At 37.8% G+C, this 72089-nt stretch overlaps 1 long non-coding RNA gene across 1 annotated transcript; it reads left to right on the top strand.

Moving 5' to 3' along the window:
- Window positions 1–26967: 26967 nt before the first annotated feature.
- LOC105681526 lies at window positions 26968–51226 on the top strand. The gene is made up of 3 exons (XR_001102677.2): window positions 26968–26977; window positions 34617–34622; window positions 50466–51226. It is a non-coding gene; the product is annotated as an uncharacterized LOC105681526 (long non-coding RNA).
- The last annotated feature ends 20863 nt before the right edge of the window (window positions 51227–72089 follow it).

Below are 72089 nucleotides of genomic sequence, written 5' to 3'. Positions count from 1 at the left end.
GCTTATTTTTTTCATTGCCTTCGTTATATTACTTTGAATAGAAATTATGAATCGTAAATTACCGGACATCGTATTTTGTAAGATTTTTGAACAGCGTGATTCTGTTACAACACATCGATTAGAAATTATCAATTGATAAAGTGATCCAACGAAGATCATATTTTTCAAGATTTTTAAAGAACGACTGAGATTTCATTATATTAGTTTGATTAGAAATCGTCGATCCATAAAGTAAATTAATGGATACTCTAATTTCTTAAGATAGTCGAATAACGAACGAGATCGTGTTGCATTACTTCGATTAAAAATAATCAATCAATGAGATGGAAATTTCATAAAGCGTATTATTTCGCCCTCGTTAAATACACATGCCAGAAAGAAGTACAGTTTCCATCTACGGAATCCTACAAACATTTAATCCTGCAAAGTTAAAATTTTGCGTATGGTGGAAGCTTCGTGCGTTAAATTTTTCAAGAAGCGTGACATTCTTCGCGAAAATCGTGCTCATGTTTGTTCGGAAAAATCGGTGACATTTACTTCGAATTCTCCGAAATATCTTCGATTTCGCCGAAGAAAAGGGATAACCGTGGTTCCTTTACGTTTGGATCGAAAGAAAGTAGACATAATATGTACAAAGGTCGACGTTCGAAAGTGGAGAGACGGTCGTTTCTCTGATTCTCCTCCGTTGTTCTCATTTCTGGTTACTCTCACCTCGATAAGAATCGTTTCGATCCTTCCTATCTTTGCGATATCTTTGCCGCGTATATTGACTTTATCCCTCCCCCCTCTCCGATTACTCTTTCGGTATCTTTTAAGAAGGCGTATCTCACGATTAATCTCGCTAGGGGATCGCGTGGTATAAAGCGAGCCTTCGTTGGCCTTTCTCTAATTGCCGCTGCTCCACTCCTTAGAGAAAGAATCACCAAGTGAACGACCTGAGAGGGTTGCACGCCCGGCCAAGATATATTTCGTAGTTGGAACTGATATTTTTCTGGATATTATTTCAAGCCAGAGGGAACGAGGAGACGCTCTGTTATTTTTGATTTCACAAATTACATTTGTGGATTTCAGCGAACTCTTCGCTACGAAAGCCAAAGTATAAAGTGTTTCGTAACAGGTGGACGGTGAGGTAATGAAAAAAGTTAGGATAAATGTGTATTTTGCTCGATCTTTTTATCGAGTCGTAGTCGCTTGTATTTCAAGAACGATATGGAAACTTATTGCAGTTTCTCGTATTATAGAAAATTATTACAGCTTTTGTTGGATAGGAACCGGGCAATTACTATATAGATTAGAATTAGTAAATAGATTTTCGAAAACCATGGTAGAATACGATAAACATTACTAGACAACGCATATCTATTCGAATTATTTTTTCGAATAAATTTAAATTAATTTAAAGGAGCCAGATATTTCTTTATTTACTTCATTTTTTTATTTAAGCTTGCTCAAATCTCCAGGTGAGATTTATATAGTTGTAAAATATTGATACGTATCTGTTTAAACGTTGAGATTGCATTTCTGTAAGATGTCATATATAAGCAGCTAGAAAGCTACAATCAGATGTTCGTTTCCGCCTCTAAATTTTATAACGAGTTCTATAATACATTTCATTTACACAATTCCGATACACGTATAAACATCGGCAGTATAAATATTACATTACTAAATAAGATATTGACGTATTGATGTTGATAAAATTCAAACTTCAAACAATAACTCGATGAAAACCTCGTTTCATGGCTCATTTTCGTTATCATGCTCACTTCCCCATCCATCCTTCGCTTCTCGAAGATACTTCTCCGTCTTAATTGCCCCATTGTTTGCGATATTCGTCTTCCACGAAGCCCTTCCGGGGCGTACACGAGAAAGGAGTAGAAAAAGCAGCCGAGAAGAAAGCGATGAGAAGTGGGGAGAGGAAATATCTTTTCGCCGTTCATCCTCGCCACTTCACTCGCGAACACTTCGCCGCCGTTTCAGTGACGCGTTGCACCTTTTTATTGGCACGCGTACTGGTTTACTTTCTTCTCTCTCTTTTTTTTCGAGTTCCCGGGACTCCCGTTATTCACACCGCTCATTGTACTTCGAGTGCGACTGCAAACGCGCTGCGGATTCTCTCGACAAGAATGCAATTTCTGCAATGACTTTTTTCCAAACTGATATAGCCACCGATTCTCTCCTTTCTTCTCTTTCCCCTTTTCCGATTAAATTGAAATAAAATTGTTTTCATCCCTTTGTCGTTTCGTAATTACTTTTATTGCTTGTTTTATTGCTTGTTCGATAAATAGTATAGCACGATAGATGAACTGGAAAATAGATTAAATAATTTCAGAGAATAACTTGTAGGGAAATCCCGCGATAAATTCTGTACTATATGGAACATACTTCTGCCTTACTTCCATGGAAAATCGTTTGTTTTGATATGGGACAGATCGTAAAGCTTAAAGTTGTACGGGAATTTTGTAATTATTTGTATCGCTTGTTCTAATACTTTTTGAAACAGTAAGAGCAGTGTCGAGTAGGTAAGTTGGCTTAATGATTTTGAGAGACAATTCGTAAGACGTCACGTCAGGGGCTGCAAGTGACGGAACAATTTCAATGTCCAAGCTGATTCTGGTAATCTGCGTAATCGTAGCTTGATTGCTCGCCGAGTTAGGCCTAGTTGTCGAGCTAAGTGAAACACAATTGCCTTGCAACTGTGTAACTAAATTTCCAAGACTGATAACATCGCGCTAACTGAGTTATTGGGGACAAAAATCTGTCTTTCTGCTAGCGTTGGGAATGAATCATGCCAGGGGAAATACAATCTCCTTTACACTAGTATCAACACCAACGGAAAGGGGAATTATTTACAAGTAATTACCGGGCTTCCCGTTTCAAACGCTCGACTTTCGTACTACACTCCCTTCATTTCCAGGAAGGAAGACATAGGACCCTTGCAATTCTATGGAACTAACCTTGCAACCCTTCTCACGATTCACTTAATTTATTCGTAACAAATCGTCTTCCAACTTAATTCTGCTACGATTACCATATCGTATTGTATGTCGTATGATATCACATCACATCGTGTATTATATTATCACCGCAGAAACGAGGTACGAGAGAGAGAAAATATTTCTATGAATTAAGAGAATTGAGTTTGTCATAGTGTTACGAATACTTCGATTTCTGCAAATTTTATATTACTGTAAGATCCGAACGAAAGAAAAAGTATAGTATAAGTATAGTAAAGAATATTAGTCGGATCTTAGAAATTCACTATCACAACCAAATGTCAAGAATCACAATCCAATGACACATTTGAGTTGACTAAAGATAAACAATTCCAAACGAACATAATTATTAATGTAGTTTACGTTTTAAATGACGCCCCTAAAATAATTACGTAATCTTTTAAATCCTTTTCAGAATTGAATATCAAAAGTCAATAGTCTCCTCCCTGTCAGTAAATCAACTAAAATGAAAATTCCAGACGCAATGTAGCGTTAACATCCTCGACGTCTTGATCAAACGCTTAACTTAAAAAATCAACGCTTGTTTTATGCTTGGTAATTGACGTACCACGATGCCCGGTGTCGCTTCTCCAGCAAGATGGTCGAAGGTTGTTCCCCGGGGAGGCGTATTTTCTCCCGACACCTTCATTCCTCGTCTGGCATAATTACACTCGTCAGACTCGTCCCCCTTTGGCTCTCGTTTCTCCGCGAAAAACGAGAGCGAAAAAAAGAAGTGCGCGCGGAATGTCTGGGAAGAGCGAAACGGAAGGAAAGGGTTGGGCGGTTCGCGAGGAGGCCCGTTATCGCGTTGATAACGGCTAGGGACACGGCGCACGAAACAGGCGACATTCATTAATCGACGCCGCAGCGTCGTCACCCTTTAAGCGCAAAAGCTTTTGCGTCTCATTAGTGTGACACCGAGAGAGGTTTGCTCCGAAGTGGAGCCACGCCAGCGCCACTTCACATTCACCACTTTCCCTCTTTCCCTTCGACCCTTTTTCAGTCCACAGTGGCGTAGTCAGGGTTTTCATTTGAGAAGTTTACCCTGCGTTTTCCTACCTACGCGAAACACGTTACGAAATGCAAGAGATCGGACTTCCTGATAGCGATTCACTGGGTCGCACTAATTTTCGCTAATTCCGCCGATGGCTTTTTAAAAATACGAAATTACTGGTGTTCTTGTTGTTTTTTTTTCGCGTGAAAAGTGTTTAAGAGGCAAAGGAAAGTTTGGGAATAGGGTGCTGCAAGGCGATTGCGGACTTTTGTGCAAATTCGCATCTTTGCGAACGCAGAAATAAGAAACTGGAGAAATGGAATTTAAATTACGAGGTTATAGTTTCGATCTCTAAATATGAGAACACTTTGTTTCGGATATTTTTCCACATTCACGTATTTTTTCATATTACAGTTTGCATATTTGCACAATTCGTAAATTTTGAAATATCTGCGCGAGATACTTTCAAATAATAAAAGTCGGTTGTCTTTGATGGGTAGAGAGAGAAACAGAGAGAGACAGAGAGGGAGAGCTTTAAATGTTATCGCATAACAGCAAGAAATCTCTTAACGAAAATTGCTAAATCTGTCAATTTTTATTAAGGGAAGTCTAAATTGGAATTTACAATATCGCATTGTGTCGAGAAACTTCTGCCCGTTTAAATTGCTAGACTCTTACTGTCAATAACAAAAGGATTTAAATTGTAGTTTCTACTAATTGGATCAACCTTCGCTAAACTTACGTCGAGGTCGCATTAGTTGAGGCACCACTGCATGTTTTTACTATAGGAGAAAGTAGTTTCTTCGGGGGAAGTACCCTTAAAGAGTCAAAGTCAGTTCATGTAAATCAGCCAACTGGCGGATTTAGAGTGTAGCGTGCTTACCCACAATTCTTAAGATCTCGAGTTCGAGTCCCCTGGGGTGTGATATTTTTCACAGACTTTCGTTACTCTAACGCTAATATACTAAGGTCCCGAAAGGTTGGGTGTGTTCTTCTTAAGAAAGCTTTCTCTCCGCGCATTAAAAAATGGTCGGGTAAACAACACTATAAATAGGGGGAAAGTCAGTCGCGGTTGTATCTCACTGTCACTATCCTTAGAAATAATATGTAGAGGATTTTTTAGAGAAAAATTAGATTTGCACTTCTTGGATTCCTAGAAATACCTACGAACGAATTTTTCGTCATAAAGCTTTTCAGATCCTGTCAAGCTAAATACAAGGAAAAACATTCTGGATGAATTAAAAGGGAAAAAATCTGGGTCGCACGTTGATTAATGTGTTTGTTGTGAATCATTCTTTAACTCTTCTTCTACATTCTTTCATTCAATTTTCGACCCGATTATATCTTTTCTGTGTTAAAAGCTATCTTAAGATAAAAATGATCTTACATTCACAAATGTATATGAATAGAAAGAATTTTGAAATTGAGAAAAATGCAAGAGTATCGTAATAAAAGCAAAGGGTGTTAAATGCAGAATGTTGAGGAATTTTAAGTGGTTCCTAAACTACGCCACTGTGGATCCCTTCATCGTCATAAAGTAGAAAAGGGGAAAAGCAGGGAAAGAAGAAAAGTTAAGGGAGGATGCGCGAGGTTCTCTTTTCCTCCACTTTGTCGAATGTTCCCTTTGTACTTAGCCCCGTCGTAGGCTATAACAGCGATGGGAAGAAGAGGAACGTGTCACCAGTGGGCTGTCTTGACGCGATAACGTTGGATTTGATGTGGATTACGGCGTACATCATAGGACTTTGTTTCATAGCGATTTTCGTCGACATTTCGGTAATCTTGTCCGTTGGAATTCTTCTATGGAAGACTGATCGGGAAAATAAGTAATGGTAAGGTACCCTTATTTATATCAGCATAAAAAGAAATCAAACTACTTCATTGAGTAGTTCCATACGGTGACTACGAAAAGTATTGGCACATACCTCCATTTTCCAATGAAGCATTTCTTTTCTTAGGTTAATGTATTTGGTTTTCATTGAATTATAATTCCGTTTTGTAATTATATGAAGGTATTGCCAAATGACACGAACTTCAATGAATTAACGAATATATAAATGTTATAATAAATATCTAGAATCGTATGCAAATGCTTTTTATACTTATCGTATACCATAATAGGAAATGAGAGGAAAACAGTGGGAGACAAGCAGGAAGCTGACATTATATCGATGTAGCAGGCTTGCATGATGGAATTACGTTTTGCAACTGAGGATAAAGTTGAAGTTACGTTGCCTCTTGAAGTTAGTTCACCGATGTACCATAAGTTTGAGATTAATTTAACCCTCGAATATAAATAGAGGAGCAGCGACAGGGCCCTGATATATGAATCTGCGATGTCTATTAACGATCAACCTAAAAGCATGAAACAGGAACAAAACTGTGGAGAAATGAATGAACCCATGCCTTCGCCCGTTGAAAATTATTCAATTACACCGCTTGAAGTTTTTCTTTGTGCGAATTTCTATTACCTACAAATTAAATACATTAACGTCTTTCTTGAAGTTTTTACATTTTCTTTCGTCTTTCTCTTACCATAATTTTACATTTCCTCCTCTTACTATAATTTAGCGATATGAACCGAATTTCTGATAATCTTCTTGTTCCTACCACAAAAGGAATGGCAAAATGGAGCGATCTAGCCATTCCACGCGGTGTTATACCGATGAATAATCGATGAGCATCGAATTATCATAATTCAACGAGACAAGGCTGCGTTGAGTTCCGTTTGATTTAATTCATAATCGGCTTGTTCGATTTCTCTCATCTGAGGGACGTGGAGTTACAACGATTTATCATGAGAAGAGATAGAAAGGTAGAAAGATAAAAAAAGGATAGTAAAAGAGGTAGTAATACGAAAGAAATCCTAAATATAAAAGAATCACAGAAGGATAATGATTAATCATAGAAAGAAAGAATCACAGCCATTATCGAATGAGAAATATACAGCTTCGCTTCCCTATCTACGTCCTTTTTCAAGCAACAATGAGAAGAAAACATAGAAAATTCGAATCTCCCTTCCTTTTATGCCCAGTGAACATCGATGACAATAAAGAACTGTACAGACAACGGGAAAATCCTGATGAGATATCGTCAAGGAAATTACACGATTAGACGATAACTTATTGAATTTTATCTGATAGCGCTCCATGCTCCTGGACTTGTCTCGTGAAATTCCACGAAGAACGCTTCTATTAGAATTATGGTAAAGATTGATTCGTTTCCAGGCGAATGTAGAAATTGGTCGCGAGACGTAAATTCACTGGCCGCTCTTCATCTTCCACGATGGATCGAGTTCGCGAGGTCAACGTGAAAAATGCGTTGTCGACCAGTTCCTGTGGAAAATCGCCGCTCTGGAAACGGCTGCACAAGTTATCGATGGAATTAGCGCGTATCATCAATTAGAATTCCCGATTTAACGACATCGAAAGTTCGGATTAACTCGGTCGTGGAATTGCCTGGAACGGTATTGTCGCTAATTAAGGGGCACCGTGGAATACGATATTTAAAAGCTTTCGCTGGGAAATGTCGCGATTAGACGGAAATTATTACGATCGTTCGAAACATTAGTTCATAACAAGGACAAAAGGATATTTGGCTTTGGGGATAATGGAGGGATTAAAGCAGATTGCTCTTTCGTTGTTTGGTGATAAACAATAGGCCAATTTTGGAGAGTTCAATAATTAAGATATTTGATGATAAACAGGAAGCTAGTTCTGGGGGGAGAGAGAGGGAGAGAAAGAGAGAGAGAGAGCACATTGTTGAAAGAGATAACATTGTTCAACACGTACCTAATTTTGCAATCTTCCTTAGGCGATTCTTTTAGATTTTTGTGAGACAAACACGAATCTATAAAACGTTTCTTCCCTCATACCCACAGTTATAGAGAAAAAGCAATTTTGAAGAAAATTGCAAATTTCCACATTTGCGAATGTCTTGTTTGCTTTTACAGTAAGAACAATCGAGTCGCTGTTGAAACGAAAAATACAATGAACGCTGCTCGAAAAAAATATTATCGATTGTTATTACATTGTAAACATTTAGGTACGTTTAAATAATGATCAAAAGAAAAAGAATGCTTAATGCACATCATCTTTCCTTACATTTCTAAAAATAAAAATCCTCGATTATTTGAAGGAAAACTAGTTAATTTACACTTAAAAACAAGCTAATTCACAGCATAGAATATACGGTTGCGAAATACGAATTGAAATTAATTAAGATTACTTTCAGATCGTCAGTTAATATGACACGGTTAGGTAATGAAATTCATTCTTTCAATCTGAACGGTTTAACGAACGTTTTGGAGCAGACTGAAACTGTGAGTGCTCTAATAGAAAAGAGGGATTTCGAGACAAAGGATACCGAGAAACTGGAAAGGAAACGAAAGCAAAAGGGGATTCGGTCGCATTATCTGATTGGTAAGATAATTAGAAGAGAAGACACCTGTGAAAATCGAAAAATCCCATTGTGATTTTAAGGGAGCTGGCTTCTTACCGATCGTATTACACGCTTTCGAACCACGTATTTTGCTTGGAACTATCGTCTTTTGTGCCGGTTGCCAGGGAAATTCGCCGTCATAGACACTGACCCGAAGGAAAACGAGAAAGATGGTAATTAATGGTACCTATTCAAAGGCTTTGTGTCTTTGGTCAGAATTCCTGTGTAAATCGATAGACAGGGAGGAAATAAAACTGCTAAGTATCATAATTAGGAAAGAAGCTTTTACAACGGGGCCGATGATCAAGACAACCCTTTGTTTTCTAGTTCTTTGAAGGAAGGCGAGCGAAATTTAATTTTGGCCCCTTTTAAATATTCCAACGAGCGAAGAGAACGAGGATTGAAATAAAGAAACGCGAGAGAAATAACAGAGAAAGTGACGTTTCCTTTGTGTCTCTGGAAATGAGTTTTACCTGCAGACAAACAGCATACGAAACGAGTTACATAATTCCCATTCACCATGCTCTCCGTCATACTTTACCTTTCTTTTTAAGAGAAAGTCTTCTTGTCCATATTTAGTATGCTATTTCTATTCATATACAGTATGATGAGTATTCACGTGGACTCAGATTATGAGATATCGGTCTTAAAATCAATTTTAAATAGAAATAATTGCGTTGACTTTTTAATGTCTTCCTTTATATCCGAGCTTTTATACTCTTTAAACTGTACGTTTCACGATGATAGCAATTAAATTATTGCAATCGTTCAAGATCTCTGGACCTTCCATTTCGCTTCACTCCCACCGATTCTGTTTCTCTGTATTTTGAAATATTATTCACTGTTCCTTAGCAACTTCCCTTTGAATCATTAAAGTCAACTAATTGTAGGCGTTGATTGTTAATTACAGAATGCACCTTTCCTATCCAAAGCATAGCAAACAGCACTAACAATCTCTTAAATAACACAAATCAAATTAAAAGCAACGTCCTGTTGTATAACGCGCCAAACCTCTCACAACGGTCTACCTGCACGTAAAAATCTTTACTTAAATTACCTTGTGTAAGTCAATTCAGACAGCGCTATTGTTAAAATGGCAATTAAAAATTGCGCATTTCATATATTGGTACGCAATAATAATAGGTTCCTGTAATTCGTATAATTTACAACACGACAGTAATGAGAATGAAATTTTTTACATAGCTATATCTCCCCTACCTTCCAGCTCCGACTTTCACTTAATTTCAATTAATAAGGATTTTCTCCTGTTTACTCATCCACACGTTCGTGTTTAGTTGTTTTGCCGGCTATCGCCATAATTATCGAAACGATTAAATCAAAATGTACGCAGGGCAAACACAGCGGCACAGTTTTTTAACGATCCGATCAATCTATCCGTGGAATATTAAAGGTGAAATGTGGCCATTTTCGACAGTAAACACACTCTCTCTGCTATGCCGGGTTATTCATTATTCGATGTTTTACGTATGTTCTTCTTAACAATTTTCGAAACATTTTCTCTCCCCAATGATAGCGAGTAAAAGAATTACAATTACAATTAGCACAATTAAGTTTATCTTTTTCCTTTGTTCACAAATAATCGTCCCTTTGCAACGATTTCATCTTCCGCAGAAAATTTCCGTATTCTCTGAAAAGACGAAACGAAGACGTGTATTTTGCATAACGAAGCTGTGCAACACTTTTGCCATGAATCTTCGCATGCAAGCGGCATTGCGTATGCAAAAACGAGAAGTGTTGAAGGTATTCTAAAGTACAAAACATAGTTGTAACAAATTTTACGTTTCTTCTCGAAATTCTTGAAAAAAGGTAAAAGGAAATTTTCGTGTTGGTTTCGCAATGAAGAAGTTCTTTGTCGTATTTCGAGGTTAACGAGAAGTCTGATGAAATTTTGGAGAGTAAATGAAATGGTCGATGATTTACAATATCGTGGGAATAATTTTTCCATTTGCAGAAAGAAACGAAAGGATCAGAGGGTAAATGCGGTGGGAGGAGTGTCGGCTAGACAAGGGATTCAATTTATTTCGTTTAGCCACAATAGCGATAATCACGCGGATGAAGGGAAAAACTGGGCTATCGTGGCAACCGACCACCTGATTCCGATTTTCGAGGAATAAGACATCGGGAATTATGGAGGACAGTTTGAGTCGTTAGTCGCTTCAAAATTTCTTCAAGAACAACTAATCCTACAGCACAAAACGTTTTACGACTTCTTTTATATTGAGAAATGTTAGACAATTGAAGGTTTGTTGTACGTTTATTTACTAAAAGTTGTTTTATCTCTTCAGAAAATTTTTAGTGTTTTTATCATACTTGGCAAACTTATGAGACAGGTGTGTACCAAAAGCTGATACCATTAAAACCCTCCATTATTTTGATTTAACTTTACGTAATTCTGCAGTAAGCAGAATTAGACGTTATGTATCTTCCTTTAGCTACCGAGGCACGAAATTAAGGGATGAAACTATCCTCCATGGTGTTGGGTTGCTACTTATCTCTTTGATGTGTCTCAGAAAGTCTTAGAACCACCGGAGATTCTCTTATAGAAACAGTTTTCGTTTAACAAATAAATATTTCACAATCTTTAACTTTAATTTCTTAATTTACAAAAATTTTCATTTTATTATTAACGTTATCACAGTCTTAAAATTTTATTCCAAAAGTTCTTTCCTATAATCTTAACGTTCCATTAATAAATCAATAGACATGTTTAAATTTAATCCATTTCAATTACCGTTCGATAGACGGAGTTAATTAGAAATTTACTGAAAAACATGTCAATCATAAATCATTAAACCCGAATATAATTCACCTGCATTTTATTTTTTAGCCTCAATTTTTCTTTAGTTCGTAATTTTTATTTTCAAGTTTCATGAAATATACTTACTGCATCGTGGATTTTAATGCATTTATGAAGAATTTAAAGATGCAAAAATGTCCAGAGTGCACGTGAAATGCAAGAATATATATATGTCGGATTTACATTAGAATTAGGGTTAGGGGCGTGAAACGAATCTTCGTTTGGATTACACGTCGTCGTTATGCAATAGAGAAGACATTGGCTAGTGCAAATACGATTATCATAGAACCGGACAAGTAACCGTGGTAATTAGATACTCGAGAAACTAATGACAATGATCCTAGGTTCAATAATGAATCCGCGGTCGACGGGATGATAGATGAACGTACTCACAAAATCTAAGTCGGATGCGTAATATTCACTGGTCGTAAAGGGTTACTCCTTTCATCAGTGAGATCACGAGCGAGAATGCCTTTCCCGTCCCGATGATGCCACAGAGGAAAACTATAATGGGGTGTGTCTAAGGACACGAGATCGTGGGATTCGTCGAGAAAAGCCTTCGTTCAGAAAGTAGGGGAAAGTGGCGTTGCTGCTAATTGGTCAATCTCCATATCGGTGGTTAGAAAAAGATGCTAGCCGCTCTCGAGGGAAAGTTGCTAGTGGGAGACGCCGCTCGTTGAAAAATAGGTCTCCCCGATTTTCCCGTAGTTGGGACAAAGACTGTTTGTCTGTTTGAAGGACTTTAGTTGGTTAAATCTTAAGATTTATAACGGGCCATCGGGCTAGCTGAACATGTACTGCGGAGACGCATCGACATCTGGCAATCATCTTACTCAAAGTATAGGGTCTGCGTGTGGCGAGCTACGGGACAGAGACCGTTGGAATGTTTACTGTCGAATGTTACAACTATTTCCTTTTTAAGGAGATCTATAGAATTATTCCATGCCTTTGTTAGACAAGGCGTTCATCCCGTGACCGCGGCTACGTTCGGCGACTGACTGTCGCCTCGAGCCCAAGCTCATTATCACAACTCTCGAACAATTACAATCGGATTGAATAACTACAATTGTTTAATTACAGCTATAGTAGACTCTAGGTTACAATGTTGCGGGATTATCCAAAATTCCAAAGGCTCCGGCGTTCTTTCATCTCCGAAATATAAAATACTCAATGTGAAATACAACACCTACTTAGCACGTGGCTGAAACAAATATTCGCCTAGATAATATTTCTTCAGTAACGTTTATAAAAATGTAAATTTGCATAAATTTGTTGCTAGTCTAATAATTACCAAGTTGCAAAAATATCGCACCAACAACCGATCTAACCCACCTTAATTGCCAGCCAAAAATCCAAATGGACAGTCGTGACGATTGCAAGTGTTGTCGGCCAGAAGTCATCGGATAAGGGATACGTGACTGTCGTTCGATCACCGAGAAGAGGATGAAACCGCTTCGAAAGCGGGAAGCAAGGCGCCCGATCGCGATAACAATGGCTCTATCACAGAGCGGAACGTACGTAGGTTATCTGAAACGCGGTGGCCCACATTTTGCCAGTCGTAACGGTCCGAGTTCTTCCGTGAACGACGGATTATCGACGCTCGATCCGTTTACATCGGTGCTCCATTATCGTCCGGCCGATTCCGCGTCGCCGTTAGACCGGACAATGGTCGGCTTGGACGATGGCCACGCGTGATCTACCATCCGGAGAAATCGATGGACCCGCGAAACGAGCCACTGCGGACTCCAAGTGTTGAAGCTTCATCTAGATGGAAGAATAGAGGTCTGACGAAATGGTGAGAAAGGGGATTGATCTTTGGCGAACGCGTGATCCATTCTCACGGGTGTTAAGAAGAGTATAAGATCCGTTTCAGGGACGTTTGATGGGACAGAATGGAAGTTTGCCTGCCATTTGGAACCGGCGACGTTTCTTCGTCTATCTACGGACGTGGAAGATTGAAAGTGGATAAGGGAGGAAAATAGGTAGACTTCTTGGAAAATGTACAGGATGAATTATCGCATTTGTGAGGTGGAGCAGGATCATTTTGCGCTACCGGACTGTACAATATTACCGACGTTTGTGTTACAAGTTAACGATATTGATAGATACACTTGCATAAAGTAAGTGAAGGGTTACTTCCATGGTCAAACACGGACGCGGTGGCAAAACTTTCAGAACCTTAAAATGTATAAAATAATCAATTCGATTTTTGTTTAACGAGCTCTTACGAATTACACTATAAGTAATGTAATATGGTAATATGTTATAGATAATTAAAACTTTGTGAATTTTTCATTAGTTTCATTGTCTTTGGTAAGATTGTTCATTGGAATTTCCCATATGCATTCACTGAATTCAATGTAATTTTCGTATGCGATGTAGAACTCCGTGAATTTTTGACTATTTTATTTATTAATTAATTAATTTTTAACTATTTCTTTTAATTCACCTACATTTTTCATATGGATCTCTATGGTTCGTATGTGATCATATGATTCGTACTCTTTTTAATAAAACTCCTATATTTCGTACAAAACTTCGTAGATCTTTAATTAGATTCATTTTTAGTAAAATTGTTCATATACTTTGTTTTATCCACTAATTGTTTATCATACGAAATGGAACTATATTTTGCTACATTTTTCAGTGATTATGTTCAGAGAGAATATAACTATAGTAGCATTTTACATTTTTAACGTAGACTGTGATTTACAAATTAAGTAGACCTCATCATACCGAATAAAACATCGGTTCTTCATAGTTTCCCATTGCTACGTTTCAGACTTTTTAAAGGCAGCATGATTAGTAGTAGGTCCGCTGCTTCACTTTTTTCGGCAAATGAAAGAAATTCCATGGATATTCAAACATAATGAACAACGTGGAAAAAAGAGAAATATTACTGTACGATCGTGTCGGTGATGCAGTAGAATCACGGCGATTTAAAATTCTATATGATAATGGCCGTCGCCAGACGGGATCAGAGGGACCGAGCCCAAGCTCATTATCACAACTCTCGAACAATTACAATCGGATTGAATAACTACAATTGTTTAATTACAGCTATAGTAGACTCTAGGTTACAATGTTGCGGGATTATCCAAAATTCCAAAGGCTCCGGCGTTCTTTCATCTCCGAAATATAAAATACTCAATGTGAAATACAACACCTACTTAGCACGTGGCTGAAACAAATATTCGCCTAGATAATATTTCTTCAGTAACGTTTATAAAAATGTAAATTTGCATAAATTTGTTGCTAGTCTAATAATTACCAAGTTGCAAAAATATCGCACCAACAACCGATCTAACCCACCTTAATTGCCAGCCAAAAATCCAAATGGACAGTCGTGACGATTGCAAGTGTTGTCGGCCAGAAGTCATCGGATAAGGGATACGTGACTGTCGTTCGATCACCGAGAAGAGGATGAAACCGCTTCGAAAGCGGGAAGCAAGGCGCCCGATCGCGATAACAATGGCTCTATCACAGAGCGGAACGTACGTAGGTTATCTGAAACGCGGTGGCCCACATTTTGCCAGTCGTAACGGTCCGAGTTCTTCCGTGAACGACGGATTATCGACGCTCGATCCGTTTACATCGGTGCTCCATTATCGTCCGGCCGATTCCGCGTCGCCGTTAGACCGGACAATGGTCGGCTTGGACGATGGCCACGCGTGATCTACCATCCGGAGAAATCGATGGACCCGCGAAACGAGCCACTGCGGACTCCAAGTGTTGAAGCTTCATCTAGATGGAAGAATAGAGGTCTGACGAAATGGTGAGAAAGGGGATTGATCTTTGGCGAACGCGTGATCCATTCTCACGGGTGTTAAGAAGAGTATAAGATCCGTTTCAGGGACGTTTGATGGGACAGAATGGAAGTTTGCCTGCCATTTGGAACCGGCGACGTTTCTTCGTCTATCTACGGACGTGGAAGATTGAAAGTGGATAAGGGAGGAAAATAGGTAGACTTCTTGGAAAATGTACAGGATGAATTATCGCATTTGTGAGGTGGAGCAGGATCATTTTGCGCTACCGGACTGTACAATATTACCGACGTTTGTGTTACAAGTTAACGATATTGATAGATACACTTGCATAAAGTAAGTGAAGGGTTACTTCCATGGTCAAACACGGACGCGGTGGCAAAACTTTCAGAACCTTAAAATGTATAAAATAATCAATTCGATTTTTGTTTAACGAGCTCTTACGAATTACACTATAAGTAATGTAATATGGTAATATGTTATAGATAATTAAAACTTTGTGAATTTTTCATTAGTTTCATTGTCTTTGGTAAGATTGTTCATTGGAATTTCCCATATGCATTCACTGAATTCAATGTAATTTTCGTATGCGATGTAGAACTCCGTGAATTTTTGACTATTTTATTTATTAATTAATTAATTTTTAACTATTTCTTTTAATTCACCTACATTTTTCATATGGATCTCTATGGTTCGTATGTGATCATATGATTCGTACTCTTTTTAATAAAACTCCTATATTTCGTACAAAACTTCGTAGATCTTTAATTAGATTCATTTTTAGTAAAATTGTTCATATACTTTGTTTTATCCACTAATTGTTTATCATACGAAATGGAACTATATTTTGCTACATTTTTCAGTGATTATGTTCAGAGAGAATATAACTATAGTAGCATTTTACATTTTTAACGTAGACTGTGATTTACAAATTAAGTAGACCTCATCATACCGAATAAAACATCGGTTCTTCATAGTTTCCCATTGCTACGTTTCAGACTTTTTAAAGGCAGCATGATTAGTAGTAGGTCCGCTGCTTCACTTTTTTCGGCAAATGAAAGAAATTCCATGGATATTCAAACATAATGAACAACGTGGAAAAAAGAGAAATATTACTGTACGATCGTGTCGGTGATGCAGTAGAATCACGGCGATTTAAAATTCTATATGATAATGGCCGTCGCCAGACGGGATCAGAGGGACTCTCATTTTCCAGACGGGTGGAGCATCGACGTATACACGCTCGCCGAGGTCCAGTAATTTCCGAGTGCAATTACAGCACGATCAAACGACACGGTATAGGGAACGAAAAAATCCCATTTTCTCCTCGTCGTGCAACGAAAGCTGAATATTCGAAACAGCTGCGAGATCCCCGCCGGATGTATTCCCCGGTTCTCGATTATATCCATCACTGATCGGTTTACATCGGCGCTCCATTATTCTCGATGAATGATTTCCAACTGGTGATCAAGGACAAGGAGATCATATCGTAAAACGTAGTTTCGGAATTCACTTTTGGATCACTGTCATTGGAGAATAAGAAAAATGGCCAGTGACGAGAAAAAAATGAGAATTTGTATATTAAGTATTGCAAAGATGAAGTGAAAGTTACGATTGAATTGATGGAAAAGATTTGTGAGAAATTAATAGATACGCTATGATGTTATTTTGTGTGTGTGTGTATTTTGGTGTCTAATCAATTATATACATGCATATACGTCATCTCTAAAAGATTGTGGAATCTTTGTGCGTTATAAACTGCAGATTCTTTTTTACGCATTTGTCGGAAATTTAAAGGTGCACAAGTGTACAGAAAAGTATGACACGCACACAACAATAATGCGCAGTAACAAATGCACATCATATTCGAGATTAATACTCAAAATATATTATTCACTGCAATATTAATTAGGTAATATACTTTTCCGTCTAGATTCCATTATTTTTTAGAACTCCAATTCATAAAAATATGAATTTGCGTAAATACTCGCAACCTAATTATAATTTATTCGAATATATTTATATTATATTAATATATATTTATCCTATCGATCCAATAATTACGAAAAAATATTCGATAAATTGAAAGAGGCGAAATAAACTCGAAACGAGTAGATAGCATATTTCTGTTTGAGATAGGATGGAAAGTGCGCTTTTTTTATGCTTTACGAATATTCGATAGTTGGCCTCCAGCTATATGTATATGACAGAAACGAAAGGAGTAAAGTGAATTCTCGAATATCTAGAATGCGTCCATTTAATCTGATTAAAACGTTCCGATGATCTCGATAGGGTTTCGTTTCTCTTTGCCTGTAGTCTGAGTGGCCTCTCTGCACGTGGGGACGTTTCGTTGGCTTTAATTCGCTTGCTGAACCATTAACATTTCCCGGGCAGAATCGGATAGTTGAGGTCATATTTCAGAGGGTTCTGGTGTCACAGGTGGTTCCAGGGATTCCTAGCACTGGGTCTTGATAGTTTCACGAGTTTTGAAATTTCTTAGATACTGTAGAAGAACGACGTAGAATATTTTTGAGGTATCAGAAACTTCAGACGCTGAGCTTTGCGAAAGTACGCGCAGATCTGAAAACAAGAGCTTTCATTTTTAGATTCATTAATTCTATGATATTTCCAAACTCAATTGAAATTTTGATACACTGCAAAACGCTTTTTAATTATATCTATTCTCCTATTTCTCTATTGTACCAACATAATATGATTATATGATTTCAATTCGTTATACATATTTCAATTGTAATTGGTTAGGTATAATTTTGACATATATCAATCGTTCATTTGTTTTTATATTTTGACGTGCATTTGTACCTTAAATACACTAAATATGTGTAACTGCAGATGTAACTTTCGAGAATGATTGACACGAATATGTATATTACCATGATTTATATGAACATATCTTTATACGAATTTCCTACCAATGTATAAAATCGCCAGAAATCTTTAGAACTTACAAGCATGCTAAAGTATCACGAATCTTTTGAAAGCTTGAAGATCTCAGAAATGTTCAACACCCCATAAACCTGCTAAAGTTTCGAAAATCTAAATTATCGCCGTTCCATATCAGACACCTTACAGCGCAATCGTCTCGTTCCTTTTCACCCTTAAACACCGGAATTTCCACAAGATATCAATTTTATTTTCATTTAGAATGTCGGCTACCGAGTTTTATGGAGCATTTATTTCCCGTTGCACGTTCTTTAGCACCGCTTAGTAGCGGACGTAAAAAGCGCAGATCGGGCATAAAGAGTCTCGATTAGCATCAAAACTTAGCCACATCACGTAAACGCAATCAAATGTCGTTTCTTCATCTTTGATGACGTACGTTCTCCTTTAACAGCCCGCGAACGATGTAATCTGTTCCTGTACTTACGACACGTTTCTCTCGTTTCGCAAGATTAATGGCGGAAAAACGAGTCATCGGTTCTCTACGATAACTTCATCTCGGTCTCTTTATACATTGTACATATGAAGCTATTTTCCCCCGATAAATAAATTTCTTAGATGAAAAATCATACGACTCCGAAGCTCGAGATATTTTTTTCAAATATAATTTTCTTCTTTCACGATAAATAAATCGAATCAATCCAATCCAGTTTGTACCATTTATGCTGCTTCTAAATCCGCGAAGCTAATGAACGCTAAAGGTTCATAGCGTTCAAGTGATAAATTATGTAATTAGGAAAATTAATAGAAATATTCAGTAATATCGCTTACAGCGTTTATCATCTCACTACCTGAATCTTTCCTGTACAAATCAAGCAACTCTAAAGTTTTATAAAATGCATAATACTAATAGCGACGCTGAATTCCTTTAACATTTCAATATCTCAAGAATTTTCTTTTAAACGTAGTTGGTTAAACGGTCGCTTTCGTTAGATCGCAATTAATCTGACGCCGTTTCGGATGATTTCCAAGCGTATGTATTTAATTTGAAAGAAGTTTCGCAGAGAGAGAGAGAGAGAGAGGGAGAGAGAGAGCACGGAACACATTTTGCCGCGGCAGTTTCCACGCGTGTTTCATATTCATGACGACGGAAATCTATGCGCCGCGCCGTATATATTTACGTGACGCGACACGAGGCGGACACTGGAGCCGCGGTACCTGCATTTACAGCGGTAATATATCGTAATGAGACTCGGAGTGTTTGGCAGATGGTAAATCCGCGTTATAATTCATTAGAAAACATGGCTCGTTTCCACGTGGTGAATGGTCCGCGATAGCTGAAACGTTGAACAACTTTTCGTCACAAAACAGTTTTGTCTCTTGCAACTGTTACGTAAACTTTTCCTCTTGAACAATTGAACTGATATTATTTGTAAACTACGGATACCCGTGCATTTTTTATATTTTTGTGTGAACGTAAGCAGAGAAATTACGAGGCCAAATAAAAATTTAGTTATTGTGCAGGAAGGTGCAGATTTTTTTTGTCAAATGTTTTCGTTGGAATATATAAAAGATTCTGTCGAAAACATTTTTCAACACGACAAAGAGAAGAACTAAAATTTTAAATTTGAGTTTTGATCAGAAAAAATAAAACGGGAAAAGATCACATTTGTGAATTTAATTAATAGAATAAACAACCGACATGTAAAATGTGAAAAGTTAAAGCGTCGCCATCTAAAATGAAATTGTTCGATATATCGGGACAAAGTGGATGGCCGCTTGAAAAAGGAAAATAGATGTGATTTTCAGGAACGACCAGGCTACTTCCCGGAAAATCCCGCGAGCCTTTCGAAAGTCCCATTTTTCCATAATTCCGGAAAAGGACGAAACGGTTCCATGCATCGTCCACATCCTGCTGTTTTCCAACCAGCTTCGCTCACTGAAAAATCAGTGAAACGCTTCAGAATCCCTTCCTCGTAAAATGACACACCGAAAATTCGCTGGCTACTGAAACTAACTCCAAGCTGTCAGGGACATATGGTCATCCCTCGAACAGATATATATCCAGATTAAATTAAATCGTGAATTTTTCATCGATAGACGAGACACGTCTCCCTCCCTTTATATCTTTTTATTAGCGATTCTTGCTTTGGCAAGCATTTGTGTTGTTCGATCAGCACCGGACTTATAGATGACTGGAGTATGAAATCTGTATCAAAGAAATTCAAATGACAGATATTGTGCCTTTATAATAATTATAATAATTAAATATAATCAATTATAAAACGTGGATCCTATCTTTCATGCATCCTATTTATACTTTTTACTATTTATATTTTAGTTACACAAGACAGAATGGTTATAGATATAATTAACTGAGTGTCAGTCGATCCACATTTGAATAGAGATATCTGTATGACCAGTAAAAGTCCTCATCTACTTTAAATATCTCGACTCGGTCGAACTCGCTGTATTTTTAGAATTGCGCCACGGAAGGTGTATCGTATTTCTATCAAATATTTCTCTGCATATAACCAACCTTAACAATTCACCTCTTGCTTCCAAATAATAAGTTTCTTCGTCAAAATGAACTTCGTCAAAATAAAACTTTCATTTATGGAATAAAATTCAGAAAGTCGCACAGGATTTATTGTGAGTTACGATACATAAATGAATACACCTGACACGTTCCTGCGCGAGATCCAACCGTGACAACTGGAGTGGATCAATTCTAAAAATAGTAGAAGTTTCAAGTTGCATAATCGTCCAAGACACAAAGGTACCCGTTGATATTGTTAGAAGTTTGATAGCGATAAGAACAAAATCTCGAGTTTCTCTCGACGTTGATGTTCTCGTGGTTGGTTGAAAGTGCCCTGGAAAAACATTTGTACCGTGAAGTCGATCGTTTCTAAGCAAGGAGATTCTCGTCGAAAGCTTCCCCGGCGAAGAACCGTTTCCAAGCGACGCGCCACTTCGTTATCGGGTCGAACTGCTGATAACGGACACTTGAAACTTTATTAAGTTCGAGCGATTTTATAAAGCGAGTTAAGTGACTTCCCAGAAGTAGCTGTTGTTGCCTAGCCGCTTTTATTCGTCACGCTTGCGAACTTTATCATACCGATCGTTCAAACTGTATAGTTCCGTGAATTTTTACGACCCTTAAATTTTTTTATCGAGCAAACGGTAGCGTTTTAGTCGACTTTGTATAATGTTACACACAGAGAAGCTCAATAGTCATGCTATGTATAATTGCAGAGAATTTCGCCGATTCTATGTGAAACGGCAAAATGAAAATGTGTAATGTAGGAATTTACATCGTATCAACGTAATTGTAATTTCAGTAATTTTACAAATGGAAATTTCAGTAACTTTAGCATTAGTATCCTACTACTCTAGAAGTGTGGAAAGTGTGAGATCTAAAGCAATGCCGACACCGAAATAAAGCTATAGTTGATTACATATTCAAAAAAATTGTGAAATGTACAAGTAGAAAGTAAACTAACGTAACACATATAATCCAGTTGAATGCACGCATAGTCTCACAATACTTAAAATCATTTGCCCCGAAAACGAAGCGTCGCGTAAAAAAATTTTATTCCATGTTTTCGACTTATTTTCTCGCATACGATCATCCTTTTTCGCCTGTATATTTGATAAAGACGCTATTCGTGAATAAACCAAATTTCTCCATGAAAATACGATCAGAACTTCGATATAAACGTAAAACATTCAAATAAAAATAGTCGTTCGTCACTATCCAGGCAATTCTATTTTCATCTTTTAATATAACTCTCTGTTATGGCTTCCATCGTCATTTTCGAAATTTCCTATTTTCCGTCAAATAGCTGGGAGCAACGAATAAAATCAAGTTTCATCGAACATAATCGGTTGCCTCTGGAGGATATTAATTCTCAGAAACAACCTCGGAAACATCGATACGTAAATTCGTGTTTTAAATTCCTCCGATCGACAATGATCTTTTTATGTGCTTTCACTCGGGTAATGATGGGCGTGTGTAGAAACGATTTGCGCGGTTCAAATTAGTTAGTGAGGACCAAAGTTATAGAAAATCCAAAAACGACGGAAAAAAAATTGGTGGAGCGACGGCGCGAGAGAAAAATAATTTCGGCCGGATACTGGCGGGATGAAACACGAGGCTAACCGAGGCGAAAGAGGGACACGCGAGTCCTCGCGAATTGAAATTTCTAGATATTTTTGCGGCGTGCATTCAGCCGTTTGCAACGACGCGAGGACCATCGAGGAGGGGTTTCATTTTTCCGCAGAATCGATAATTGTTTGCGTGCGGCTAGCGATGGGCGTCGACGCGCTTCGAAACCGTCTTTGAAACCAAAAATATCGATAAATATGAAACCTGTATATTTTACTTTATGCAGAAAATATTGATCTTCGATGGAACTTCTCAAAATTTCGAACGTCGAAACTTGTCTCTTCAAATTTCAAGAAGTCAGCTAAAAGTTTGAACTCTGTCAAAAAAAAGTTCCTTAATCTTAATTTTTCGAATCAGATTTTCGAGATTCTTTTACGATCCTGCAGACTTTTATCAATTGCAATTCAAAGTTCGGAAATTACCATAATCCATAAAAGATTTCACAGGACTCTGATGTTTTTAAACTTTACTCGTTCTTTCGTTTATAAAGAAAAGAATCAATCCTTTTGAATCATTTCGACGAGTGTTTCGTCTAAGAAAAATTTGCCGGGAAATGATGCTTCGAAACGAGGATTTTATGCAAATTGTTCCAGAACTCTGAGTAGAGTTGGATCGAATCGCCATCGCTATCGGTGGTATGCACAAGGGGATGAAAAAGGCAACGCCGATTCGGCCGATGGAACAGTTAATTGATACAATACAGCGCGTCCATATTTCGCTCAGGCTCGGATTTCAATGGCGGAATTTCCGGTTGGAAAGCGTGTGGCCATTGAACGCCTAATACGGAGTTTTTAACGCGACAGAGCTTTAAGACTGACCCGATGGAATAAAGACAGATTTCACGCCGAATGGACGCGTACAAAGCCGACCACGTGCGTGCCCGTACATTCTCTCCCGTTCTTCTCCGTGTTTTTCGTTCTCCCCTTTCGTTTCTCGTTTATTTCTAAATAAAAGTCACCGATCCGATCAGCTATTCCGTGCCAAATGCGATTTCACGTTTTTTCCTACCCGTCTTCCTTGTTCGCGAGTGTGCATGCTAACAACGCCAGCTACGTCCACTTTTGTGTCTTTAAATGACGCCTACTTCTACCGAATGGATGGTGAGTACTCCTTTTCTCTTTCTGGAAAAAGAAATTTATATATTTCTGGAGAAGAGATAAATATGGGAAAGCTTTGAACTTTTTGCTATTTATTGGGCACTTTGTGATTGCTTTTAAGAAAACTTTGTCTCTCTTGAGATAGTTTTGAAAGGTTTCTAAGTGTACTCGGTTTCTTATGATGAATAAGATATTTTAGAAAGATCAAAATACGAATAAGAGAATTTATATTCTTGGTATAGGTATTTAATATTTTTGCTTATTTTTTTACTTGTTAGAAAATGACACTTTTGTCTTGACCAATGCCAGATTTTTATATTTCACTGATGCATTTAATGATCAATTAATGGTATTATCTTTTAAATAGTATTTTGCAAAAATACATAACGATGCGTTTTAAATTTTATCAAACATGTTGAACTCTTTGATTCAATTAATGTCAGATTTTGTTTTTCAATGATCAGTTAGAAACGGTATTTGCCACGCATTATTTCGCAAGAGTATATGATAAATTCTTTTTTTGAAATTTTATATTATTTTTCCTTTCCGTATATTTATTCTTATATTTTTATCAGAGTTTTGGGTGGAAAATAGAGGGTTGATCACCATAATTTATATTCACGAGGAACACCATGAATCCGAGCATCGTATCTTCTTTTATCATACCGGCGCTTTTTTTCCATTACTCCTGAAATTGATTTCCCTTTCTTCGGCGGCGTAGGATTGTATTAATCCCAGCGATGGTACCCAATCGTTCCTTCATCCAGTTGCGCTGCTAACCTTCCAGATCTTTCTCTTTCTTATATATAATGGTCGAAAGAATGCCGGTTCCGATGGAATTGGAATGATCTGACTCACGGTTTTGCATTAATCGCGATCACCTCTAACCGTTCCTCGCGTCGCTTTATGAAACTAACAGGAAGCAGAGGAACTTCGTTCCATTTTCATTGTAATGCAACACCTTCTATCGATAAGTTTGCTTCCCTCTCGTCGATGTTCCATTTTATTGAATCTATATATCAACCTATCCTGAATCGTCAAACACGATGGAAAATTAAACACGTTTATTTACCGAGATTTTATTTACAAATATTTCGTTCAATCAATGATACCCAGTTTTCGAATATTTTCTCCTTTTCTTTTTTCCTATTGTTTGCCTTAATGTCCTATATGTATCGACAGGTAAAATAATAAACTCCGTGTTTTAATATTACAGCAAAAATTCGATACTCAGAGTAGCTTTCGTTTTGCGTTATTCAATTCTTTTCGTTTTATTAAATTTATATGCAACGAGAGGGGTTTCTGCTTAAATTTTCTGCTCTGGCAGCGAATTAATTTGAGCAAAATTTTTTTTGTTTCTCTCAATTTCTTATTAGCAAGTATTTCGTAATGCTTCCAGAGAAATTTTGATATTTAATAGCAATGTTGAGCAAATCGTTTAGCGGCAAAAGAACGTGATTGAACCGAGAATGATTCAAAGAACGTAGCAGAGTTTGGAATCATCTCTTCCTTACAATTGATCAGTTGCTTTCCTTTTTTATTTCTTGTTTCGCGTAAAATGTTTTTCTGTTTTACAAATACTACAAAAGCAAAGGACTCTCATAAAATTCATAAAAATGGAACAGCTAACTTTTTTGCCTCAAGATATGTGCCCGAAAACGAATTCCACGTTTCCCATTGAAAACTAGCACTTTTGAGGCAACAAATCGAGTTTCGGTTACAATCAAACTGGTACGTCAAACCGTAGGAACCACCCATTTCAGGTCGTTACAAATTGTTCTTGCTTTACAAAAAACCCGGTTTTCCAATCAACACGAAGTCTTTTATAAAATAACCACTCCCAGTTTCACAAACCACAGTGTTCTCCGACTCGTTCATTACCATTTTAAACCGGTTAGATCCATCGATACACTTTCTATCCAGATCATTATTACTCGCCGTATCTATGCATCGACTCATGCAGCTTTTCAAGAGACACATGCACAATTTCGTAGAAAATTCAGGCTCCATTAATCTTCTCCTTCTTCTACACCTTACTACTATCTACGGGTCATTCCTCTGCTCCGTTTTTTTCCTTCTCTACAGGGTGTATCTGAAATAATACAATAGGAAGGGTACAGGATAAAATAAGTCGAAAGATAAAATAAATCGAAAACGTAGAGTGACATTTTTTCACATGAAGCCTAGTTTTTTAATAAATTTCATAAATTATGGCGAACTATTGCTTTGTCCTTAACACGTTCACTGTCACATCAATTCTATATATATCTTGCCCTCGAAACTACGATAGATCGAAATACAACATTTACTTTCTTGCAAAATATTATATTGCACTTGTGCACCTTTCTCTGCCAACGTTATCTAATTTCTCATCGTTGAAAATCCTTTAGTTCACGAAACGTATGTTATTTTAATCAACTTATAAAATTTAGTTAAACGATCACCGATGACCGTCGTGCCAGTCATCGTATTAATGGATTACATAATTTATATGAAAGCTGATATTTTTCATCTCTGTCTTATTTTTGCACTTATATTCACCCGCTTTCACATTATTATTACAAAGCATTACAAATTGCATCACCAATTCAGAAACACCCTGTACATTCACCTATCCTCTTTCATTTATTTTAAATCCCTTCCCCGCCCACCCTTTAATCCTTGCAACGTCGAACACAAACACTCTGTTCGAATTTCTTATGCAGTCCTCGCGCATACAAACGACGCGTTTAGACAGCCACCCTCGTTCTCGAAGACGCGGCGAAAACCGGGAGAGAGGGGAATGCAGAAGCGTGGCCCGGAACCAGAGGGTTGGAAGGGACGAATGGACGCGTTCCGGTTCGATCGTACGTTTCCTCCGGCTCCGCTTTGTCTCTGTAAAACGAAATAATGGATTTTCGGCGGTGGACCCCCACGAGCTTCGAGCGAAATAACGCCAGGGGTGGAAAGAACCGTCGCTGATGAATGTCGAGCCGGTGAATTGCGAACAATTCTATAGTACCAACGATCGACGTGATTTAATTATCCATCCGGGTAGCATTAAAGGGGGTGGTATTAAATCGGCCGGTGGGTTTCTGCGACAGAGTTTTGTGTTCTTAATGGGCTTCTGCAAGATGGATTGTAGTTTGGCAGAGTCGTGCGGTTTTTCGAAGAATTTGAATGGTTTTAATGCGCGTACTAAATCTATTTTTGCTTGTCTTTTTTTTTAGTTTCTCAACAGTTTGGTTTTGTCTAACGAAAAAATTGTAGTAAAACTTGTGGATAAAACGGACTGGAAAATTTATTAGTCCGATATCTACGATTCGAATACATACAAAGTAAGGCGTACCAGCAGGTTAGAGTAGCAAATTTAAAAAACGACAACGTCAAAATCTGCGAGAACGTTACACATCAACAGGTTGGCCGAAACTTTTACGCCTTACGCTTTCCATGAGAAACGATCCTCATTTTCGGCTTCAGCGATCTCAAAGACCCCTAAAAAGTGTCATTTTAACCGAATATTTTGCAGTCCGGATAGCATACTAAAGCGTAATAATATTTCCTTTTCTCGACCTAAATATTAAAATACATTTTTAATTCCGTTTTTAAACAGAACCGTTTCTCAGATAATTGCATCGACCTAAATGTTACGAGATTTTTATTCCCTTCTTTAAATGGAATTATGTCTGAGATATACAATAATACGTTCTTTTACATTTATTATGCTGTACCTTACGTTTCTGATGTAGTGCAATGAAAATATGAAATGCGAGAAATAACAGGAAATTTTCTTCATAAATGCGAAGAACATAATTCTCCAGTTCTAAAAATTCATTTTCCTAAAAATGTTAAAAGCTTAGTTGCATATGAGACGCTCGAGAACACGACGCAAAACCTAATTAACGCAGATTGTTTTTGGGTTCATTAAAATGTGACGCTTAATGTTTCGGGAATAGTAAGTTCGCGCGGGTCGAATTTCAAACAGGTCTTTTTGGTCCTCCGTGGGACGTGTTTTTAAGAGAATTTTACCTGGCGATGCGATGGTATTCACCTGCTGGTGACTGCGAAAAAGGGATTAACCGCATAATGAGTGAGTTTCGTTGCGGTTATTGCCCGGGTGTAATTGGAAAAAATGTTCGATATCGCTGGGGCCAAATAATTGGCACTTTTGTGGTGCGGAAAGGGATTCAAGAAATGTACAATACACCTTTCACTGCTATTTCCTTAAACTATCCGAAGCTAATAAAGTTGGAGACACATCATACTATGGAAGTCAGTGAAATGAATCTTTAAGAATGTCCCCAAGTACTTTTTACATCACACGAATGAACGACGTTATATCAGTAAGAAATATTTTTAGAACTACGTAGACACTTTAGAGATTGGGTAGATAAAGAAATTTTAGAGATTCTTCTTATTTACTTCTATTATATTATGATCGATTCTCAATTTTGTCAATCTCGGGGAACAATTTGTATTTTTCATTCAATTATTGATATTACTATGTCTTTATTACCGTAGTCCGTTCAGTATCCGAATCTATCTACTTAGTAATTACTGGTAACCAATAATAATTATAATTATGTTAATACTTCATATAGTTTCTCAATAAACATTACGAAAAATCTTTTTTGAAATCTTCTACGAACCTGATCGAGCTAGTTATGTCCATAATCTAGCGTGTCTTTCATATTCGGTAACGGAGATACAAAATTGCGAAGAAAAATATGTAAGAATAAACTACAAAGATCCACAATTCTCACATTATTACGTAACTATATGGTGGAAATATATTTCCAAACATGTACTAAGAAATTCTATGAAACGTTACGACGAATATACGTAATTACTACCTCGGTTTATCTCTTAAATGAGGAAACACCGAATATACAAAATTTCATTTGAGTATTGGACATTCCACGTGGAAGCTCGAAACATTTCTCTTCCAAATTAGTTTTGAAGTTCTCATATTCAACGAACCAAAAGAAACCGAGTTTGCTCGAAAAAACTGCCAAACGACCGTCAAAAAAATCCCTGCGAACGTTGCAAACGACGGAACCAGTGACTCGAGAGGATGAACGAGATCAAGCTCACCGAAGGAGGGTGGTCGAGGGAAAAAGGCAGAGCTTAATAAAATTCCAATTTAGCGGGATTACCGGTGGAGTGCGAGCAAACCGACATTTCTTGGAGGGGGATCTGCTATGAACGAAGACAGAAAGGAAGCGGAGATTCAGTGCGAAGGGTTGTCGGAGGGACCGACGGTTGAATAGGAAGAAATTATTTTGAAGAATTGGAATTGCTGGTGCGCAGCAGTTGGCCCTTTGATTTTGCTCCTCTGACCAATCTCGATCGCTACTGTATACCGACGTCGTTGCCAGAAACTGTAAAAGAGAACCATCTGACTGACGAAAAGGGTTACGGAGAACGCAGGGCAACACTTTTTATCGTGTCAAACGCCTTGGCTTCTTTGAATCTCTTTTCAAAGCGGTTTCGAGCGTTTTCGTTGCTGGCAAGTGTGGGAAACCTGTAAAATAAATGTTAAATACAGTCTCACGAAAAATACCAAGGTTTAATACGATGGATAATGGGCTGTTTAAATACCTTTGTCATCTCCGAAAAATATAAATTTATATTAAATGTAATATCGTGATATAATGTGTGTGTTTACAAAGGAATGGAAGATAGAAAAGGCGATTGTTGTTCAACCTGAGCTATTCTCGCCAAATGTACAGAAAGCAGCACAACTAGATGATTAGAATACGACTCGACTCTCCCAAAACGCGCCAAACGTACAGAAAGCAGCACAACTAGATGATTAGAATACGACTCGACTCTCCCAAAACGCAATCGACATTCTCTCGGCAACGCCACTCGCAAGCTCTGCTTCTCCTCTCGCACGCTGCTTCTCGACTCGCCGCACGCTGCTTCTCGACTCTCTCTCTGCTTCTCGACTCTCTCTGGCCGTTGTAGCCTTCCATTGTCTTTTACCAGGCCCACCGCACACGTGTTCTGCAGACGCTCGTGGCCAGGGTCACGTAGGTCTTTTCTACGAACTATGCACTTGAAAGGACCGACGACACTTTGATGGGCCCGACGGTGCCTCGGCTCTCGCGACATTGTTTATGGTTCACCCGATATCTCTTAGGCCTTTCATCCACGATACTACCTAAATATCCTGGAACTTATATACATTCAGATTTGTTTCGAGTTTGATCAATACAATCGTGATAATCGAGTCTGATAACTGTGCTAATGAAATTGCACAGTTTCGTATAACACGTGTATAATACATTTGTAAAAGGTGTCTACGAATATTCGAATACCTTCATGAGCCTGTGCTCGTCTCTTTCTCTGTTCAATCAGCGGACTCGTTGAACAATTTTCCTCGGAGATTCCGTTGATCGTTATCACCTCTGAAGCCAACGATTAAATGTCTAGCACTGCTTCTTCCTGCGGCTTACTAGCAATTTGCAAAGGCTAAATTAAATAATCAATTATGGTATTAACGATATATTTGACTCGAAAATACCATGTCGGATAATATCCCTGAAGTGAATAGGACGCGACCAATTTTCGCGTGAAGCATTTTCCAGAAAAGAATCTCTCTTTCTACGAATTCACCTTCTCGAATCTCTCTCAGATTACCGTTTACACCTGATTTCGAGATTCTCCCAAAGATCTCTTCTCTTCCACAGCTAGCAGAAGATAATTACTATTGTCTTATTTTTCTAATTATTATTTTCTTTTTCCAGCCAGGGTATGGTACTTGATCAATAATTCCCGTCTCATAATATACACTATGTTTGAACATTCCGCACAAGGATTAAGGTTAAACCTTAAGCTGTTGAAACTTATCTGTCTCAAATAATCCTACTTTATCATTTGTTCCTCTTGATTTTTCTTTGGTCGCTTCGTAGAAGCTTCACGAGCCGGAAGTCGTTCTGCCGGGTCAACGGATAAACTGGGAGGGAGAATGGAAATGTACATTCACCGGGTGAGCAGGAACCGGGCCACATTTTCCGCGGGCCTTTCACACCGATGTCTCGGTGCAGATTGAATCTTCGCCTCTGATCGATCAATGTTACAAATTGTCGATCGCTCGCTGCGATGTAACTCCATTCGTGGCGCAGATTTACGCCAAGACAATAATCTCACGCAACAGCTCCGCTCCCTGTGAAAATATATTTCATTATGATTACCGAGAGCGCTGGAATTTTCAGGATTCGCTTAAAAGTTTACTCGGCAGCGAAGGCGGTCGGGAACTTTCACGACGTTCCGTTTCTTCGGTTTCGAATGGAACACGACAACCCTTAACGAGATAATCTCGTTATAGAATATTTTTGAAGTTTCTGTAGAAACGTTATTAAGGTATCTTATAACTGGAAATAATATGAAAGTGTCATCGTGTGAGTGTACATAGATCGACGAAACATGTATTAAATCGTTGCGATAAAGATATAGAACATAAAGAAAGTAATAGGTTGTGATCGAACTGTGGATTTTTATACGAAACTTATATTCGCGCAGGTAGGAAAATGCATCGAATGCCCATAATATACCAGAATACAACGCAATCTCTTGAATTTTGAATCTATTAAAACTTGATCTTGTTAAAGCTATCGAATTCAGTTTACTTCTGTCTTAGAGTTGAAACCTGAGCTTGCAGATTTCAAGGTCTCTTTCGCCGGAGCTGGCAGAGAGATATTTTCCTCGGGATCCAACAGCTATGTTCTTGAATTCTGAATCGTTTTCAATCCAAGGTTGCCGAGTTCAATAGCTCCTCCACTTTAGTTTACGGAGAAATTGTTTCCAGAGAATCCAGCTACCCATCCATGTTTTAGAATTCCGAATATATTCAAGAATAGCTTGCAAATTCCAATAAATCATTCACCCTGACACTCCTTGTTCTTGCGTCTTTGAATTCCAAACTCGTTTAACGCATCAAAAATATAATTGATATAATTATTCAAGAATAACCTTCAAATGAAAAAAATGACAAAACATTCATTTTCATCTTCAAAAACCACGATCTAACGAATAATTATATTCATTAATGAAAAAGATAATCTTATCCCTTAATGGATTAAAACGATCAAACTTCTGTTTCCATTACTAAATTCAAGCTAACAAGATTTCAATGTTCCCTTCACTGGAAATATGCAAGTAAAGTCATTCTCTTTGGTTCTGTCAGCGGCATTCTTGAATTTTGGAACTAGTTGAAACCTGAGCTTGCAGATTTCAATAATACCTTTGTCCGAGCTTGCAAGAAAACCGTCCGTAAACGTTAACTGACATTCGAACGAGTACATTCGATGTCCGTTTTCACGCGTTCCAACTCGGTGCAAATGACCATGTACCGTGGTCCGTATAAAATCGTTCTTCTACTAGCAGTGGCACGTTTTAATTGCTGCTGACGCGGTTAACCGGTAAATCAGCTAAACCGATTAACCGATACTCACTGGGCAATCGATTTAGCCGACTAACACGTTTTTGATCATTAAATTAATGGCTCGGAACGTCCCGGATACGGGACAACGTTCGTTAAAACTGCAAATTAATGTGCGTAAGTTGGAATGTCTGTGGTGGATCGATGCTCAATTTCAAAAATACAAGTAATTTAGTAAAACAAATACGATATTTTTCGATCGTAATTGAGAGATTCGAAGTAAAAGTAGTATGAGTACTTTTTTCTTCTATTTCTATAGTGAAAGAGAGATAAACGCTAGAAATGGTAAATTAATATTGGTAAATGAAAATTAATATTAATTAATGGTAATTTAATATTTATCATTCCTAGTATTACCATATCTACTCAGAGGATTTTATTACGAATGTCTACATTTTTATGATTGTGCATAGTAAGTTATCTTAAAATTACTTGCCCTACGATTTAAATTCCGATAGTGTGTCTTATGAACGACAAGTTCGGTTACACGTCGAGCCATTTTGCGGTTCAACCAAGCGTTCAAAGTTGTGATAGTTGTTTAATTTTGCAAGATGTTTGATAAATAATTACGAACGATTCATTGGTGAACAAGAAAGGTTTATTATCTCGAAGTAAATAATACATCAATAACATTTTATTACAATTTCTGAATACATCTATCCTCTAACTACAAACCACGGGCTTATTTATATTACCCGATTTCCTTACCACGAGTCTCCTACGCCTACACTATGTTGTAGGCGAAAGAGTTAATGTGTAGATGAATCGACGGGCAAACGATTATAGTTACGAGAAGTAAAGTTTTTAGTATTTGTGCATCGTACGTGATCGAGAACTTTGTGAACTTCCGTTATACGTGATCTAAATTTTGCAAATTTCCGTTATGGATGATCGAAAATCTGTGAACTTGCATTACACGTGACCCAATTCTGTGAATATAAACCATTCGTCAGTCAAAATGAATTTCTGATTTTTTTAAGATCAATGTCTAAATTTCTGTATCAGAATTTAACTTTATCCGCAGATTAAAGATATTCGTTATTTGTATCATTTTCTTCTCAGTCTGTCGATAATGTTTCGAACTTTTTCTTAATTCCATCTTGTTTTGAGTACTTTAATCCTTTCCTTTAACTACGTACACACAAATTCATGTAAAGCAACGTTTACGAGATAAAGTCCTCTTTAGTTACTCCTGAACTGAACTTCTGTGTTTGAAAATTCAATTTCAGTGCCGGACTCTATCTATCTTGTCGATCCGATCGCCTTTATTCTTCAACGCTTGTATGTTTCATTATTCGTCAGGTTCGTGTTTCCATTCGCTCGTTTTCCTTCCGTTCTCGTAATTCATGTGTGAAATTTGACTTAGCTTAAGCATTTTATATCGCTGTTGCAGGCCAGATACTTTGATGGAACTACATACATTTGGACATAAATGATATCGCAGAAGCTCTATAGCAGTGATAGAATTTTAGCACGTATACGGACAGATAGCTTGGACAAGTCTGAATCGCTTTCAAATTATCCCGCTGTTTTCACTGAGAACATTTAACCCCTTATGTTAGAATATCGTGTCAGACTCATAACATGGATTAAGATTGGTATCAAGCAACAATCTAATATTCTCCATAGAGATAAATGCAAATCTAATGTCTTAAGGAATAGAGGAAGATTCGCCAATATTAAGAGATTCGTATGCAAATTTCAACAAATACAACGTTCCACGTAACTCGAGTTTAATCCTTGAAGATTATTATAAAGTTAAAGCAGTGGGATCAAACGTTTTGTTATTCAATACCAGGTGAAGCGTAGAAAAATTACTGTTTGCAGTTGTGATCAATAACAATGTAAACTGGTGTTATCGCTTGACGATAATATTAAAATATAAAATGCAATAGATCGAATCTCGTTCCTTTAATAGTTAAGCTGTACTTACGTTAAAGCGCAATTTTAACTGAAAATATCATACCGGTCGACAAGACTGTACAATATTTCAATCTTTTATATCAAACATAGTATTAAAGTAATAACCGTGATAATAAGGAGACTAACATATACGGGGAAAAATCTAAAGTAAGGAGTTAACCAAGGACTCTTTTGTCACGGCTGGGCTCGCTCTCTGGGTTCTGTGTCAAAGATCACCCCGAAAGAACCACCGAATTAAACCAGACGAACAGCCATTTTCCCGTGGCGTCAAACGAAAATAAAACACGCGGACTATTTTCTTTTGTACAGGGAAATGGACTTCCTTCCCTTCGACGATAAATTCTGATTTCAGAGCATGGCCAAGTAAATTTCCCGTGGATTCCAGGGAAAAGTGAATCTCCGGCAATGGCTTTAAAACGCAGATTGCCTACGTAAGATGACTTTCCTTGTTGGACATATATGTGCAGTAGCTTATAAAAGTGTTTCAATATTTACCAGAGAAAATTTTTATGAATATTCTATGTGTACATTATACTCTTTAACTTTTCTTTAACTTTAAACTCTTTAAAATTTCATAAGTGCTGTAACGGAACACGATGGCTTGAACTATATTGGTAAAAATTTAAACGAATATTACAATCTATATGGAATACTATAAATCTATAATCTATACTAGCACTACAGAAGTTACAGATATTTACTGTATACATATATCGAATAAAAGTATACACTACGAAAAATCATCTTAAATATATAATACGTCTTATGGATGGTGCCAGTAAATATCGAAACCCATTAATACAATGGATAATCGTCTGTTTAAATACCTTCGTGATCTCTGAAATATACGCTTGTACTAAATATCATGTAATTTCTATGACCATTTTCGATCTTATTTTAAATATTATTAACGTAATCATGATATCTTGGTCTCATTACAGCGCCGAGGAAATTTCAACATGTTTACGGTATAATACAAATACGTACATAAATTGTTCCTATTTCCGCATTCATGTGCGAATACACGTATCTGCATAGGTACGTGAGATTACGTCCACGTAGCCGGAAGCGGTCTACGTTCTCTGGCAAGAACCACGTTTTGCGACCGAGCACCCTCCACGCCTCGAGACGCACCAGCCTGAACACTCTGCGCCGTCTTCGTCCCTCCAGGCACCATTCGTTTCACCACCGCCGTTCGTTTTGCTTGTCGAAACGTCCTGAAGCATCGTTGTCGGCCATTAAGATCTAACGACACCGTTGCGCCAACGAGTGGCTCGGTTGCTCGTGCAATCCTCGTGCCGCGAGACTTCGACTTCTCTCTTCTTTTCCCACCCTCTACAACCGCCCGTTTTCACCCCATCCATCGTTTCCACTGTTCGTCCACAGTTTTTTGCCCATGTTATTTGCATTATTACTTGGATAACAAAGATACGAATGCAAAGTGGCCATGAATATGTGTTTATTCGAATGAAGATGAAATTAAGAAGAGGTAGGATTGAGAACGACGCATGATTATAGGAGGGGCAAATTTTTATACTAGGTGATTTATAGAGCGATTTGTGGAACGGACGTGGATACCACACAGAGAATTTGTTATACGCGACAAAGATGTGTGTCGTGCGTGTGAAGTCTTTGGAAGACGAAAACAGAGCTTTAAACTTTTTGGAAATTTTCTGTTCCCTCTAATCTAAGATATCGCCAATTTTACTTGGAACTGGAGCTGCTGTTCATATGGGTTTTCTGCGCGTTGGTAAAAGAACTCGTAAAATCTGATGCATTTAACGGAAAGAAAACGAGAGTATTGGTTAGAATCGTGTACGAATCATATCAACGTTGATGAAGAGTCGTATTACAGCTTTAAAGCTTCATAATATCACTAAATCATTGCAATGAAATAAACATTGTAATTATAACTCCAAACATCGCCCATCTCCAAGGGAACGAACTCTTCGATATATTTCTTTCGAATTATATTCTTGGAATATAAAAATATTCTTCAAATCTACATCGTTTATCGATGTGACGAACGGATCGCTTCGTATAAACTAACTTTAATTAACAATAATACCGCAGAAATTTATTTTGCGGATACTATTTATATATCGTGTTCATATATTTATATCCTAATATCAATATCGTTATTCGATAATTAATTATCAGAACGGTTTTCATTTAATATTTATCCATCGTATTTTGTACCAATTACTTACGCCTGATCGCATCGTTGAAAATTAAACATCCGAACAGCTATCACGAAAGGCATTTCCGATATTCATAAATCAAACCGATCAACTCTTTAACCGCCATAGTCTATCAGGAGGAAATTAAGAAGTCTTTCGGAAGTGGCGAGCAGTAATGGGAAACTTGTTAAAAATTCGCATTTGCAGTTATCGTAGGACGCGAACGACGCGAAAGAAACGAATATTCGCAAGCGCGCGTGTCCTTTGTACAATATGCCTCTTCCCCTTTAAAACAGCAATTTTACGATATCGTTTCGCTGCGTTTACCCTGTAACGCGCGGCTTTTAGCTAAACAAATTACTGGGCTACCTGTGTCAGTGTGTTCGCTCGACGCAGCACATCTTGCTTGTCCGAGAATGTAACTGCGAAATTACCAGGAATGAATCGTTCTCCGGTGACGTGTTCTTCGTGAAACAATTTTTAATGACCATACGCGCAATGGAATAGCACTAGGTGTCTTGACGTTTTCGTTGGGCGTATCTTTCTGGAAGAAAAGGAATGGGAATATTTTCCGTTAATCTATTATTCTCGGATTTACAGTACATACAAAAGTTATTGGCATGCACAGGGGGGGGGGATGAAAAAGTTTTCGGAACTTCTGTTTGCATTACAACAAATAAAGAAATAAGAAATATTTACATACGTGGAGGGGACTTTTCATATACGATTCTGCTAATTATTTGATGTTAAATGTATCTCACCACAAAATCTCTCAACAATTTTAAGAAACATATCAAATAATCATAATATAATTAAATTAATTAAATTAATTAATATAATATAATTAAATAATAATTGCTCGTTCGCTAAGTGTGGAAAAATTTTCAGAAAAGTTTTCAGACAAAATTTATTTCCTATAATTGGGACTATCAGTTGGTGAAAAATTGATCGATGTTATGACGATTTATAACGCCAAATCGAAAAATGGTCGGATTTTCAGGGGTCAATTCCATCCCTTTAGACTGAATTTGGGCAGCCAAAAAGAAAAAAAAAATGTGTGCTACATATCTATATCTATATATCCTCCACATATCCCCGAAGTTTCATAGCTTTTTTAATTTACGAGTTGAGTATCTTCCCTTGTCAGTTGCGTTCTGTCGAAATTGCGAACATGTCGCGATATTCAATAAAGATAAGAGTTCGTAATAGACGAATCGCATATCATCGGTGCATGTTAAAATGCAAATTAGAATGTGAATGTAGATTGAATCCAAAATGGATTCACGTTTATTGTTAGCCAGGGCATCTTCGTAAAACCTATTAAGCAATTCCTCTCGAATGGCTAATTCTAACAATTCCGTGTCACTTTCATCTTCGCGGTAACTACTTGAAACGCGGGCTACTAAAAACCCACTTACATCAACAACCCTTCCAGCAGGCCTGCTGCGAACATTTAATCCGAAACGAAAGCTCTGAAAGCTCTCAAACAATTTGCCCGATCTCACGGTCACTTTGACTGCGCGATAGCCGCGTGTACGGCCCATTGCAAGCCCCTTTTGCCATCGCGCATAAAACATAAACCAAGTCGGAAATAGTTCTGCTTCCCCTTTCATTTTCATCCCTTTCTACTCTCCAATTGTTCGCCCTCTTTCAACTTTCACGTTTTCTCCACGTTCTGTCCACAGTGATTCTTTCTTCTTCATTTACTTCTTTTCTCTCTTTTCTGTTTTTTTCTGTCTGTCTTTTTCTCGTAATGTGTCGTTATATACATTATCATGCGTAGGTATCCGGGGACTTTCGAACTATTGCAAATACAGTGATCTCTATCGATGTCTTGACCGTGTTCGACGGATTATTGTTGTAAAGAATTTTCCAGTGAGGAATTGTTCGACGAATCGCCAATCGAACAGCGAAAGAGATTAAAAGCGAGAGAGAAGAAGGCTTGGAACAAATCTGAAAGTATACGTGAAAATTGCAAGGTATTTAGTACAAGTATACATTTCATTTGCAGATTCACAGACGTATTTAAACAGTCAATTTATCGATTATATTAATAAATCTCAGTATTTGGTAAACTACATTTAACATTTATTATGTATGTTTAAGATGACTATTCATGCGTACTAATTTCTGTTAAATATACGTTTGCAATAAATACGAGTATTGTGTAATGTTTATCGTATATATATTTTCAAATTGGTTTCAAATTTTGCCGAAACGATTTAATTTATTCCATGGAATTTTCACGACCTCTTTCATTCGTTGCTGGAATTTTTGCTGACGTTTGGCACGAAGAGACTAATACACTTATTTCGACGGTTTTATCGATTTGAAACGTCGGGAGAAGTACAAAGACAGAAAACGGGAGTGGAATAGAAAGGGTATCCATTTCATCGTGAACTAATCAGCGAACAGAGGAACGCGAGTCGAACGAGAGAGAACATTTGGTATCCGGATAGGCTATCTGTCCGAATGGATCGATGATTAGGTATGGAGCGCGGCGATGCACATGGATTTCGTGACGGAAGTCATCCGTCGGTGATAAATGGCGGCTACGTACGTTGTCAGCCCTGGATAAACCGTGAAGTATGGGAAAATATAAAAATAAAGCTCGCTATGAATTTGTGTAAGCACGTCGAGGCATGTACCGAGCGTGTTCCTCGGGAAATTACCATGCATTAACATACGCGTATAAATACGCGCTAACACGTGTAAGCTTACGATGGCAAATACGAACAACCGTAACCAGCCACGCTGCAACACGTGAATTATTCTTCGTCTCTTCATACAGTTCGTAGTTTCATCTTTGTGCCTTCGCTAAATTCCGTATTCAGGGTACGAAAATTCTGAGCGATCGTTGAAGCTCGAGTTTCACGATATTTCACTGCATGGTACAATGGAAGTTTCGCTCCGGAATTTTATTTATTTATTTATTTATGTATTTATTTATGGAATAAAGCTATTCGAATATACAAAATTGGAAAGATAAATATTACAACGAGGCACGGTATAACTATTCCTCGATTGCATGGGGAAATTGACAGAATATGTCGATAGAGGAAAATACGTTATTAGTATTGATGACCACACGACTAATATCAGTAAGATAGCCAAACAATGTATTTCTCTAATAACGAGGCCGAACATATAAAAGGTCATAGTTTCAAGCTGGGATATTAATTTTGAAACTTTCGATAATTTATGGATAGGCTATTATACCGTGGAACACTTTGCGTACAAATATGATGTGATCAAATTTTCTTCTACTTTCAAATTGTAAATGGCGAGGCCAAAATTAAACAACATAGCCTGATAATTATGGCCAGTAACAAGAGTAGATCGTCCGCTGTGTCTAGCAACTGGACGTAAAAATCTATTCGAATTTTTGCAAGAGAAATGATTCGAATGTCAATTTCAGTCAATTTGCTGGAACACTATCATTTCTCGGTATCGTAATGGCATACGTCGACCCAAGATTTTTCGCGTCATGCACGACATTTCACCGCATCGGAAATAGTATTTGATATTTGCTCGCGTGAGAAAAAAGAAGCAGGACTTTCGGGGACACGGGGAACAACGATAGTCTACCTCCATAATATGCATATTACATTTTTCCTCGTAAGCTGTGGAGGTCAAGTCGCGCACGGATTTTTCAGGTTACATAGTGGAAATGCAAGCTGCAACAAGTAAGCTCGCATTCAAACATGAACGAAACACGCCGAAGAATTCGTGTCACTGGCTTGATCAAAATATGCTATACGCTAATGAAAACATGCACTTTTAATGACAGTTATTGTATTCTAGTAATTTACAGCACTGTTCGTTTTCCTTATCGTGGTATGCTACATGATTGGATCTGTAGATGTTACGCTTAAAATTGATAATGAAAATTATAATTATGTTGCTAAAATTTGAGATCAATCCAAAAAGGTATATGGAAGTCTGAAGGCATTTATTCATGTAATTAGAAATATAGATTTAATAAAAAAATTACAGCACGAAGAGTAGTCTTACACATATTATTAGTGCTAAATTTGACCTCAAAAATCATTTTGGCGAATAATAGCAAACAACAGCGAATAATATAAGGAATACAAAGTATACGTTTGCGATATATATTTTGTCATTTCTTTATGCATTTACAAATTTCGCCTCCGATTTTACCAATATAATCGTGATACGCCTGTGCCAATACATTGCTAACGAAGTTCAAAAATATTTTATGTTCGATTATTTTCCTGAGCACTATACATCGGGCAGGAAAGTCATCAATTTACACATGAATGTTCTCTGAAACAAAAGTAGCGAACGAATTTAGAGTTTTGATTTGAGAACGGGGTCCGGACCGAATGAAGGAGCGTCGAAACGGATCAACAGGTATTCTATTGTAGCCGCAAACAATTTGAAATTTCGTAGAAACGACCACTGACCGTAGAAACGATTTTCTATGAGAAAGGAAAACAGCGAAAACAGGATCGGGACGAGTTTGCTTCGTAAAAAGCAATTTTGGAACGCTCCCTCCTACCGAGCTTGTTCCATTCTGAACTTCAAACATCGCCAGAAACCCGAAGATTCGCCGATCAAAGACAACGTTTGCTTATCCGCCAGGCGTTACAAAGCGCGTAGCGCCGTGTTTTATCCGCATTGAGGCAAAACAACATTGCCCCCCTCATCTCGAAATTTATTACACTCTCCTGTTCACCTAGCCGCAGTTTCCTCCGCCCTTTGTTTTCTTTTTATCGCGAACGATTAAGCGTCGAAGCGCGAAAAGCACGCGGCGAACATCCCTACCGGGATGGGATTCGAAAACTTTCTCTTGTTTCGGCTCCATCTGACATCAAACGCGTAAATCTTCGTCCTCGAGTTTTCGAATGATGTCGCTAGCAGATTTTCACGTTGGTTGGACAAATGGTGATGGATCGTCGCGACACACCGAATATGCTCATATGGCGAAAAATTCGAATCACTTTGAACAGGATTCGATAGCATAAAACTTCCGAAGGTCTCGGAAGCGTTGGCAATCGCAAAAGTCTTGGAAATGTTGGTCCCTTCGGCTATTTCGATAAGGTCTTGAGAACTTGCGTAGTCAATATTTTACAAATATTTCGAACGCTCCGATCCAAACAGTAGCATCGATGTAAACCGTGAAAGAAAATCCAGAAAGTTTAACGTGCCGGAAATACATTTAGGCGAACGACTTTCAAGACTTGCAAGGTTTTCAAGATTATTAAGAGTTTTAACGTTGTCAGATTCTATACGATTGGTATTTTGACAGACCTGAAAAATAACGGTTAATTTAGAAACTAATACTCGGATGTCTGTCACTATAGGCAAGACTATCGATTTCCGAGGCAGATTTCAAGTTTCTGCAGCGACGGAGCCGCACGATGGCTGGAACCGTGCGACGAACCGTGGATAACGCGAACTTCCGGTCCCTGTGGTGCGAATGCACGCAAACCTGGCCTCCGCAGAGGATATCCGATGTCGCGAACGAACATTCGTTCTTTTGTTCGTATCCGACTTTCAAATGAATATTCGCGAGGCGATTCGTCCGATCGATTTCGCATTTCCTGCCCAGTGAAACTCTCACGCGTTTCCTGTCCCTGTCTTCCGAGAAGAATTACCCGCGGTCTCATTTTCTCTGTCTCTATCATGCACCGGCTGGTTGCGTAATTTTGAATACTTCTGCCGTTTAATAGCTTTCGGCACGGTACTCGCCGATTTCTATCGTCCCTCGTTTCCCCGAGCTTATTCGACTTTAATTATTCACGGGCAAACGGGGGCGAAGCTCGTCGAGAAACTTCCCTTCCCACGGTGATCCCCATTGCATCCTAAACGTGATATTAATTTGAGACACTTTGAAAATCGTGCTCTCTTCACCGAGTGTAAGTGCATCGTGCTTGTTATTGATCGTCGTGAATCTCAATATAAAAGGACGCTTAAGATATCTCTTAATCTTTTCTTGGTTCATAATATCGAGTTGCAGAGATTCTGTTTTTGAATCAATACTGGCTGTGTCTCTAACAAAATCGTTTTGGATACTGTTCATAGCTTCGATTCTTCGATGAGGTTTACCAAATATAAAATATTATTGAGTAAAGTATTATTGAGATATAATTTATCCGACATCGTGTTACGACCAATAATAACTAACATAACACTATAATAGTAACGCTTGTTGAAATACAAATTTGAATTGGGAGATACGAGTTTAAAAGAAGGATCAGGAAATTATGAATAACAATCAATTGAAGTTTTTAATTGGACATGAGGTGCGATAGTAGTCGTCGTAATAGTGCTGCTGCTGCTGGTGTAGTAGATATCGCTGCTGGGGTAGGTATTGCTGCATTTTCTTCTCATTTAAGAATCGTGGAAAAAAAAATCGACTCCGGTTGCCGGAATTTGAAACCCCAGTCTCGAACGTTCGTAACCTAAGGAGCTAACCACTGCGCTGCTGTCGTCCGACACTAGTTGGTGTCGTCCGGTGGTATTTGTTGTCGAGTGCCGCCACAGAATGAATTGAAACTGTTGAATCGTGTCTCGATAAGCGTTAGAAGCACCGAAATTTGCTACGTACCCAAATATGTCATTGATAATTAATTAGAATCGAAGCAGGATGAGAAAATTAGCTAAGAAAATAATCATATTTCTATTCCGATAAAAGTGAACGTTAATATCACCAGAAATACCTGTACGTCTTAAGTAGTTGCAAGGGTAAAATATTTGACACCAATCATTTCGACTGGTTTGGTAGTTCTATCGTTAACATCGTTCTCACTAAAGTTAATAAACAATGTCGAAACAATGTATCAATAATTATTCTCTGTAACGATGTAACATCTGCGGTGATCGACAATTCCACCAAGTAAAGAAATTTGCGAGCAAAAAGGAAAAGGCAAAGACGTAAGAAATGCAAACTTAACGACTTGGTAGATCTGTTAGAGAAAGTGGAAGAACGACGAAGTTACAATCGCTTGCATCGTTCTCCAGGGTGAAAGTCAAGAGCAGGGAGGATTTAAAAGTTCAGCCGTCTTGATCCGATCACGGTCGTACGATTGTTAAACAACGCCGCTCGAGAACCGGCTTACGGGGTTCCCCTTTATTGCCTCAGCTCACGCTTCCTCTTCTGCAAGGAAAAAGAAAGCGGCCACGTACTTCCTGAAGCTTCTGACGCCGCCTCTTTACAATCATTTTCCACGGAGCTTACGAGCTGCTGGCACGCTATAAATTCATGTCAGCTTCGACTTAATTCAATTAATGATCCCTTCCCTCTCCTTTTGTTATCGCGAAGCTTCTGTCCGTACGCTCAACGATTTAGAAGCGAAGATAGACGCCGAAGATTCCACGTGTCGCCTGGAAAATTCGTAGTTCTCCTCGACATCGAGAAATCTGGATGGGAAATAAAGGGTTCATGAAAACGTTTGCTGGTCTCACTGGAACGAATGGAAAGGCTCTTTGGTGCTTCATCGTATTGTTTCTCTCCTCGCGATTGTCAGAGAGAAGATAGTGTGCAGAAATCGAGAACTCGAGCCGTAATGGACGCCACGATTTAGATTCAACGCCCGTGGAACTTGATATCGCCACGGTGTAGTGCTCGTGAGTCGAAGGAGAACGGTTATTTAGAGTTGCTTTAAAGGTGGTCTCGCGGATACTGATCCTATCACATGTAACCATTTCATGGGGAATTTAGGTCGTGAAGACCAAGTCGAAGAACGGAGGGAACTCTCTCCGAAGTAGATAACTCGAGTCATTTCTTGAATTCTAATGTTTACTAGAAGCTATTGAACGTAAAGGATCAGCCCTGCTCTCGCTGAACTCTCAATTGATATATATCACCGGCTTGTCGACAGGATTACGGGTTTGAAGGAGAATTCTTTCGAGTTACTTCGATGACGTCTTTTTCAGGAACTGATTGTATCACGTGCTGCCATTTCATGGGAATTTAGTGTCACGTTGACACGGTAGAAGTCGAAGAATAGATAAAAAAGAAAGTTTGACTGACTTTTTTGAGTTCTAACGTTTATTATCATTAATGGGAATATATCGAGCATATTGAAAGAAGTTCGGTTGTCTTGAACGTAAGACAAGGCGAATTGATACAGTGACTTATCAACTGGATTACATTCTTGATCCAATCAAACTGGCACGGCTAGGTGTACAATTACAATACATTGCTTACGAACCCTTCGATTGGGTCACGGCCGTTTCATTTTATTGGTTTACCCCGATAGAGAAGGAAAAACTAAATTAATGAACCGTAGCAATTCGCAGACTAGTTTATCTTCTTGGATTCTTTCGATATGACCCATGCCGCGAAACTTGAAAAATTCTTGCTTTGTATCAAACAAGCCTAATTCTTCTAAATTTCATATAATGTGTCATTGTAGAAAAATGTTGTGAAAAAATGTTGTAGGACATTATGAGTTTTCGAGCGTCGCTTGCAAAAAAATCTTCAAGATCATCGTGAAAAAGTGGTTGAAAGATTCAGGATAAGACCTAGAGGAACTTTTGCTTTGGTGAAGCACAGCGAGAGCAGCCAATTCAAGTTTTTACAGGAGGTAAATGTGTGTATGAATCTCAAAGAAACTAGAACTCTTGCCTGCTTGGAACGCGGATTAGTGTTTACACGGACACGGGCCTCCGTCTTTCAATTTTAGAATTTCACCCGGTTTAAAAATGTTTCTTATTAACTCTAAAATTTGCCAAGCTTTTCTCCCAGATCTTAATTTTTCTACTTCACTCTTTAAAATTCAGAAACTTTTCGATTTAAAGGATCAAAAAAAAATTGCTACTTAGAATTAAAAATTTAGAAGCTTCGCTATTTGTGAAATCGAAAGAAAATTATCCGGATGGGTTCGATTTAGCATTTTCTTATTTAGCATTTTGTTCTATTTACCACTATTGTTATTTAGTTAAAATCAAAAATTTAGAAATCCTACAGTTTAATAGACGAAGGCAAAACTACTTCCATGTATTCGAATTTTGCAACTTCTATTACCTTTAACTGTCTATATCGTAGAAGAAAAGAGATAATATAATAAACGTCGTTCGATCGCATAAATGTTTACAAATGAAGCTTGATAATTGCATGATCATCGACTGAGTAGCTAGCAGTTAATAGTTTTCACGCTCAATTTTCCAATCGATTCACTCAATTTTAATCAAAGTAAAATGTTGCGCGCGATGCCATCGGTCAGGAGCGATCACGTTAACAGAAAGAGCCATAGAACAATATTATTTTGTCCGAGCGGAAAGGAAGCTTTCTCCGCTTTTATCGTTGTTTCAAGACACTCGAGGGCCGGCGTGTAGAGCTACCACCCCTATTGAACGTAATGTGTTACGTCGATTGGTGACTCGGTGTAATCGAAAAACTTCCCGTGGAATTAAACGTACTAGTTTGAGGATCGGCTCTGGGAAGCGCGGGGAGAGAAAGGCCGTTTGAAACTTAAATAACAGCATCGACAACTTTAGAACTACCCTAACATAGTACATAGAAAAACTTCTCGACTGAAACGGTCGAACCACCGTTAATCTTTGCTCCTAAGAAATTACCAACAGCCTCGTAAAACGTTCGATAGCGTCGCTTATAAATTGTAATTTGTACGAAACAGGTGTTAAATCTTGGATGTTAACAGACGTAGATAAAATAACTGATCTCTTATAGAATATAACGTGTAGAATGTAACGTTCCGTATTTATGTACGAATCAGTTACTGTGTGCGAATACGGACTTAGATACGAGGTAAATCAAGGTGTATCCATGTACAAGAATTAAAATTTCTATAGCCAAGAAAAATCTCAGCTCCTCTAAACGAGACAGATTACTTTGTAACGGCCACATTTCGAGATCAACGGTGATTAAGAGCGACGTGAGGAACCGCGTAACCAAAAAATAGGGCAAATGTAAATTAAGATACAACTCCATAAAGAATTTTGATTGCCATCGCAGAATTCCTATAATTGAACAGTATTTTCTTAAACAAGATATAGTTGCAAGTAGATTTCAAGATCTATCATAATTAAAAACAATGAGAGAAATCCAGTTGTAAGAAACTTTGCCACGAGGGCATGATTACGCGAGTTAAGGCAACGTTCGAACGGGTGCGTCGAGGACTGGTCGTCCTCAAAAATGAAGAGAAAAAGAAAAATGAAGCAGGGGCAGACGGGGCGGCTATTCAATCTTGCCAGAGAGTTCGTCAAAGCCAAGTCCCGTTCACCAGCGACGTAAAAGTGTAATTACTTCCACAAAACGGGACAAACTTTTCCCAGCGTCCTAACCGACCACAATTATTTTCGTCTGTGTCATACGCGCGTTCCTTTCCGCCCCATTTTCTTGCCCCACGACACGACGACGACGCGGAGCCGGCGAATCCTATTCGTTGTCCTCGACCGAAGAAGAAACGACACACGAACTACGATAATTGCCGTAGCGAGAAAAACAATCCGTGCTAATTATCACGACGTCGAGCGCAACATCTAATTACCGGGGAGTTCACCACTATCCAACACTGTGCCTTCGCGTTACTTGTCATCTCGACTTTTTCCCATCGAGATTGCTTATTGAAGTCAACCTCCTGCTCGAGGAAATTGCGTGCTCTTTCTTCTACGGCGAGTCGTTTGGAAATGTCCCGAGCATACTACAGAAGAAAAACAAGGTGAAACGAGTAGCAGAGGAGATAGGAATGAGCGATATGTTACTTTCTTGTCGTTTTAATTTAAAAAAAAAAACATGGTCCTTCGATTTTTGCTCCAGATCTTTGGTCTTCGAAGCACTTTGCATTCGTTGCATATGAATTACACGCGATATGTTTGTAATCAAATTTATTGCGCAGTGTTGGTACTGTATATCTATTTACATGGAAAGATTTAGGCATGAATACATTTTGGTAGCAATATTGCGTTGTGATTAGGCAGCCGTTATCAAAAATCCTATCACATTTGATATATTTATATGGAGGGATTTATATGATTTTTGATTTTTTGATTATGACATCACGTTATGCGATCTCTTGCGCAATGATTTACCAGCTAATAATATTAGGCAATCGATAGTTACAAGTCACAAGTTATAGGTTGCAATTTCATAGTTTCATGTGGAATAGTCGAATAACTTGTAATCTCTCTACTTGTAAAATTTCATTTCTTCCGCGATGAAGGTTATTGATGTCCTTTAAAGATACCGATATTTAAGTATTTATTGATACTAGTGACTTGTAAAGCTTCGCTAATTTATTTTTAATTCTATTGGATTCAACGATACAGCTAGAGCTTCGCATTCCAATAGTACGTACGTATCTACGATTAAATTCATATATGCAGAAACTTTCGATGGCGACGACGTTATGTGATTTGTTTCTTGAAATGACCATAGTATTTCCAAAATTTTAGATGACGAGCATCACGTATGACAGAAGTTATAAATAAAAATAAAAAAATACAGAAAATTCATTATTCACCGTGGCTGAGTACATCGCTCGGTTATTAATATGGAAGCTAATGGAGTTTTCCAGTCTATTAATAAGAGTGGAGAACGCTTAAAGGGAAATAACAGAAAACTTGGCGGTAAGTCCGATGATCGAAAAGGTTCGAAGGTGCAGAAGTCGAATACCGGTGGTCTGTAGTCAGTGTCGGATGTCAAAGGATTAGATTAAAAGTCGAGATTCGAAGCTTGAGAAGTTCTGAAAGTTTAAGCTGGTGTAATTGAAGGGACGAGAGTTCAAAAATTTCAGAAGTGGCTTAAAGGGTGGATCGATATTCGACCTAGTGAGATATGTGCTCCGTAAGCATTTAAAAGTTGGATACTGTGAAAGGTTAAAGCTCAAGGGCGCTTAAAACTTACCCCCTTAACGATTAAAAGCAAAGATGATCTGAAAGTCAAAGTCCTTTTCTTTGAAGCTCGCAAAGGAGAAATCGATGAAATAAAATATTTCATAAAAATCAGAGCATTATACAATCTCCCGATTCGTTACGTTTTACACTAGGTTTTGAAGTTTCATCGTTATTATTTCATAATCGAACAGCACGCAGCCTTGTTGATTTTTCAACTTTTGTGTCGTATGGTGTTTAAAAAGAACTATTTCAATGTAAAATAAAAGAAAATAACATAATGGATTTGAAGATATTTTCAAAGCAAATGATAAATTCACCCTGCTTTGTAATTAACATTAGTTTGCATATACGTGTTTGTAATGTTATTAATATTCGTTGAATGTTCAAGAAGCATCACAATTCACAGGTTTAATCCAGAAAGATAAATAACTTTGATATGTAATAGGTTGACGATGTACCGAATTTTAAAATTGCTTTCCTACAAAAAACCAGAAATAAGATATCATATTTCCCACCTATCTTCAACTATATTTCATTACCGCAAAGGCTGTACCATTGTGAAGTTACAACAAGACGTTTAAAAAACATCTAATATACACTTCGTGATACGCCAACAACGTACGTACATATGTAAAAATACCGAAACAAACGAATAAATCACACAGCGGATATGCAGAGAATAAGGCCAACAATGTACACTTCATAAAGAAACCTCGTAGCTCCTGGGAATTTCGGAAAACTGCATAAATTCCGTAGAATTAATCCCAGAGCCAGAAACGTACCATACCCGCTGGCATAAATACGAACGACTCGCTTTATTCGGAAAATTGCTATGCAAACGGGGAACGATCGTTCAGATTTAATAACCACGATACGGAAATCGAGGAAACAAGAGCGAGAGCAAGAGGACAAACATGAATCAAACGAACGTAACAAAGCGAGAGGAAGTCGAACGCGGAAACGGGTGGAGTCCAGGAAGGAAAAAAAGAGGAGGTCGGAGGTGGGGAAAGGAGTAAATGACCAAAGGAGAGATGGGCAAAAAACACGGTCGAGTAAGAATGCAATAACGCGCGGCAGAAAAACGATGACAACGTGATATAATATAACTTAATACAATAAACCGTAACATGATATAACGTATAATGATATAATATAATGTAATATAACATAACGTGTTATGATATAACCTGTTATGATATAATATAACGTATTATGATATAACGTAATATAATATCACGTGATATAATATAACGAGATACAACATAACATAATATAATACAACGAATACATTATAACGATATACTATATAACGTAATATAATATATAACGTAATATTATATAGCGTAATATAATACGACGTAAGAGAATATACTGCAATATAATATAACGTAATACAATATGACGTAATATATTATAACGTAATACAATATAACGTAATATATTATAACGTAATACAATATAACTGAGCTGTAGAACGTTCCACATGAGTACTCGAGTACTGTTTCGTCCAACAGTTTGTTTATTTTCTTGATTAGCGATTTGTGCACAGTTCTCGACACGTGACTCCTACTGACGATTGCTTACTGACAAATGCACTGTTGATCCATTTGCTTCCTTCTGTCATCTTTCGATATCCCCACTATGCCCGTGTTCATATCTGTCCGCGATCATGGTATCGTACGCCTTCTGCGCAGTATTTGAGGGAAGGTCAGAACGTAATATGATATAACATGTTATGATATAATATAACGAAATATAATATAACGTAATACAATATAACGTAATACATTATAACGTATTATATGATAACGTAATGCTATATAACATACATTATAACGTAATATAATGTAACGTGTTATGATATAATATAACCTAATATAATATAACGAGATATAATATAGCGTGTTATGTTATAATGGCGAGGTGAAATAAGAGAGAAAAATGCGATGACAACAGGCGGCTTTGTGGAGGCCAATGTAGGTGAGGTCAAGATGTAGGCGAAAACGGTGGATATATGAGTAGACAAGAAGAGAGTAGTGAAGAAAAAGGAGGAGAACGGTGAAGAAGTGGAAAGAGTAGAAGAATAAGTGGACGGGTGCTTGCGGCGCAGCGTCGCGACCACTGACGTTTTCTTTCGTTCGTTGGAAGCTTCCGTTCTTTCTCGAGAACTTTCTCGTGCGAGTTCTTTGTTCGTTCTTCGCCCGTTCACGATGCACGTCCATCCGGCCCCGTCGTAAAAAGCTCATTTCACCAACGTCACATCGAGCATCGTGTCGCAAATATCTCGTTCGCTGTTTTCCTCTTCCCTGTCCTAACGTTTTCTTTGTCTTTTTTCTTCCAAGGCAGTGTTTCCTCTTTACGAGTCGTTCGTCGATGTTGGGGTGGGAGAAGCAGAACAAGAAGTATCGAAAAGAAGGAAGATTTTTCGCGTTTAAAAAGAAATTAAGGCCGAGTTGCCGGTCTCGCCTCTGTTTAACTAAACTTGAAAAATATAGCCCCTTGTTACATGAACGCATTAGAGATATTTAAATATTTTTTGTATCAATAATTATACCTTTGTCTTCCATAAAACTTTATCATTTTACACATTTTTAAAGGACATCCGTCGATTTAACGGATTATCTTCGTTTTGAATGATGTCGCATTAAAATTCGTTTATTTTGTGGCGGCACTCGACAGGAAATACCACCGGACGACACCAGCTAGTGTCGAACGACGGCAGCACAGTGGTTAACGCCTTAGGTTACGAACGGTCGGGACCCGAGTTTCAAATCCCGGTGACCGTAGTTCCGATTTTTCTTCCAAGATACAAAAATAAGAAGAAAATGCAGCAGTACCCCAGCAAGCGACATCTACACCCGTATGCAGAACCTATCTCGGTATCTCAGTCGGCCTCCACACTCTACAGCCAGCAACTACAACTATCACAGCCTATTCACCTCAAATTGGTGACCCCGACGTGATCGACAGCGAAAAGAGGTGTGACCCTGATAGCGCTACCGAGATTTCGATCATCGCGAATCTAAGACTGTGACAATATGGACCTTACAGCTGCGACGAGCGGAACGGCCCTTCCTTCTTCAGCAAAACCTCGACGCCTCACCGCTGACCCACGCAAGCAGGTGACAGGATACGGAGACGACGATGACCAAGCCAGGAGTGATGATGTGGTCATTGCGAAGTTCATGGGCATCACTACCAGCACGTCATACTGAAAAAAGGAACAGAGGCCTACGACCGTACGCGGAACGCCCCGCACCGTACCGACGGTATTCACCGCCACATCGAAGACTTCGCGCAACATCTGCACGGGTTTGGCAACAAATGGCTGACGCTTTACCACACATAGAAGGAACGTTTATCACTGGTAAGGGGGTACTGTGGCGGCACTCGACAGCAAATACCACCGGACGACACCAACTAGTGTCGGACGACGGTGTAGCGCAGTGGTTAGCGTAAGTAGACTACCGAGCTGTCCTGTTTTTGCGACCAGTTTTTTCAGGACAGAGATAGGAAGAAAAAACAATATCGTATATAAGCAGCGCTCTACAGCGACTTAAATCAAATTTAAAAATAGTAACGCTAAAAAATGTAATTTCGACACACAAAACATTGTATGGCTATGTCGTACCGTCACGTATCGGTACTTTTGCCTAAACCATCCCACAACCGAAATTCATTGTTTGTTATGAATAACGTAACACATTTAATACTCATCTACTGGGCAATAAACGTTATAAAAATAGAAAAGCAGTGGTTAGCGCCTTAAGTTACGAACGTTCGGTACCGGGATTAAAATCCCGGCGACCGTAGTCCGATTTTTCTTCCACGATACAAAAATGAGAAGAAAATGCAACAGTACCCCAGCAGCGACATCTACACCCGTACGCAGAACCTATCTCGGTATCTCAGTCGGCCTCCACACTCTACAGCCAGCAACTACAACTATCACGGCCTATTCACTTCAATTTAATCACAAACTAACTATTGAAATAGGAAATTGCTCCCGTGGTCTTCGATTATTTATTATACTTAATAAATCCATTGACTCTAATTGTTATACTTTCTAATATAAACTATACACAGAATTTTTCATTATTTAGATTGTTAGTCGGGCTATACGGAAATAAAAAAGAGGACAATCCCATTCAAAAATTAAATAGTCGTCACGTATTCTGCTAGAACGGTGAAATTTCCAGTAAATGAAATTACTCAATTTAATTCTTGATTGGCTCGATTGTATTAGAAAATCTTTCCTTGTTATCAAATCATATCAGACAATACTCGAGTTTGTCTAATAGATATTATTATCGTTTATTCCGGCATTCAGACAAGAATTATTAACGTTATACAGTTTCTGCTTTCTATTCGTTACTTGCAAATGGATGTTTTATTGCGATCAGCAGACCGCGGCACAAAGAGACGAAGGCGCAGATAATTGCGCTACAGGAAGTGGGTCAATTTTCGCTTCGATTGACAAACACATGGTCGCGATTCGACTGTTTACCATGAGAGTACCCGTAACACGTGAACTCAATAATTCAACTATAGTCAATCATCGTTATTAATCGCGCTTTGTCGTCTGTAAAAGAGACTTGGAAACAAGTGATGAACATGGAGAGAAACGATCGTACAGATTCACCTTTTACTACATACCTCTAATTTCTTTTCATTGTAAAATGGTATAAAAACTTTGTTTCACGTACACATACTCGTTATCTTTCCAGAATAATGATTATAAAATAATTCCAATTTGCGATATAGTTTGACACCTTTTTGGAACGATGATTATGGAACGATTTCTATTTGCAACTTAGCTCAATATTTTTCTCCGTTTATGTTGGCCTGTATAAAAATTTGATCAATGTATTCAACTTAAATTCCAGCTACAGAAACGTTACTTTGAAAAGGATTCGGCTGTATCTCAACTTTATCGCACATCTCTCTGTAAAATCATAGTTGTCTGTTTATTGCAGGTATTAAATTTTTAATCACATTTTCCTTGACCGAAGGAAACGGGGTGATTCGAAGGAACACCTTCGAACAGAGTCAAACAGAATTAATCGTTAGAGAATAAAGAGACACGAAACGAAGAGAGATAAGAAAGACAGGTTTGCAGAGCCGCCTCGCAAAGTCACTGCCACGTACGAATAAGGGATTAGGGAAACCATTAATCCAGGTGCAATTAATCCCGGGCTGCAGGCCGTGGGATCAAGGACAACTGAAATTGCAGCAGCGCTATTCGCATTAGTACAATGTGGTTATTCGAGGAGACGAGGTTTAACATAATCATTGGTTCACAGCTTCGTTTGATCTTGGATTTCCTAGGCAAAACGATTTATCTTGACAAAAAGTCCGGAAAATCGGTCGTAAATACATAACTGTTTCGCCAACGAATAAACGTTAATGTGGTTAATTAATCTAATGCGAAACGAAGAAACGGGGGCTGTCAAAGATTTCCCTTCGAAGTACTGCAATTACGCGCAATCGTTGCTTCTACACGTTGCAAGAAATAATTCCAATCAAACGTGTGTATTTCGAGAATGCGATGGAATTGAAATTTAGCCGCTTGCATAAATTCGAAAAGGGGGTCAAACGATGAGCCGGATGACAGGCAGGCAGAAACAACAATAACAACGGTGTATAACAATCGCATTGTTTCATACTTATTCAGTGCCTTGGCGGATGCACGACCACTATCCTCGGAATCGAGATCCTAAACCAGTCGAAAGTTCACCTCGGTTTCAGCTGCGGAATGTTATTGGCTTTCTGCCCAATTACAAACAATTGTACCGCGCTTCTGCACGTGGCAGCGCACGTACGCGAGGTCCTTCGTTTCAAAAGTTTCGCAAAACCATCGTTCAACTACCCGTACTCTGCTGTTCCATGCGCGCGTGCACACGAATCGTGCGCTTTCACAATTCCAAACCTTTCTCCTATCTGCTTGATATACGCTCGGAGACGTTTCGTTTTTAGAAACCGAACGAGCGTGCTACGCTTTCAATCGACAGAAACAGAACTCTTAGTGTCCAGAATTTGTGTGTGTGTTTTTATGTATGTATATGTGCGTATAAACTAGGCCACTTTATATATTTCGTTCATGTTTCGATGAATTATCACGGTTCGCTTATCTTTTTTATGTTTTTGTGTCACAAGATACACACGATATTCCGTATAAAAAAGATTCGTAACTCGTCGACGCAATGATCGACAGAAGCATTAATATCTGGAATTTATGCGTATAAACAAGAACGCTTTATATTCTTCTTGAAGTTTAAATTATCAAGGACCACCAATCTCTTTGTCTTTCAACATCAAAGAATCTACGCAATGCACGATACAAAGAAGGTTTCGTAATTTATCAGCACAACGAACATTTTTACTACCATGAATCAAACGAACGTTCTATCTTTCACAATACCGAGCGATATTTTTGTAGCATCAGCAGTCGTCGAGTTTTCAACGAGGAGAAGCACAATAGCGCGGCGATATTTCGCGTGAAATGCAAACGACAGAGCTGGACGTATTGAATATATAAAACAGGGAATCGTGGCTGGACAAACGTATCAGGTCGTAGCTTCCCAACAACAACAATCCTGACTCTAATTTAGAGTGGCCAGAGAAAAATTGCAGCTTAGTCTGGCTAAACTCGCGCTAAACCATGTTTCTCGCGAGCGCAACTTCAGCTGCGTCCGTCACAGACCGTGGTGACGCGATGACGAGATGCCAGAGATACGCAACGATTTCTGACAGGTCGAACAAACCAAGGGGACTTTACGAGGGACTGTCGCTGGATATTTTTCGTTAAATCCTGTACAAGCGTGAACGCGTTCAACGTCGTCATTTCCGCTTGGTATCCCGGCCTGGCGTGGAAACCCGCCGATCTCTTGTGGAAAAGTCGCTCCACGTGGTGAGATAAATTGTTTTTAGAGAGAAAGGGGGGGGGAGCATCGTTTCGGGGTTGATCGTAGAATTTTGTAGGTTAAACGCTCGTGGTTCCGGCCGGATCGTGTAATACGTTTCGGCTATGTTTCGTGAGAATTGAATTTGACAGAGAACCGAATAGAAGATTTAACAAAATGGAGGCGCAGCTGTTAAAATAACATCGATGTTCGATATAGTTTTATTTGTAGATGGGATTTTTTTGTTTTCGTACAATCAATGATTCCAAAAGATACGGAGATATAATGCGCATTATTTAATCGAGGAATTGCAAGTAATCGTCCGACGTATCGTCTGTCCGGTAATAACGTACAAATAAAACAATATTCTCCTTCTGCACGCTTTCATAAATTGATCTTAAAAAGATCAAGGACAAATTTTAAACTAAGAATTCAGTTACGACTAATAATAATCCATACTAGTTCCTTGTGATATGATAATTGATATCAGTTATTAAAACACAGTCGATTAACGATCAATAGGATTTCTGAACGAACGACAAATATTAAGTTTCTGTTTCGCCAAACAATTTCACGAGGAATACGAAAACGTTCAATACGCGTATACGTTATAAAATTTCAAAGAGTCTCAGGCAAGAAAAATGGTATATGTTCAAAAATTTCGACTTTTGCGACTAGACGACAGATTTTTCGCGTCTCTCGCTGTATTATAGGTTGCCTTCGGCACAATATCTGTCATAATACCATTGGTATCGTTTCTGACATCGTCCGCGACGTTTCTTTGATTCAACGATCGATCGCGCCTCTCTGCGTGCAACACGATTCACCTTTGAATTTCAAACGCGCATTACTCCCTGCTCTCCGTGTCACGTTCCCCTCGATCCGATTCACCGGAAATCGGTGTCGCGACGTGTCGTTCCGTGAAAGAATCCATTCGATGGAGAGGCAAGATTCGCAAGAACTCGAATACGACGTTCCAGGACGTTTTAACCAACAATTTACGATTACAGTTGGAATAATCCTTGGTATTTTAACCATCGATTGGTATTGACACTTCATTTTATTTTATTTGATTTCAAACGTAGATTAATTTTGATCATAATAATTTTTTAATTTGTTTCATTTACATCTTATATCGTCTTCCGTATACCTATTTCTAATGTACATCTAATGTACTTCTAATGTACATTTTAGAGTTAAATAAGTATATATATCCACGGATAGCAATCAAAGGGTAAGTTATTTGGCATTTCATTTGGGTGGACGTTTATCAAGCAGCACGAAGTAGAAGAATTAGATAAATTCCACGTTCGTTCCCGTTGCTTCCTTACTTGAAATCGTTTCTCAGTTCAGCGTGAAACTTGCTAAATTGGAGCTCTTGGCAAATGTACATTCCACTCTTCTTGCGGGTAATAAAATTAACTAATAGAGAAAGACCGTGAAGAAGTTAATGCAACCGTCGGTTCCTCGACGTATATCGTGTAATATTATGCCGCTAGTATTTAATTACGAATTTAATGGAATTAATCGTTGATGATCAAATGAAATGTTTATAATATTGACTGGAACTATTCAAGAACACGTTCCATTGTGTATCAATTGTTCGATTACCATTCATCGTGTTGAGAACGCTAAGTTGTATGGCAATGGTAGTTCCCATGACAGGTGCGCAATAAATTCATCGAAGTTCGCCACGTCTCATTAATATTTATTGCACTCGAATCTAATTCCAGATTGCGAACAGCCATCGTTTCACCGCAAACCACAATAGATTCTTTCCTGACGGAGTTTTTCCTGCCGTTGCAAGCCATCGTGTAAACGAACATTTACAAAAGCGAGAATAATACTGCGAATAATGTCGACGCCTTTTTCCATCATTCAGCAAGACCACTTAGTCGCGATCGTAATATCGAATGTCATCTGTCAAACATTCCTCGATAAATGTAGAGCTTGGTGGACAAATTCTACGAAAGAAAAATATTTGCTTTTAAATGAAAGGAATATAGAAAGCGACAAGTAACATCGGTATTTATTGATTTGCATAATTTATGAATTCTAGACAATAAGAGATCAATAGACTGTGAATAATACTAACGTTTTTTTCTTTTTTGACATTTACCCAGACCGCTTTATGTGAATATATTTTTCCACAAAATGAGACACATATAAAAAGCGAGAGATAATCTTTATATTTAAGTCATTCGGAAACTACGTTGACCAACTGGGTAAATCCTAAAGTAAATTTAAACGACAATTTATGCCATATTCGTGCGAAATATGAACTTGCAGAAGTAAGTTGTTTGTTTCTTGAGAACTGATCATTAATCGTAATGAAAGTAGAAATTAACAGTAAGTGAAATTGATCAATTCAGCCCCCGAGAGGTTCATTTCTCGATTTGAATAATTTACAAAAAATAAACGACAGTGATACCGTGAATTTTATTATTTTATTTTATTAATATTTTAGCATTTTAACATTTATGAAAACTACCTTGTATCAATGAATCAAAAAAATGAAGACTCCTGAAACGAAGCTGTCACAGTTTTATCATTCACGATTGTATATTCAAAATAGATTATCTGTAAAAAGATTATTCTGGTAGAGCGGAGAATGCGCCTAGCCTGTCCCAAATGCAAAATTTCAGTTTTCCGACAACTTGGAGCTACTCCACGACTTTTCCCTCCAATTTCGCCGCGAAAATGTTTTTCCCTTCGGTAAACCATCCCGTGTCCGTTGTTTTACAAGCATAAATCTAGATTCCATCGCTAAACGACACTTTGCCAAGTCATCTTCCGTCGCGTTTCGTTCTTGGAAAGGAAATGCCGACCATTTGCACACATGAATCATGCACATTCCCATCACGCGCCCGCAACGAAACGGACTAATCTTTATTATTTACGCCGAGCCCCCCGATAAACAACGATTTTAATTGCATAAATATTCATCATGGCCCGGCGTGTCCTACGTATAATATGTAATTCATGAAACGTTAAAAATGCATAGGATCCTGTTCCATCCGCGCGATTCGTCAGCTGCAACTGCACCGTGGGACTCGTTCGTGACAATTTTTGCGCGGATTTGCACTGCGCCGTCATTTATACAGGGCGGCGCGTGATGATCACGGCCTGTCCTCCACGGCCGATGCTTCCAGCCATTTCCGGTTCTGCGATAACGCCAAAATTCAGCGCAGCCGAGACTAAAACTGCATCGTTACGTTGATTGTTTAGCGATCTCGAACGCGCGCCGTCGTATACTCCCTCGTTCATAAGTATCAGTAGGCGCGGATATACTTTGATGCTAATGGCACTATAAGCGTCAGGTCCCGAAACGCTATAGGGGCTCCGAAAATGCTTACCAAAGTGATTGACAAACGATTATCAGAATAGCGCAAAATGCACGTGTTAGTGTGCAAAGCCTGAGATAAAAATTTTAGTTTAGTTGAAACGATGTTTGTCGGATCAACATGTATAGTTGTTCGAGACTCGGCTCGAGCGCATGGTGAACTCATTCTGAAATGTTCGGGAACATTCTTGCGTTTTCTAGAATGCAAAAACCACTGAATGCTCCAACGAGACTCCTTTTACCATAAGAGCTTTGGAAGCTGTTTTGGACCATCGCGTAGTGCGTATTTCAATTACTACACGTGAAGTTAATATTCAATGTCTAAGTCGTAAGTCATATTTTGACAGATTAGGCAAAGGATCTCTGGAGGCATATATATATGTCGGAGATGAAAAGAAAACCGGAGCCTTCCCTTTGCAATTTTGAGGAAGCCTTCTAATGCTGTAGCCTAGATTTTATCATAACTGTAATTAAGCAATTGTCATTTGTAATTGTTTGATATTTGTGAAAGCGAAAGTGGGTTCGAGGTGACAACTGGTCGCCGAACGTAGCCACGGTCACGGGATAAACGTTTTGCCTGACGAAGGTGTGGATCGGTTGTATCGTTCTCCCTAGAAATCACATAGAATTGTACTTTAGAGATGTCGATATAATGGGACACATGTTTTATTAGGAATCAATCTCCAGACAGAAACTGCCTAGTAACGGCGTTTGTATCTTTCTCGATGATTCCAAAGAGTATACAACAAACTTTTGACAGAAATTGCCTAGCAACAACGATTGGAACCTTCTCGATGTCTCCAGCGAGCATATAACAAACAAAGCCAGTCGTATAGCGAAAAAGATTTTCATCAGATATTCATTCGTGTGATCGCCTTGGAAAGTGATACATTGAGCAATTTACCGAGTGTCTCAGCAATCGTATTTTTGTGTTTAAAATTATTCTACGCATAGTAAAGAGTTATCCCGTTGACCGTGGATTCGTTTGAACCCCGGAACATTGTTAATAGTGTAAATTAAATTCATTATTCGTAAAACCTATCAATCGTTAATCTCATTATTCGTTAAATTTATTATTCGTAAGACATATTATTCGTCCCTCTTATTGTTCGTTAAACTTATTATTCTTTAATCTAATTATTAGTTAAACTTATCGTTTGTTAATCTTATCATTTATTAAACTCATTATTCATAATATTTTGTAAAATCTTGTTTATTCGCGTAAATATATTCTCTGTTTCGTAAAAAAATGGCTAATTCAAACGAAGAATCGTTACGCGCCTTAAATCCTAATGATAACCCGACATATATATCAGTTTCCTATTAATTTTCCTATATATAATTAACAAGCATCGATTTAGCTAGGCTGAACTGTTTCTAAATGAGGCTAAACTAAATTAAACTAAACTGAAACTAAATTTGCTTCAGCTTAGGGATCGCAAAATGATTAGTAGCTTTAGGCTCCTAAAGGATTAAATCTGTCACTGAGCATTGAGCTTTTCTCTGGTTTCATCTGAAGGCACACACACGCGCGCACAAAAGGCACAGGATGAACAATTTGGAAACTTCGGCTGTGCAACTTTTACGAAGATTATTTTATATATTTATGATTCTTCCGGTTTCAATCGTGTTTTTCAGGTTTTCTCTGAAAAAGTAAATTGGAATGTTCATGATACATGTCAAAACAAAGCGCCAGGAACTGATAAAATACAGTTGGAACCCAAAGAACCACAAATACATCAGTTCTAAAATTCCATTCCTTATGTTAAAATATCGAAATAGTCCTTTTGAATTGGTCTTGGGATTAAGTTCGTATTTTACATATTATGGACATCTTATGATCTTTTATATTTTATGCTCAATCCAAAACTTTAGTTCGACGCGGTTGACATGTATACTCGTCGTGTAAAATAAAAAATTGCCATTTACTATAAAAAATCAAAATTTTAGTAAAAAGTAATATAAATGGCATTTAGTGGTATGTTTCCTTTATATTTTCAGTAAAGCTATAACGTATTTTATAAAACAAAACGAAAGTGAAAAAAGAAAGTTTGATTATTTGATTATTCTCTTCGGTTATGCTGCATGTAATCGAATATAACATTTTTATAAATTGGGTTGATTACTTTCCCCAATACATCGGCTATTCACCGAATTATTTTGTGTACTTTACTGCGTATACCGGCTACTGCCCGAATTATTTTGTATATCTTACTTTATTATTTTTTTGACAATTTTTAAATTTTTATAAACAATACCTTTTTTCAACAATGGATTGTTAATTTTTCATCGAATGAAAATGTAATCCATGCTCGTTTTGCTTTACTTTTTTCGTAAGATTTATAATAGATTTTTGAAACTAATTCCTCAGTTAACAGCTTAAAAGTCGTCAATCATTACGAGTGAATTTAATATGAGGAAATCGACAAAATTGGACTTATCGTAAGTATTTTGCCCCCTTAACCTAGAACTTTTTAATAAATTCCTAATCATTAATAAATTCCACTAATAAATTCCTATTTCTGAGGTTAAACTTACTTTCTGTAAGTGTCTTAATACCTGCGAACATAAGTGTAAGTGGTCGCAAAGCTTCATTGTTTTGATGAAAGTAGGCGAGGACTTAATGTGTCGTAACGACTGTAGGTAACAAACCACCCTATTTTCTCTGATTAAATATATGAGTAACGCCGCAACGTTTTGAGTAGTTGGAAACACAATGAAAACGGCTGATTGCTGCAACCTCGATATTAGCACGCGACATTTGCATTCCGTGGACAGATCATTGTTTAGTAAGAAGTTGAGCCGAGAGAGATGAAGAGAAGTAGAAAGAGAGAGTGAGGAGTGGAAGAGCGAATTATAGTTTTCGAAGCATGACGCCGTCGACACGTACTAGCCAGAATTTGTAAGTTCGCCAGGTCGCGACAGTACACGCCACCCCATAAATAAGACTCCGCAACTCTGCCAAACCATCAACCCTTATAATAGATACGGTGACTTCGTATGAAACAGTGGTTTAGCAACTGGGTCAGTTTCTTCGATCGCGTAGCTACTTCCTTTGTCATTTCCAAAATCCAGATCAATCACGTCATTTGCACATTGGTTATACAGAACAAAATATCTTGTTAATTCGAGATAAGAAACAGGAACATGGAATTTGGAACAATTTGATTTCAAAATTCTATCGATGATCTTATAAATTACTTTATTAAATTCACGTTATAAATAGACTTACAACTAATTAATAAAATCAAATTTCAAGGAAGTTTATGTATTCACTCACGTAGTTCGTCTTTGTAAATTAACTTGGTTATAGATAGAGTTGCATATGTAACATTAATCAACGTTAACGAATTTTTCTCCTCTAGAGAATAAGCCACAGAAATGAAAAATTCCTCATCAACGGTAAACGTAACACAGAAGCTATTTAATTGAGTATCGCTTTAGGATTTTAAGTGATATTTTCTATTTAGCAATGCAGTTACGTTTTAACGAGCTATGTATGAAGAATGATTGTAGATTGTTGGCTAAAAAGAATGGTGTACTAACGAGATTCCACCAGTCTCATTGACAGCTACGACGATACGCATTGTCTGTTCTCTGGCGCTACGGGTGTATACATCGGGCCGAAATGTCTCCCGAGGTGCATATGCAGCCGGTGTTGTTATCGTTTACCAGGAGAATATCGCGCACGTCCCGTGCAACCAGCGAATCTATGGCTGCAAGCACAGACGTAATTCTCGTAACCGAGAAAATGGAAAAATGTGTATGCGTGAACTCGAGGAAAGAGAGAAGTTTTTATAAACGTTATCTTGAATCAGTAGCGCCAAGTTGCTTTCAGAAATGAGTGGAAAAATACTAAACTTTTAATGGATCAGAAACGGTTGGAGATCGATGGAATTTCCTGAGGGTTTGGAAGCGTCGAAACTTCCGCAAAGTTTCAAACTGCTCGAACATTACAGAACACTCGAGGAGTTTCCTCGACTTCAAACGTTACACGGTACATTCCGAGTGTCCTCAAAGATTTAAAGGTTCCAGGAAAATCCGAATATTTCAAAAAGTTCAAGCGTTGCAAATTATTTCCAAAAAATTTGAACATTCGGAGAGTTCAACGAATTACTGGGAAGTTCGATAGTCCAACGAGTTCGAAGACTCGAAAAAGTTTTAAGGTGGTTCAGGAAGGTTGTAGCATTTTCGGAGAACTCGAAGAAATCGGAGAATTCCGAGCGGGGAAAGTCTCAGGGAATTCAATGAAAAGGAGAATGTCGAATATTTTGATAAACACAAAGAGTTCTTGTAGAACTCCAATACAGCACACAGAGAGAGGAGATTTCGAAAGTTGTAAACGATTTTGAGATACCAAAATTCCCCTTAAACTCACGCTGAAAACTTGGTATTTCAATCAAAGCTGCTCAGAACCTTCATCCCTGTAAATACGAAACATAAACGCAAAACATGCCATATACGAAGGGTTAGTGTCACACGAACTTCGGAATTGAATTCACTAATACCTCGTCACGTTTACAGATCATCCATTTAACTGAAACTTTAACTTCGATATCGTATTTTCATAGTAATATCTTACTGGTAATTCATACTTTGCATACTGCAACGTGTTTTAAACGCCTAACTCTCCGCCCTGTTCATTAATATTCTGTGCGACTCTGTGCCAAACAAAATTTACGTTCATAAATTTCACATCATCCATGGTTGTACAATAAACCTATAATTACAGGTGTCGAGCAATCTTCTAAAAGATGAATTTATTCAACGGTGCATTCGCGACTTCCTAATAAATGGAATATACCGTTTTTCAATGTCACTGCTACGATATGGCGAGAATTTACGTGATATTTCTCCAGATTTATTGTTAGTTCTGACATGGAGTTGCGGTCATTTTTCATAGTTACGAATGCACCTTCTTTCCCAACCTCCGTACGATTCTTCGCCGTTGTACCATTCCTCGTATCAATCGCTCGAGAATGTTTGATTACTTTTGAATACTTCTTTCCCATCCTTTCTCTTCTTTCCACTGTATTTATATTTATAGATATATATATATTTCTATTATATATATATATTCTATATATATAAATATACTGATATATACTTAGAACTATTACTAATATACTATAATACTAACTAAAGTACAAACTACTATATACTAGATACTATATATATATGTCGGAGGCGGGTTGGCACTTGGGCGTTCGACGAACCTTTACTTACTTTACCGTCGGGAATGTTGCCAATCTCTATCAGTACGTATATGGACACTACCAGAGGCTACGAGTAATGATAATAGGCTGGTCGGGATGATGGTGACAGCGAATTCAGGTTCGACAACGAATCCACGGTCCACGGGAGGACTCGTATCAACGTGCTACTCGATTCGGGAAACTTCCCGATAACTCAATCGTCCAACGACTCACTACCTAACTGACTAACTCTAACTCTCACTCTGACTCCGTCAATCCAAAAGAGGCTGCCCTTATATACTCCTGTCCCCGCTTCTCGGGTTAATCTTTGTTTTAAGGAGAGCCATATAATCATTTCATACCTCTGTCAGGTACATGTCCCTCCCGTGACTGTGGCTACGTCCGGTGACCTGCCATGTCACTTCGAGCCCAAATCCATCGTCATAAAGTCAGATTGGAACATTAAGACTATTTCTTATTTTTATTACTTAAGGACGGCTATAGTAAAAGTTTGGACTAGTGTATTGCGGTTTGTCCCAACATTCCGGACGGGAAATCCCGCTGTCTTTCCTTCTCCGACATATATATATTATATATAATTTCCTTTCTTATCTCGATTAAAGGTAAAAGATAAAGCACTGTAACAAGCTATTGTCGAGATTTATAGTACGATAATTCACGAAAACCTGCTGTAAGTTTCACGAACAGCTAGCATTAGCGCCTAGTCAGCGAAATTAATATTTTAACCGTATTAATTATTACGATATTCGCTGGGATTCGTTTTGTGTGTACTTAGGTGCTGTACGAGAGAAACAATGCTTCTTCGGTCAAAATTGTTATTAACTGAGACACACACGCACACACACTAATCTCGATGTTGCCACCGAAAGCGATTAAGACGATGATTCATCATCCGTAATTACCCTTCACGCGGTAATTCGTCATGTTTCCAAAGGTAATGAGCTGGTCAGCTGCAACGTATTTCGCGTGGCCATAACCAGGTCTCTGCGATAATCAAATGTAATTCTCTTTTCTTTTACTCGCAATCAAGACAACTAAGATTTAACGTTCGTGCAACGGAACTGTGACGTGTAAATGTGTACGTTATGTTATATATAGATAACGAAAATTATAGCTAATATATATAAGCAAAAATTAGATGTGCAAATTTATTAAGTTGCTATACATGAAATGTTGTTTTCCCAAACAAAATTTGAACTGTGTTCTCTGTGAAGCATTGTATATTTTATCAAAGCAATATCCATATCAGTGACTAATTATATTGTTATTCCACATTTGTAACAATTATCGATTCTAAAATGTAAAAAATTCGTAAAATGTAGCTGTTGCGAATTTACAGTGTGATTTGTATCAAACTTGAGCAATGATCGTGTTAGTCAAGTCTCGTAATAATGCTAATGAAATGTCAAGATGTATCGTGTAACACGCGTAATATATTCATAAAATGTGTTCACAGATATATTCAAATACTTGCGTGTATTTACATTTTCACTCTGAAATTGACTTGTCTCTGTTAATTTTTAATTTCGTAATTAACCCTTTCTGCCTAAAAGATGACCAAGCCAGCGGGTTAATATCGCAGCAGCCTGTATCTCGGAAATTAAAAGTTGGCTTAATGCATTTCGATTCAAGCACGCGGAATTTACGACCCGGATACGCTACGGAACCAACGATTTTGTAGTCGAGAGAGTTAATCGCGGGAAAGCACGTATCCCGATTTCCTCTAGTCAAAGTTCGACTCGAATTCGTCAAGAATTCCACATGGAAAGGCGAATTTTCTTGAGAAACGGGACATAACAGCTGGGACGTTTGTCGACGATGCTGCTGCTCCTTAATAACCTCCATTCACCGCAGCTTCTTCGAAAGTTTTTCATAGAATCAGGCCATTCCGAAAGTTCGTCGGTGGCTGTTCGACTCGCGTTGAATCGTTTGAGATCTCGATAAACTTTCTAACTATGCCTGTTTGTCTTCTCTTCTTTCCTGGATAAACTGTACCCGTTCTTCGATCCTTCATGTTGCCACGATCTTTTTACAATTTTCCTCTTCTTAACATGCTTCCTGAAATTTTTGTACGTGATAGAGACGATATGCCTCGTTTCAATTTGCCTTGATTTTTTCAAAGTGAAACTCTTACTTTGTTGTTTATCAATCTTTGAGGGCATTTAACATTATCCGTAATGTTAATCACTTTGATTTTGCGTGAATATAACTGTTAATTTTTAACAGACGTTAATGTTAAGTACTCTTTCATAAAGCCATATTTAATTATTCTTCCTGTTACTTCCACGGTAAATTCGTTATCCGGCAACGAATGTGTCGGCATGTACTATGTAAATGTGAAGAATGAATAATCAATCGTCCTGTACATAATTTTCAAAAGATGCTTCCGTTCAAAACTTCACGCATAATGAACTAATTTCAAATTACAGAGAAATAATGAATTTAGATGTCTACAAAGAGAATTTATTACTTTGCATAATTTTGGAAAATCGTATTTTATTTAAAATTCTATGCATAATAAACTCATATTAGGTTACAACGCAATAATGATTTTAAACGGTTACAAAGAGAATTTTCCTGCTATACTTCACGCAAATTATAATCCAAGAAAGAATAGACATAACGGTAAAATTTTATGCACAAATTTTTGTGAAACGTTATACACACAGCACCAGTTCAAACAAAACAAAAAAGTGCTCATTTACCATTGAAATTCTAATTGTAAGACTAATAATAATTAGTCTGTCAAAGCAATGAGATAAGCAAGTATAAAAGGCAGAATGGTCATCGCGATAACCACATTCCAATGTTCATCTAGTCGGCATAGTTACTTCCAGCATGTGCAAGAAGAAAATATATTAAACCTTAAAACAACACGACAACGGAGAAAATTTGCAAGCGAATAGAATCCGATGAGGTAAATTGTTTGTCGCAACGCCACGGCGATAGTTTTGTTCCTGGCACAATACCCAAGAGTCTCCAAATTTTTGGTTTCGCGTTTATTTGACGCCGATGCAACGTAAATAGTTCGCTTCGCGTGTTTCGTTTCGACATTCCACGGTTCCAAATAAAATTACACTGAATCCTGGCGTTCTAGGCGGGAGTGTGATTTTGACGGGCCGTTTTCTACTGAAATTATATTCCCGTGCAGCGTATTACCACATTCGGGTATTTTCGTTCCATTCGCCGCGCGACCAAACTCACGTGCGCTATTTTTTCCTCCTATTTTCACCGTGCATCCACACATGTTTTCTTTCTTCACGCACGTAGACAAGCACGTAGACGTTGATTTTAACGAAACAGACGGACACACGAGGGAAGATGTATTATGTTATAAAATACGACAAAACTTATTGTTTGGACAGTCTCCATCGTTTCTCGTTAGGGGAAAGAGAAATTACTGAAAAACTTAATCCGCGAGGTCTTCCAGGAAGTTTCATTCCGTTCGACAAATCACGTTCCATCGCTATCACCACCTCTTTCCTCCGGCCATTGAATCAAATTTAATTAATGTTATTGCGAATAATTAAGAGGAGAACTAGTTTCGCATTCTGTTCGCTTCTGGCTGGAAATTAGAATCGCGAACGAGCCCTCGTTCGACCGCTATTCATTAAAATTTAACGTCACGTCAAACGTCTGAATGCTTTATTTGAAACCGGCGAGTATTGTTTCACGATGCGAAAATATTCATCTGTTCAAATATTTGTTTATTCAAACAATGCACTAAATAGCTCTTTCTTGACCAGTCAAAGGGTAGCTGTGAAACTAGTCGCTTTTCGTATATTCTTTGTACACTCTATTCATACCGATTCTTTGATTCAATAGAAGATTGAATAATCAGGCGTGAATGTATTCATTTTTAAACCACGTAATTAATTTCGCCGTTTATCTCCAGCGTGTATTAATTTACAAAAAAAAAGGGGGGGAAAGTGAAGGAAAATGTTAGAAAGAGAAAAACTTTTTATTTCTTTTTCACGTTGCATTTTTTATGTTACTAAGTAAGAGGAAGATTAAAGTTGAATACCGTAATGTACGCAGCGAATTTTCCAATATAAATATGAAATTAAAAACTCTCCTTGAAATTTACCATCGTCAAGCCTTTGCGATGAATGTCTTTGAATCTTGCTGCAGTGAAATTCGCAAAATTGAGTTAGAGATCATCAAGTATCGTCGTGTAACAATTTTCTAATATATCTATCTGACACTCGATTTCGATTGACTTTTCTTTAAATTTGATTGAATTAAATTTTATTGAAATTTTCTTTAAATTTCGTTCGACTCCATCGAACTTTTCAAAAGATTATCAAAAAAAGATTCAGGAAACGAAATTCTATACAAAATAAATTTCCAAATTTTACAAAACAAAATTTCGTCCTTCTATTCGTCGGTTTCATCCGTCGAGCTTGTAGTATCGGGACAAGAAGCATCATTTTTCGACAAAGTCCTTGGAAAAATAGACGCGATCCTTGACAACCACTACAGCGCGAACTGGGACGGTATCGCGTTGACGTGCGAGAAGAATTTTTGTAACGATCACACGTGTATCTTCAAACGTTAACTCTCAACTTCACCGGTTTTTACGAAACTTGTCGATTAGATAGTGGATCAAGTATTATTTCTTCGAGACAAGAATTTCCTCACTTTACCTTCTGATTTGTTTAGAAAAATGTTCTTTCACTTCTTCACTAGGTTACTCTTTAGAAAAATGTTTTCGTAATCATAAAATTAAGAGCTAATAGAAATAAATCAATTTCAAATAAATTCATTTTAATTCATTAATTTTATTATATTTCCAGGAGGCATTTTTAAATAATAATGAAACAATTTGGGATCCAGAGATGAAGAAACTATTGTGTCAGGTTAATATAAAAAAATTTGGAATTTAGGTTTATTCTATAAGGTCATCGAATCAACGTGATCCTCTGAGTATAAAGTTATTTTAAAATTATATCCCTCGTCCTAAATGATTCAAGTGAATGACGAACAATTTCGAGTGTATGCAAACTCATATAACGATAAATTGAACGTGAAAGAGACGAACTCGTTTTCTGCTGGAAATTATCGTCGTTTCTACCGGTTGGCTCTCTTTTTCTTTCTCTCTTTTGTTGAAAGTTCGTGTTTTTAAAAAAAATTACTTTTATTTACCCAACCTCTTTAATAGACCCGGTATTAATCCTGTTGACGTTGAAATAATAGTGAAATGTAAATGCAGGAATAGCGGAAATGAAGCAAATCCTTTTTGCACCGACCCGCGTTCTTTTCTTGCTCCATGGGCCACTTTTTGTACGCATGAGTTACGGTTTAAGTTTCACCGCGGGGAAGATATGCTATTGAGGTGAAACCAAGAGAAACAAAGAATGACGATACAGCAAATGTTTAAAAAAACAACACGAACGAACAAGTTTTATTTTCTATCACCTGATAAAATGGTTCGTAAAAGGCAATAAATTTTTCGATGGGATAAAGATCATAAAATGCTTTCTGTATAAATGCTTTCCTTTCCAAACCGGGAATAAATTTATTCTACACCTCAACAATTATTTCGGCAAAATGCGACATTCACAAAAGAATTATTGTTCGTATCGAATTACTCGTTTCAATTCGTCTGTATTTTTATTTTCAATTCTTTTTTTTTACTTGGATTCTGTGCTAGACGAGGAATTCTTTATCGATAAAATTTTCACCCACGGCAGAGGCGAGATAAAAAGACGACAAAAAGAGGGTCGAGCGCGGAAAGGGACACGGGCAAGTGATCACATAAAAATTGAAGTGAGATCCTGCAAAGGTGATCGAATAAAAACACATGTCATGTTTAACCCTCTCCTCTTTTTTTCTGCTTTCACCTCGGGGCATCTCGTTTTTTTCTCCCTAAAGTGCTTCAATTTTTGTCGATATTTGAGTCGCAACATAAACACGCGAAAATTCAAAATTCAACAGTGTTCCTCTTTTTTCTTTTCTTTTTTGTTTTTTAGTTGGTGTTCGATCGTGTGTTACCTCTCTTTCGAGTGGATTTTTTCCTTCTGTTCGAATGACATATCATACGTCAGGGAGAAGTTTCCGATGAATTATGAAAGAAGGAGAAAATACGTGAATGTTGTCGTATATATAACAAGGAAAAGTATAGCCAAAGAAAAAGTCTTCATCAAATTTACGATAACAATTTTTTTCATCCTTTCCCTTACACTTTTCACTTTGGTATTCAAAAATTTTACGGAAGCGTGAAAATTATTTCTTAAGAAGCAAAATATGTATGAATTAAGAATTATGACGTTAGAAAGTTTCTAGAAGAAAAGAAATAAAGGGAAGGTGGAATGGAAAAAAATTGGCGTGCTTCACTCCGCGTAATTGGACAGCATCGCTTGTTGTTCCAAGGAAATCGCAATGCAAATGTGGCCATAGTCAAAATTAAAGGAAATCCTTTTCCTGGCCGTGTAAGCGGGTATTCCGAAGGAAACGAACGCAATCGAGTAAATTCTCCAAGTTTCATTCAAAATAAACATTCATTGGGTCTCGCGAAGCTTAACATAACACGATTCTCTTTTAAACGCTTTTCCTTATATAAAGTTGCAAAAGTTTCCTTGAGCATTCACTACGATATCAACTATATCATTATAACGAATGCTTGCGATTTATCAGAAAACACGTATTCAGTAGCATACTTTATATTTTTCAATCTAATTTAAAATTATTCTTCCGCATAGTATATTATATGTGTTGTTAATATCATTTTATATATATATATATTTATTTCTACCGAATACTACCAATTTATTAATTACATTTCTTTTTAATTTCCTTATATACTCAATTATATACAACAATTTAAATAAGATATTATAATATTGTATATAGGAATCGATAAGTATGATATTATAATATGTACTATATATACATTATTCTATAATACATTAGTATATCATATATTATGCAACGCAATCACGATAGGTGTACTTTTAAATCGGTTTCGAAACTCGAGAACCATAACTCCCGTGAATAGTACGCAGCAATTTCTGATGAAGCAAATTTCCCTAAAGCCTTGCGAGTATTAGTGGAAGAGAGAAGAGAAATGGAAAGGGAGGGGTATTCATCTTTCGATGCAACGTTCTCATTAACTCATTCACCAAGTCATACGTCTGATCTCGAGTCGTCATTGGGATTATGATTACGCTGTGTATAGGTCTCGTTTTCACTGGTGATTTTCCGATACATTCCTCCTCTATCCTTCAAAGCGCATTTCGCCAACGATATTTCGAGCTATTGCATTTATTTGCAAGAACAGGCAAAGGTGAAATTTAAAAATACCTTAAATACTATAATACTAAAATAATAGTCGTACAAGTATTACTAGCGTCACTAAAACATTATTATGAAAACGTAAATTATTTTTTTGAAAAGATATTAAAAACATGTTAAAACATTAGAGTAATAGATATACTGCAAAAGCCCACAAATTGAAGGAATAAAAAGAAGTTCTATAATTTGAAAAAAAGTTTATTGCAGTACAATAAAATATACTTCGATTCCACCAAATTTCATAAAATTGTTGAACAAATTTTTGGATGCGTACTGTGGATTCAATGGAATTGAATAATATGAACTGACTAAAAAGAAATTATAAATGAAACTTCGCGTTAATGCATCGTTGGCCTTTACCAAATTAGAAAAGAGAAAAACAAAGACGAAGAAACGAGGCGAAAATGATGAAAATGGTAAGAAGGACGGGGGAAATGGACGCTGAAAATCAGTAGTCGTAGTTAAACACCGTGAAACGTGACCAGGAAGTCGAGGGGTTGTCTCAGAGCAACGAGAGCGAAAGGGTGCGAGCGTACACAGTGACGTTAAAGCAAATTTCAAAGGTATTTTTCCAGCATTGTTTCGAATAATTTATAGAGAACCCATTCTTACGGAGGAAAAATAAAGGGGACAGCGAAAGGAAGAAAAAGGAAAGAGGAAGAGATAACGATGGACAAAAATGATAAAGTGACCAGACAGAGAGAAAATATCGTGAAAGCAACGAAGAAAAAGAGGACGAAGTGACCGTGAGGTCTGAACGAAAGCATAAAACCGTGTACCACGACGAAACTGAGCATACGACCAGTTAATAGGGGTAGGAAAGGGAAAAGTGGATGAACCAAAACAGGGTCCTGCTATAATTAAACACGTTTGTTTATGGTTTTTTTACCTGGGGAGAGTCCAAACTATATCTGGTCCATCAAATTCTATTCCCCTTGTATCAGTAATTTTTCTTTCGCCCTCTCTTTTCTCATTCTTTCTTTTCTCACCGATACACGCTTGTCCACGCCCTCTCTCTGGATCTCTCTATTTTCTCTTCCGATAAGTTTAGCGACGACGACAGAAAAAATTTAGAACGAAGAAAAAAGGAAAAAGAATGTTCGACCAAAAGAAAGGCAAAGAGACTTTCCACGAAGAAAATTTAAGACGAGAGCCACGGGAAAACGGGTCGAAGCCCACGGATGGATTAAGCAAACTAATTTAGAAGAAAAAAAGCAGGAAACGGAGAGGGTTGGAGAAAGAAAGAAGGGAGGAAGCCGGAAACCGGGTAAAAATACGATTAATGTAGCAAAGAGGCCACCAGAGAATCGGGCCTGAAGGAAGAAAACCCGTGACCAGTTACGAAGGAGCACCGAAATCACAGGGAAATGACTGAATTTGTTTCGTTATGTAATTAAACACTGTCAACTGTGTCTCTATTCAATATTGCACCAGAAAAGCAGAGCAGTAAGCTAGAAGAGGTCTGGACATCTATATCTGGAATTAATATAAACGCAAACCTTTGTCATTTCTATTCATGATTCTTCAATATCTTCTCGTCTCTCTGAAAATTTTTGCATTCCAGTGCGAGCACCGGTACAAAGACCCGGCTTCTGCGCCGCGATAAAGGGAAAGGAAGGGCTATGGCTGGTTCGACGGGGGTTACAGGGCAAGATAAGGGTGGAGAACGGGCGAGAGCGGAAAAAAGGCGAAAGTATGCAAAGGGGAATGGAAACAAGCACGCCTGGACGACGATGGAACGAGGACGTTCGTAGTTGTTAAAAAAAAGAACTGACAGAAGAAGGAGAAGAAGAAAAAAGG

The sequence above is a fragment of the Bombus impatiens genome, unplaced genomic scaffold (assembly GCF_000188095.3).
Source record: "Bombus impatiens unplaced genomic scaffold, BIMP_2.2 scf_1144, whole genome shotgun sequence".
NCBI classification, from domain to species: Eukaryota; Metazoa; Arthropoda; class Insecta; order Hymenoptera; family Apidae; genus Bombus; species Bombus impatiens.
This window is presented reverse-complemented; position numbering and strand designations above follow the sequence as displayed.